General features: G+C 41.1%; 1 protein-coding gene across 3 annotated transcripts; it reads right to left on the bottom strand.

Annotated features, from left to right (window-relative positions):
• Positions 1-34,858: 34,858 nt before the first annotated feature.
• OMA1 (OMA1 zinc metallopeptidase) lies at positions 34,859-69,753 on the bottom strand. Of its 3 annotated transcripts, none has more exons than XM_063138365.1 (9): positions 69,688-69,753; positions 66,372-66,895; positions 61,000-61,228; positions 57,757-57,930; positions 57,553-57,660; positions 56,162-56,290; positions 52,080-52,154; positions 48,229-48,378; positions 34,859-38,842 (listed from the first exon to the last, which is right to left on the bottom strand). In XM_063138365.1, the coding sequence occupies exons 2-9, from the start codon at positions 66,863-66,865 to the stop codon at positions 38,624-38,626; spliced, it is 1,578 nt and encodes a 525-aa protein (XP_062994435.1). In that variant the 5' UTR covers positions 66,866-66,895; positions 69,688-69,753; the 3' UTR covers positions 34,859-38,623. The 3 variants fall into 3 exon arrangements, with proteins under 3 accessions (XP_062994435.1, XP_062994426.1, XP_062994445.1); XM_063138356.1 differs by having other exon boundaries at positions 69,483-69,751; XM_063138375.1 differs by lacking the exon at positions 57,553-57,660 and having other exon boundaries at positions 69,483-69,751.
• Between the last annotated feature and the right edge of the window lie 2,336 nt (positions 69,754-72,089).

Here is a 72,089-nt window from a genome sequence, read left to right as displayed (position 1 = left end):
CTTGCTGCAATTTGTCCTCATAAAGCTTACACATGGTTTAGTGTTACATGTGAATGCAGCACAGAAAGTCCTCTGAGAAAGGGAGAGGGAGAGAAATGGAAGATGCCCTACCATTTTTGCCTAGAATTCCATTACACAATATTCCATCATATATTATATTATATTAATTTCTATGTTCATTTCTATGCTGCCCAGTGACTGAAGCTCTCTTATGACAATTATATGCCACAGAAAAAGAAAAGACATCTAGAAAGAATCTGGTAAATCTAGGGTTGCCAGGTGCCAGGCCAAAGAATATTGTTGATGGAAGGGCAGGCTCATGTCACAGTCAAAATAACAGCAGTAATAATAACCCAGCCTCCCACTTTGGGTCTTTTGTAGGTTTTTCCCAAGTTCCACAAGGTGCAATGAACATGCTGGGTGACCTTCCACGGAACGAATTGACAAGAACAGATCCCACAATTATTAACCTTTCCACTTGTTTCCATAGTTTATTGTGACAAGACAATGCAATAAGCTTGAAGGTAATCAAAAAGCAATTTTGTAGTAGTGAGCTCAAAATGACAAACCTTCTCTTTTCTAAATAAATCACCATTATTCCCACATGGCTCACGCTTGACAAGTTTGTTTCCTTAGTAACAGAGTACTTAAACAGGGGGGCTAGGTGCATCTGCATTATCTCTTTAGCATAGATGTGAAAAAGGAGACAATTGGTTAAAATACATTCACACACACACACACGCAACACACACACACACACACCCCACACACGAGTTTCTTGGAACTGTAATTGATGAATCTGTCAGCCTTTCAGGACAATGAGGTGTTTTTTAGTGAGACACGTACAACAACCCTTAGAATTCTACTTGAGTGTTTAGCAGTGTTCACATACTCTAAGGGCTTCTCCGAGTACACTGGCTAAACGGAGTTTAAAGCTCTCCAGTGTTTGCTCAATAGCTTCGCTAATGTTAAGGTCAGCTGTCTTATACATTATTGAACAGATTAACAGTGCTGGGGTTTACAGTATGGCAGTACAAGGATATGCACTAGGCAAAAGGAAACACAGAGCACATCTCCGTCTGCTTCTGTGGGAAAAGGTGGGATGATGGTTCACTCCATCTATCTTTAACCTTTGACTAGATCACTGAAGGCCATGGATTTGCCTTCAGTCTCACAGCACAGATCTCTTCTCTATAGTATATGGTCAATTTGGTGGATGGTGGAATGTGGTGCATGGCCATACCAAACCCTTGGACACTATCAGACATAAAAATGTTTGTGTGCCTTCCCCATGCCAGGGGACTGATCTGACCCAGATGGAAAGGGACCAGATGTGACTCCTTTGGGCAGTGATCCTAGACAGGTGGAGGTCATTCTACTGGGCTCATTGTTAGGGATTAAGCCCCATTGAACTCAGTGGGTTGATGGCTGGGTAACCATGCTTAGGATCAGCCAAAACTAGGCTGACAACTATTACCCAGAGAAACTTCTCTTCTGCCGCTCCCAGACTGTGGAATGGCCTGCCGGGAGAGATTCATCAACTTAATACTCTCTGTAAGTATAAGGTAGCTATAAAGACTAGTCTCTTCCAGCAGGCCTACCCAGATGAATTTTAAGATGTCTGATTATTATATTGTATTGGTTTTACATGTTTTTAATCAGTTTTATGCATTTGATTTATATGGTATTTTTGTATTAAATGTTGCTCCCCGCCTCGATCCAGAGGGAGAGGCGGGTAATAAATAAATAGATGACAACAATGACAACGACAATGATGATGATGATCTCAATGGCACATCAGTAATCACTACTTGGCTGCATGTAGTGAACCATGATAGGTGGGGATAACAGGATCTGATGATGGAAAAACACTGAGCCAAAACATAGATAATTAAGAGCTGGACAGAGCAATTCTGTGGTCCTGAGATAGTGCTGAGGAACCATAGGATTTTTCAGACTGGATCCGAGGTTGGAGATGGTGCTCCAACTTTGGAACCATGAGTCTAAGCTCCCCACTCCCTCCCACAGCCATCACAGAGAGAACCTTGCCGGCTACATCTCCAAGGAAAGTGGGCTGTTCTTTGACAGGAAAGAGAGGGGATTGGGAGGCCAGCTTACCTCTGTACTCCTCTGTAGGATGCCTGTCAGCCTCTGAGTCCAGAAGCTGACGAGCCCTAAGAGAATATTAGCAAAGGCAAGGATTCTAACTTTGCTGCCCAGTGTTTTCACCGGATTATGAAGTGTAAATGGTGGTATTTTTTTTAAAAAAATGCAAACATTAGGTTTAGGCCTGGGTACCCCACTTAATTCAGATTGCTTTTGGTGCCTTGGACATATGCAGGCAATGGAAATGTGAATTGCTTCTTAGATAGTAACTCACTAAGAGCTAAAGGTAATTGAATTTAAGGAAGACCAAGATTAGGATGCTTTGGCAGAATGTCCATCTTATCCCAAAGGCAAACCTTTGAACTATGAAAAACGTAGTATTCCCATAATAAACCACAACAGGAAAACAGCCTTAGGTGTAGTTATTCAAGGTAACGCCACTTTAGTTGTGTGCAGATATGCTAAGATACTTCTATTTTAAAAATATATATTAAGAATCATATCTTTATTTTTTCAAAAAGCTATTTTATTTATTTATTTATTTATTTATTTTATTACATTTTTATACCGCCCAATAGCCGAAGCTCTCTGGGTGGTTCACAAAAATTAAAACCACAGTAAAACACCCAACAGGTTATTATTATTATTATTATTATTTATTTATTTATTTATATAGCACCATCAATGTACATTGATGGTGCTATATAAATTAAAGCACAATTATGAAATACAATATAAAAAGTGCAACCAGGATAAAACCACACAGCAAAGTTGATATAAGATTAAAATACAGAGTTAAAACAGTAAAAATTAAATTTAAGTTAAAATTAAGTTAAAATACTGAGTGAACAAAAAGGTCTTCAGCTGGCGACGAAAGCAGTACAGTGTAGGCGCCAGGCGGACCTCTCTGGGGAGCTCGTTCCACAACCGGGGTGCCACAGCGGAGAAAGCCCTCCTCCTAGTAGCCACCTGCCTCACTTCCTTTGGCAGGGGCTCACGGAGAAGGGCCCCTGTAGATGATCTTAAGGTCCGGGTAGGTACATATGGGAGGAGGCGTTCCTTCAGATAACCTGGCCCCAAACTGTTTAGGGCTTTAAATGTCAATACCAGCACTTTGAATTGGGCCCGGACCTGGACTGGCAGCCAATGTAGCTGGAAAAGGACTGGCGTGATGTGAGTTCAAAGTTCAAGCTATTGTCCTTGAACTTTGTACAGAAACAGCTAAAAAGCAAGAATTGTCCAGCCTGGACAGAATGCAACCTGGGCAAAGTGCAGCTACAATGAATAGCCACCAGGAGGTGAACTCAAGCCTTTGATACTCGTTGCCGTTTGGGCAAAGGACACTGCCTTTTCCTAATTGCAAGTTGAAATGCCAAGCAGAGGTACTCCTGGGTAAAGTAGGGCTAGCGAGGAGCACAAAGTGGTAGACATGAAAAGAATTTGGGTTCTGATGCAACCCCTGAAGGGAGTTTGTTTGCATTACATGTGTCAGTAACACACCTGAACATAGTGAACACCAATGTGTACACAATACAATTCTGGGACAGAATTGCATCCTGATCCTGGTAGAGACATATGGTACAGATCATAATGTTCACAGGGCCAAGTGAAACCTTAATATGGTTTAGCATATGGCAAACTTTGACAGACATGAAAGCCTCAAAGCCTAATTGAACAGGAAGAGTTTTAATCCTGATTTCAACAGGACACAAATCCCATGTGTATGAAATATTCGCCGGCAACATAGCAGCATCTAGGAACCTTGAGTCTGTTTCCTGCTGTGTTTTGTTCTGGAAATAGGCAATCACTTATGGTAGGACTGTCACTTAAGAATGTCCCATGTAGCAGGTCTATGTGAGGAGCTCCTGTGTTGCACAGAAGATTTAAAAGAGTTGTGTAGGAGATTGGTGAGGAAAACCAGTTTGATTCATTTTTATTAAGCTACAGGAGACAGTTCTTAAGTGGATTGAAGATGGTATGTCTGAGCCATTGTTGAGTGTGATGTCTACTAAAGTGTTGTCATTTTCTGTCCCTCTAGGCAAACCGATTCTTACTTGTTGTGCTTATTTGTTGTGGTTTATTTGTTGTGTTTCAAAAGTGTGCAGAATAAGCCCATGGCTAAAGTACGGAGCTGTAGAGAAAATGGTGGCAAGCTCAAATTTTCAAATGGAATATTTCATTTTTATTTACGTATATGACACCTTTCTTCTATGACGTAACAGATCCATTGGCCAAAGAAGGACCTGAGTCTACAAATGCTTATTTTCCTCTTCCCTTTCTGTTCCTTTTTCCTTTTGTATCATGTCTATTAGATTGGTAATCTGTGGACCCAGACTGTCTTATCTTTTAATCTCTGTACAGTGCTTATAACATTTTTGCTGTGTCCCATAAAGGTACTGACTAGGTTGGATTGGGAATATCTTGCTTGCAAGGAGGACCACTGGGTTGTGTGAATTATAACCTATAAATAAATACATAAATATTCTACACCTTGAAGGGCCCACAAGCTAGATCCCTTGCAACAGCTTGGTACCAAATGCACATTTATCATGCAATAGAACTGTCTCCTGGAAAAGACCTAAAAGAAACAGTGTATGTATACTTTCTGAGTTAGCCAGGGTTCTTGTTTTTAATCATGACATTTTGTTTTGAAATAAAGATGAAATTACAGGCGACAGCCAAAAAAGAATATCACACAACACCACAACAAATTATCAATTAAGAGGGAAAGGTGACAATATTTTTTTTAACAAAAATAAAATGGAATTCATAGACCTGATTACAGTCAGTTTGCCAACTTGTATTACGTTGAAATGGAACCAAAGGAATGTGTATGCTGAAAGACAGACATAAGTCAACCTGGAAAAGATGGAGCAATACAAAAACAAATTTCACAAGAACATGTACTGGAAACAATGAGCTCGTGTCCTGGCAATTGAAGTCTTACAAAAAAAAAAAAAAAAGAGTGAAAGATTTGCTAACTGAAAATTACAAGCGTAATAACATATTTGCTCAAACATTCCAAGTACCCAACTAGAAGGGGAATCATGAACTATATTAGAATATTCTGAAGCATGCTGCAAAGTAATTTATTAAAATATTAAAATGTCAAATATTCTCCAGTTCTACAGCCTATCCTTGAATTATTTACAGAAGACCTCATTCCTCAGCTCAATAAACCAGTGGCCTTTTGTTTTCATTTTACTTTTTTAACTGTTCACATAGCACATCATTCTTACTTTGTCTTCATGCATCCTTGTGAGGTAGAGCTATATTGCCATTTGCAGGTGAGGAACTGAGGAGTGTTGACTCGCTCGAGATCCCACACCAAGTCTAGGACTGAATTGGTTGCTCGCGGAAAGCTTCTGAAATTACTCTAAGGGCCTTGTGTGGTCCACTCCTGCTTTAGATGATGAGCTGAGCCCTGGCATCAAAAATAGGTTCTAGACCAGCCTTCTCTATCCTCATGCCATTCAGATGTTTGGGATTACAACTCCCAGGATTCATGAGCATCAGCCATGCTGACTGGGGCTGATGGAACCTGAAGTCCATAACATCTGGAGGACGCCAGGTTGGGAAGGTTGCTCTAGAGAGTCTTTTCTTCTTCTTCTTCTTCTTCTTCAAATTAAGCCTTGGTTAGCACAGACTTCACTGATCCTGATCCTGTAAGTCTACTGAACACATTTGATCACTGAGTAGGTACCTTTTCTGTGACGTTCTTGATTCAATCCCTACTGCATTTCTAACTGAGCTGTCACAGCCCACTCACCTTGAGACTCCTTTTTACCTTTCTCTTTAAAGGATCCCAAACATGTGTGTGTGTGTGTGTGTGTGTGTGTGTGTGTGTGTGTGTGTATATATATGTGTGTGTGTGTGTGTGTGTGTATATATATATATATATATATATATATATATATATATATATATATATGGCTGCCCACTGTGACCACCTCTGGGCATTACCTTTTACTCTCCCACTGGTTCTGTGATTCTCTGACCCCTTTTTGGTTCCATATCAACCACCTTGGCACTTGTGCACTTTCCCCCCACCTTTTTACTTCACTGCTATCACAGCACCTTACGTCAGGTACTTAAAGAATCCAATCCAGTGTGAAAACAAAAATAACTTTTATTTAACAAGAAGCAAGTTCACACATGTTATTAAGCTTGTGGTTTCATTTGGTTCAGTGCACAGTTGTCCCAATACAGCTGTCATGTATCCTTGCCTATTCTACTCTCTAAAGTCAAATCTAACTCCTCCTTCTCCCTCTTATTCCCCAAACAATAAAACACAGACACTACACTGATCTAACTTCTTCACCAGACTAACCCAACTCTCTCTCACTGCCAACTGCTAAGTAACTGTCATTCCCCCGTCACACACTTGAATCCAGCCAATTAACATTCACTTCAACATTCCATTCATTCACTCCCCCTCCCAACAGAATTAACCACTTACCAGCCTAACCATATGAAGTCAACAGCATTTATATTACAAATAAATAGCATAAAACAGTGAAACATTGTGAGTGTAAGGCTGAATTGAATGCATTGTCTTTTATAACCTTGTATCCCTTGTATCATCTTCTTTCCCTTCCTTTGTTACCTCCCCTGAGTCAAATTTTAGATTGTAAACTCCCTAAGGCGGCGATCCTTCTTAATCTTACTTTCTTGGCCTCCCTCTATAAGGTCCATGAACCTTGATGGGCATACATAAATAATAAGGTACCTGTAAGGCAGGTGACTTTTTTCCAAGAGAAAATACCTTGCCACCATTTAATGAATCTGCTACAGTGCAAGATTTAAATGTTTGAAACCATATGTGTGTGGATGATGAAAACTTAAATTAACTGTCTTCTGAAACAGAAACACAATGTATAACTAGACTTTTAAAAACTCACTGATGGCAGGTGAATTAGCGTTAAGTCAATAGGGCTGTCGAAATGATGTGCTCTTCGGAAACACAGAGCAGATTTTCAGTCTGTGCCTTTGTAGTTTTGTGTTTTCCTTTGTTGTGCTCTTCTTTGGAAGGGAGGCAGATGGCTTGCAGAGGAGAACAGCATTTTTGTTATCCTACTCAGGGAAAAAATGTGATTATTAGTTTTAAGTCAAACTCTACTGCTTTCTCCTCTGCACTTCTTTACAAAAACAAAAGTAATAATCGCTGACAACATTAAAAGGCCTCTCTTTTTCAAAAAGAAATGGTGGGAGACCATGGTGTAGTTCAGAACAAAAATTGTAATTTTGCGGAATATATTTACATAATAAAATTAGTAGGGCCTGGAAATCTTTTGATACTATAGTATTGTCCGATTGTCTTCATGTACCACAAGCTCGATGTTTAAAAAGACAAATTATATTTAGGGAAATGTCTCCTTGAGGCTGCCTATTGTAAGGCTCTACATGACCCACTAGATGCCAGTCACGAAATACTTAGGGACTAGGTACATGTTACATGCAAACCTGCGCACAAAACCATGATGGCCATTTTAATAGAAAAGCGGCTGAGAGGCATTTGGAGGTGAAGCATTTGGAATGATCTTTCCTTCCCATTTTTCCCCTCTCCAAGCCTCTCCTCTCCTGAAACCTTTCCTTTGAAAAACATAAAAACACTATCTGGGTTTTATTTCCTGTGTTTGTGTGTAACACAAATGGTCTTCTCAGATGTTTTCTCCACAGTTTTTTTTTTCAATGTGTAGGGGGAGGGAGTGGGGTCACATCTGTCCTCCCTCCTGATATCACATGTTGTCCATGTTTTGACTGGACATGTCTGAAAAGGAATGACTATGCCATTTGTGCTACACAGAAATTGGGACCCCCAAATGCGTTTGGGTCCCCATCACATGGAGCACCTATGTGTGAGCAGTTGATCCCACATCATTACCACTTTTCATACATCCACACTCAACACACAGACTTCCAACGTTTGTGCACAGGAAAGATGTGGAGGAAGAATCTATAAAGCACTGTAGTCTGGCTTTTTAACCTTATGGGGCAGGGACTGCAAAGGGAAGGGGAAATCAGCAAAGATCACCTCCTCCTCTTTCTGGCAGTAGAAGTCTCTGCTGAACTCTTACAATCTTAAGGTACTATTGCAGTTAGCTGGATCTCGGATACAAAAGATTAAAGAAATTCTGCATGAAAAACTAAAGAGCTGGGAGTTCCCCGTAGAGCTGTGCACAAATGGCCTCTCGAAATTCTCCACCCTATTTGTAAAAATTTCACTGTATACATCGGGGGGAGGGGGGGGAGAAATTCTCCAATAATTTCTCACAGATAGGATCCCTTTTACACGGGATGCAGCACAGCTTCCTTCTTTTTTCCTAAAGGTTGCCACAGAAGTGGCAAAAACATCAACTATGGTGGCAGCCTGGCCCTCATTTTGCATCTTCCACAATGCAGGTGTGAGGGGAGCAGTGTTGTGACTAGCTCTGGGAGACAGATGGAACTAGTGCTGAGTGAACATCTATCCTCCAACTTCCTGAAAGTTTTCTTCCCCCATGATAGAGGCTTCCATTTTTCTTCCTCATTGTCAGGGCATTTTATAATTTATTTTGAATTTCTTTGGGTGATGTTTTTGAGCTTACCTGATGCTGCCAAGGACATTGCGTGTTTTCCCCCCATTATACATTGTTCCATTGCTCTGCAACTTCCTAGGCTGCCTGTGCTTCCTTATTCAAAAGAGCCCTATGGGAGGAATTACCTCACGATGTTTTCCACTGGGCTTTAATTGGAATACCAGAAACTAAGGTGGCTACAGGCTGACAGAGGTATGATTGTACAATGAAAGACAGGACACAAACTCATACTATGGTGACCATATGAAAAGGAGGACAGGGCACCTGTATCTTTAACAGTTGCATAGAAAAGGGAATTTCAGCAGGTGTCATTTGTATATACGGTGAAATTCCCTCTTCATCACAACAGTTAAAGCTGCAGGAGCTATACTAGAGTGACCAGATTTAAAAGAGGGCAGGGCACCTGCAGTTTTAACTGCTGTGATGAAGAGGAAAGTTCACCAGGTTCCCCATATACTCCTCTGCTACCTCACAAGTAAGGAAAACAAAAGAATCCTGACCCCAATCCATGAGAATTTCTCCAAAATGTCCTTCTTTGAATTCCCTTTCTATCGAATTTTCAGCACAGCACTTGTTTCCAGCAGGAAAACTACTGGCTTAATAGTGCACATGTCTGCCAAATGCTGACCCAGCTTTATAGTGTTGTTTTAATGGGCTAAAAATCCTATTGTGAAATTGCAGAAACTCTGGGCCAGCACTTACTCTCCTGGTGAGGCAGTTTCTACACTCCCAAGTAGGGATGTACAGATTTTGCTAAATCTATTCCGTCGGCATTTCACGGATTGTCAGACATCTTTCATTCCCTCATCTGTTCATTGACAGAACCCGTTTTTTTCTCAATTTCCTGAACTTGCTTTCAGTGTGCATTTGCAGAAATGTGCACTTCCAAAAAGGCAAATTTGCGCCAATGTGCCAATCCCATCCCCCAAATCTGCATTTTCATTCTTTAGCCTATGGGGGACATGCACATTTTCAGACAGTGGGTTTTTCTTTTGTTTATTTTTCATATTTTTGTACAACAAAATTTGCATCCAATTCCAGAAAGGGAAGAGGGGAAAAACCCCAATCCACAAAGCCACAGAATCCACACAACTTAGAAAAAGCTGGTCCATTGAAAAATCCATGGACTGGATTCATAGAAATCTAAATTCATTTGAACCCATTGCAGTTTTCTTCAACATCCCTACCCCCAAGCAAGCATGAGCTTTTATTTACAAGCCTAGTCAAAAGGTACTATATCTAAACCAAGTGCCTGTTTCTTTTTTCTTTTCTTTTTTTTATTAATTTTCAAAATACATAGACAAACAAAAACATACAAAGAATTTTCATTGCTGACTACTGGCATAAGGTAGTCAATATCATTTAGCATATTTTATCCATTTCTTTACAGGTGTAGCTAGGAGTAGAATCTATTAATTAATTGGAGATTATGTAATTCTTCATAGCTGTACATTATAATTAGTCTCTCTTCCATAGTTTCAAAAAGGGCTGTGACAAGTTCTGCTGCAAATGCCCTTGACTTGTAAATAATATAAAGTCGTGCCATATACTGTAAAAATCACGAGTCTTAGCTTCGCCCTTAGCTAATTTGAGTTGATATGTCAACTTTTCTGCCATAGCTATTTGCCACAATTCCATATACCAAAATTCTAAAGTTAACGATTTCTCCGTTTTCCAATTTCTGGCAATTACCCTTTGAGCAGCCATCAACATGAATACTATTCATTCTTTAGACTTAACATTTACATTTTGTTCCTTCCAAATTGTTAGAAATGCTAATGCTGGTTTAGCATTTATAATTTGATGTGCGATCTTTTCGATTTCTGTGAATATCATATTCCAAAACTGTAACACTATAGGACAGGATTACTACATATGAAAATATAAACCTTGCTGATTACATTTTCTCCAGCATTTTGTATTACTTGTATTCATTATTCTTGCTAGTCGTATTGGTGTCATATACCATCAATGTAACAGTTTAAAAGAGTTCTCCCTGAGTGTTGTCGATATAGTTTTCTTTGACTAAGTTGTTCAAATTTTATTCCATATATTTTGTTCTATTGGTATCCCAACATACTCTTCCCATATTATTTTCAATCCATTTATTTTCTAGCGCCAGTTTCTGAACCCCCTTGAGATTACTGTTTAGAAAAACATCCTCTGATTTCTCAAGCAAGTGTAACTAACTGGGGAAGAGGGAGACTTATGTTCCATTTACAACACAACCCAATGCATGTTTGCTTGGAAGTATCCTATAATCACCCTGCTTCAAACAAGGAATTTTACAGAGGATCCAAATGACGATGTCTTCAATTTGTAACCCTCCTGGGTTTTCTCACCCATTCTCCCATCATTTTTCGCATGGGGGAAAAACTACATTAAGGAGAAAGAGACAGAACTGTGCCATGCCTTTCAATTGATGGTGCTAGCAGCCCTCCATCTGGAACCACCCCTCTGCAGTCCAAAGAGACTAAGGCAGGAGTGCAGAAGCTCAGGCTCAGGGGCTAAATCCAGCCTTCCTGTGGTCCCATTCTAGCCCTCCAGGTCCCCATCTCCTGGCACCACCACTTGCCCCCCCATCACAGATTATGTGGGAGTTTAATTGGCTTTTGTGCAGTCCCAGCTGCAGAGCAATAATAACTTGGCAGGGAGCAAAGGGCTTTCCTAGCAAGTTACCTACATACATGCATATGGAGAGGGAGAGAGGTGGATTGAGACAGGGACTGTATTTTTGGACTCACTTGGTGCCATGGCTGTGGGGACTGTTTTTATTTTCTTTTTCCTTTCCCAAAATGTACGCAAATGTATTCGCCGGAAAATAAACAAGTTTCTCCTGAGACATGTACCATGCTGGAAATTATACACGGGGAAAAGTTGCATGGAACGGGGGACAATATACTAAATTTTACATACTAATGTAGATTATGTAAGTTGTTGCGAACTCTCTTACGGAATCATTTACGTATTTTTTCGCATGGGGTTCAAATCTGGGGGATCAAATCTGTCTGTGAACAGATGCCAGAACAAACAGCACTGCACAATCCACTAAAAATAAAATCCAGACATCCCTAATTATGATTCCCTGGACTTCAGAATGTACCACTACACCACAGACTGGGGGGTCATAGGAATTGAACTACAGCTCCCATGATCCCAGGCAGAAAAAGCCCCTGCCAGCGTCCTTTGCCACCAATGAGAACTTAGCCCTGCTCTGCCATCCCACCACCCTTTTTCTTCCCTGAGGAGGGGTAGGGGCAGTGTAGGGATGACGGGGCATTAGGGATGACGGGGAACAAGCAGGCTCAGGATGGGAAACGCTAGACAAGCATGCCTGCTTCAAATACTTGTCCCGTCCCTAGTCTGCATACAATCATATTAACCCTTTCAGTACTCTAAGAACATAAGAAGTGTCATGCTGGATCAGACCGAGGGTCCATCTAGTCCAGCACTCTCTTCACAAAGTGGTGCAAAATTCTGTTGACCAAGAATCCACCAGCAGGACATGAGTGTAACAGCACTGTCTATCCATGTTCCCCACCAACTGGTGCACTGCCTTGGATACTGGAGATAGCACACAACCATTAGGGCTAATAGCCATTGATAGCCCTCTCTACCAAACTATAGTGGTGTTTTTGTCTTCACCATTGACTGCATGCTCAAATCAGCCAGGGAATCTGAAAGTGAACTGGAAATAAAGACTATTTACATGTCCTAATCTCATACCCCTCTTCTATCATCCTCCATCAATGCTTTCTGGTTAACTTGCATTGTTCATATTCAACCATGACCATAATATGACCCTCATTAGTGTTCACATCTGACTGTTTTATTATTTTGATCCATAATTTCTATTTCACATCATGCAATAATGCTCTCCAGGCAGCTCATTTGAAAGCGATTACTGTACTCCGTGGACTATAAAACCCACCTGGCCTTATTACACAACTGAAGGTATGCTGTGTTGGCAATTGCCCATAAATAGAATGCTTATTGTGTCCTAATGCTTAATTATATTTTCGCTTTTAATTTGGTGGCTCAGGTCTCGCAGACAAACCATTCCTCTCCAGGAACATAGTTTGGATAATCTTTTAACCTTTTTTTTCCTTGGCAAGTGCTTCTTTCTAGTTTGTCTGCCCAAAATATGCTTTGACATCTGGGGATAGGAAACTGCTAGGTGCACATGGTCCAGTGTAGGGCCAATTTTGTACTTCCTTGGTTTGGTAGGGGCAATTTTGTCATTGAGCCAGCCTTTATTTACAATATTTAATCATTCTTAGGACATTTCCATTATTCAATAAGTATATCTTCAGTCCATAGTATATATCTGGTTAGGGGGTATTTTGAACACCCAGAAATGGTGGCAACATTTTGTGGCCTCTTATTAGTTGTGAACGTTTGGGATAGTAAAACTAAATTCATTTATGCTACTTAGAAAAATGCTCTAACTTGGATGAAGAAGAAAAATCCTGCTTTTCAGTTACAGTGTTTTCTTTCAGCATTACAAGATTGAAAGGTGTCGTCTCTGCATGAAATCTAGCTTTTAGCCTATTTTCATTACCACTACCAACTCACAGATGCATGTATATTAGCTGATGATTGACAGCTGAACATGTAAACTGCCTCCATGGCAGGGTGTGTGTGGATGTTATGGAAGCTCTGGTATGTGATATCTGTTTCAAACATCTAAGCAACGATTTGATGGTACAGTGATCTAGTGATGAACACGCACGTAAAATCACACTTTAATCTTGAAACAAGTCGATTTAATACTGATGGATAACAATAGCACAAAAAACTGATCTTGAATCTGGGATATTTCAGTTTCAGTTCCAGTCTCCCCTCTGCCATTATATGACCTTGAGCAACCCACTATGTCTCAGCCTCAAATTTCCACGAATTGCATGAAGGCAAACACAATTGTTTAGACCCAGGAAAGTGGGTATAGGATTGCAGCTCTACACACAAATCATCGAATCTTCACTTATTGCATGTTTGTCTTCATGCAATACATGAAGATTTGATGATTGTGTATAGAGCTGCAATCCTATACCCACTTTCCTGGGACTAAACTTCCTCAAACTTAACGAAACTTAGTTTTGAGTAGACATGTATAGGCTTCCACTGTAAATCCCATTAAAATGAATGTGTCCTAAATTTGCTGCAACTAATATAAGTCCTATGGATTCCAATGAGATTTCAGCATGACTTTCTCTGGACAGAACTAATAAAGTCACTTTATAAAACAAATGACATATATGCTGCCAGAAAGCACTGTCTCCTACCTGGCCCTTTCCAGGTAGTGCCAGTGGACAGACAGGAGAACAAAAGGTTAATCAATCTAAATTTGGCCTGCTTTGGTCCATTTGCCTCCATTTGTCATATCAGTGTCGGTTTCTACTCTGGCAGCAGATCTCGAGCAAATGTAATTAAAAAAGGAAGCTTGGCTGACCCATGTGAAGAATGACACAACAAAGAAATGAATTAAGATCCTGTAATAGTCCTACATTGTGCTTTTCAATGTTTTCATTCATGGGCTAAATACCATAACTATCAACATGTATTTTCCCACTTACCAAGGATGATTACTTCTGGAATGCTACTGTTGTCTGTCTACCAAACTGCTTCTTGGCACACGGACCTTGCTTATTTATCTATATATCACCTTGTACCTCATCAACCTGCCATACATATTCATAGGAATGATCCCGGGCTCCCTCTCTTCACTTTGTTTGCAGATCTTCCTTGGGACAGAGATCCTATAATCTATATCTCCTCTGGTAGCTTTCCTACCATTGCCTGCATAATTGAAAAGTCAATAACATACAATTTAGAAAGCCATTTCACTTCATCTACTAGAGGTTTGTGCTGGCAGATTGTGAATGTCACACTAATGGTGAGAAAGGGATTTTGCATAATTGTGTGCTCCAAATCAAGCGACATATTCCAAGCTTCCAAGACCTCCTATGTGCCTTTTTTTCTCTCCCTTCCTCAATGGTGCTTAAAACATCTCGAGAATACCCTCAGCATTGCTCACATCTTTCAGGCCTATTTATACAACTAAGTTCACAATAACTGTTACCAGTAGCTATAGCTTTCCTGGTATATAGGAGCGCAGCTTCATGATGAATGGCATTGGCATACCCCTCATGCTAAAGGAAGAAGTACCTCTACACTCAACCTACAAGACGTAAATTACCTTTGGCATTGCACAACTGGTAATGGTGATATAACAACTGCACTTGAAAAAGACTTATTACCATTTGTGAAAGCAAAAAAATAGCCACACTGCAAATGTTTTCTTAGCCAACAAAACACACCACCGCTACCTTTCACCAGCAGTATTTGCTCAGACTTACGTCATACGTTTATTAGAGCAAGATATGTGGATGTGGGGCTCATCTACACCAGCAAGATATTCCGCTATGAAAGCGGTATGAAAGCAGTATATAAAAGGCAGGGACCAAACTACTGCGTTATAGCAGTATTGAAGTGCACTGCGGGATCTACGCTACTGCTTTATAGTGGTACTGAAGTGCACTGACAAGTGTTGGGGCCCATGACACATCTACACCAAACAGGATATTGTACTATGAAAGCGGTATGACAGCAGTATATGGTATGTATCAATGGGCCCCAACAGTTGTCAGTGCATTTCGATATCACAATAAAGCAGTAGTGTGGCTCCTGCCTTTTATATACCACTTTCAGACTGCTTTCATAGTGCAATATCCTGCTTGGTGTAGATGAGCCCGTGGGTGGGTATAAAAAGAAGTGGAGTTGTCCACTGTCCAGCAGATGGAAGACTCAGATGGAAGACTCTACAGCAAGGGTGGGTATGCATCACCCTCTGGAATTCTCTGCATCCCTTCCCCACCACCCAAATTACCACCACAGTAGAATTTGTAGCAGCAAAGAAAAGCAGCAATTTTGCAAGATATTTACAAGCAGAGTCGCACTCCTGGAAAGCTTCCAGGAACATATTCTGCTTCCAAGTAAGGCATGTTCTCCCTACACAATTTATTTTCTTACAAAACTGCTGCTTTTTTACCTCCTTCGCTCCTGCTGCAGCAGCAAATTTATCAGCAGGAGGGACCATATGCGGCCCACAGGTTGTGTTTCGTCCAATTCCGCTCTACATTTTTGAGAGGACTTTAGATATTTCACAGCATAACCCGTCTATAGTCAAGGAGATTTTCTCCACTGGTTTAAATCTGCAAGGCTACAAGGATAGCCTTGTGGATTCACGCACAGCAAAAAGAAGCCAGGATGAAGGAAGGAGAGTAGCAGCATCTCTACTGCATCCAGACTGGAACCCATTTATAATAGGCTCAGAGTCATGTAGGCCTGGTGGGTAGCATCCTGTGACTAAAGTCCACTGTGGACCATGCAAACTCCAGACTTGCCTTTTTAAAAAGACAAAGTAACTTCATTTTCCTTCCTCGGTGGAGTGCTTTCCAGTCCTGCATGTGTATTATTTAATATGCATTTGACCACTTCATAATTTCCTGGTCATATCTCAGGTCAGCACTACGAGAAGCATTAGTGCTCACACAGTTGCTGCTTCTTATCCTCAAAGCCCTGGGTACTTACATTTTATAACCCAATTAATTATTTTAGTTTAGAGCAACTGCAATATTGTCTGTGATGTTTGCCCAGAAGAAAAGGACAAATAAAATTCCCAATTACCCAGGACAATATAGCCTCCATCTATATATCATTATGAAGCTTTTAATACAAATGCTAGCTTTTCATTAGCTAAAAGCCTATTTGTCCTTAATTAGCTGTTAAAGAGCAAGAGCAACATTCTCTTTTGACTTGTGCCAGCATTATCTCATTACCCACGTACCTGCAGATTACAGGAGATCAAGTTATGAGAGCAGCCCTGGCCCTCAAAATTAGCACTTCCTATAGGTAGGATTATCAGGTCAAGTCTTCATGGCCCTGTACTCTTAAAAAGCACAGCAGCAATTATGGGCTGTAGGCCTGAGTCCCCTCAAAAGGCACAGCAGAGTATAACAATGAAGCATCAGGATTTCTATATTATGGCCGAAACTAGTATTGTGCCAATTTTTTTTATTATTCTTCTATGGGGGGCAAAATGAAAATTCCAGAGAAAGAGATGAGAATTTTGAATAATTTTCTCCTTGGGGTGTAGTTCAGGGCTTCTATTTACATTTTAGGTTAGAAGGTGGCTGAGGTGTTATCTTTCTTTTATTTACTTTTAACTAAAAATGGAAACAGGTTTTAATCAGGTCCTGGACTTTTCTTATTGTGGATTGTTTAAAATTATTTAGGTATATGTGTGCCTTGTGTGTGTTGCCTGTTTACATGTTTGTATGTAAATGGTTTTTTTATCCTATGTAAAATGTATTTTTAAGTTTTAATCTTTGTAAACCGCCCAGAGAGCTACAGCTGTTAGGTGGTTTACAAATGAAATGATTGAATGAAAATGGCCCAGGCACTTTCAGCAGTGCAGGAGTGATATTTTGTTCACACCTAGAAAACATAGGAAGCTGGCTTACACTGAGAGCTTTCTGCATGAGGCTGTTAATCACTTTATCTACTTCTAGTTTCATCACAGAATTGAGATGCAAGCTCTACACAAACAGCTTTTCCTTTCCTGCTTTTCTGCTACATGACCTCTAGGTGGCACTGTGCAACAGCAGAATATCACAATTACACAAGTTTCTTTCACTTCTAGAAATAATACCTCATTTTTCTCACTCTAAAAAACCTGCAAAAGTGCTCTTAAAAAATAGAAGTGAAACTGTAGGATCGCAACATCATCTAAAGAATACATAAACAACCTTGAGTAAGGAACAATGAGCACACAACAAAGTTTTGAGTCAGGCTATTATCCATCTAGCCCAGTATGGTATTCCAACAGAATGCTTAATTGCTAAGACAATTGAGAACAAAATCTAGGTTTTAAAAAAGGAACTGCAGCTCAGCTGTTGAGTGTGTGCTTTGCACCATGCAGAAGATCTCATGTCCAGTATCCAGCATCTCCATTTAGAAGGAATCTGGTAGTGTAGTAGGTGATTGGAAAGATCCTCTCTCTGCCTCAGACCTGGAGACAATAATGAGCTAGGTAAATAAATCTGATTTAAGATATGGTCATGTTCCTATGTCAAGCATATCTAACAACTGCACCTAGCATCAATATTTTTTGCTTTGCTTAATGTTGTTTGAAATCATTCCTATAAGTGTAGTTATAAAGTAAGTAAACTACACTTATAGGTGAATGTCAGGAGACAAGGCAGGAGAAGCTGATGAGACAATGGCTGCGTTCGGACAACATGATAATCAATGGGGGGAAGGAGGCAACTGTCGGTTGAGTTGATTATTGTGTCGTGGGGGGGGATGACACTCAATGCACAGTACTTTTTTAAAAAATTAAGCAATGCAGAAAAGCAATGGGCTGCTCTGTTGCTTATCAAATAATTGATTAAAATGCCATGTGGAAGGCTTTCCCCCTCCACTGAGTGCACTATTCCATTGGCCATAGAGTTTCTGGCAGGAGCAGCCGAAAACACCCCAACTGCTCCAGTACAGCCGGCAGAACTCGCAATGGCTGATGGGAGGACTGAGGGAGGGAGGAGCACCAGCAGCCCAGAAGGATGCTGGGACTTTCAGCTGCTCGACGGGGGTGGGAGGGGCAACATGTCGTGTGAGGAGTACAGGGAAAATAATGCACAGCGAGTGTGTTATTCCCCCCACTGTTGCCTAATATGTCATCTGAAAGCCATTGTTTCCAGCAATTAGAAGTTCTGACTGAAGGCTTTTAAGCAAAAAGGCTGTTGAGCTCCACCCAGGCTCAGCTGCTGTCCAGTAGAGCTCTCTGGCTAGAGTCCTACTCAGGAGGAGTTGCTTTCTCCTGAGGAGACCATCTTTGCAAGCATGAACTCCTTACAAGAGGCCTACTGGCTTGTCGCTTGCGGTAGGGCGACCAACTGCCAGGATTTCCCCGGATTTGTCCTGGTTTTTGTTCTTTCCATGGTGTCAGGGGGGATTTTCTATAATTTTCAATAATGTCCTGGAATGATACACCTTCCTCTTTAAGGCTGCCATTAGCATGGCAGGAGGGAGTGACATGCTTTCTTGAGGCACATCATTCCCCCACCCCGAGCTCCAATTGAGGTCTTATAGGGGAAAGTGGGTCATTCGTGGACATTATAGAAAAGGCCCCAATTGGAGTGGGTGGTGGTGGTGCAGAATGAAATCCTTTCCCCTCCTCCACTCCAATCGGGTTCTTTAAGGTGGCAGGGGAATAACGTACTTTCTGCAGGACTCAGAAAGCTGCTTCCCCCACACACACTAGGTGTCCTCTTTTTTGGTTTCCCAAATATGGTCACCCTAGCTTGAGGCAACAATGCTCCTGGGGGTCGAGGGTTGCTCAGCAGAGCCAGAGTCCCCTCCCCCTGACAGGGAAGGACCTGGAGCCATCTCCCTGAATGCCCAGGCTCCTCTTGCTCTGGTGCCAGCCCCTGATGTGGTGTGCCTCTTGTTTCTGGAGGCTCTACTTCTTCCTGCGAGGAGGATTCCTCTAGTGAGGGCATGACAGTATGAGAGGGGGTGGGTGTTCATAAGACACCTTACACCCTGCTGGTTAAGTCTTTTGGTTAAGCAGTAGGGTTTAAGGTGTCTTGTGCGATGCATTTTGCTAAACCCTGCTCACTCACTAACCACAGTCAGACCATCTGCAGCAGGGTTAGCAGCTCTAATGGTCACTTAAAGTGTTGCGTGCAACAGCATGGCTTGTGGTTAGTGCTAACCCCAGAGAAGCACAGTTTTGCTAACCACAGAGCCTGAAGTATTGTCTGAACAGGCTCAGAGAGAGGTGGGGGAGCTATATAAATATACTGTAATTCCATAATTTATCATACTGGAAGCAATGCAGTAATGTCATATAGGAAAAAGCTCTTTGTAGAAGAGAAGAGAGATGCAGAGACAAACTTAAAAAAGAGTGTGTATGTATCCCACCTACCTACCCTGAACCTATAATGGCAAATCTAGGTGGTGGCTGCTTTCAGTAATACTGTTCATGTTTGCCATCCTGACATATAAAAGAACAATGAAGATACAAGTGAATGCAAGTTCAAACACAAAGTAATATTTTATAAAATGTTCCAGTGACCTTCTCTGCACAGTAATTATCTTTTTAAAAAAACCTTTAATATTAGACTCCCCCCAAAATACAAATATCATGAAGCAAGGATAATCAAAGGCACAGGATTGAGAGTTGAGACAATGAAAGCAGGCAAGGAAGTTTGTCTTAAAAGTCCTCAATCCTAATTTACACAGTAACAATTAATAATGATAATAAAATTTATCCACGCAGGGCTTGTCAAACAGTTCCAAAGGGGAGTTAAGCTATCAGATCTTGTTAAAAGCAGCATTAAACATCCACCTTTTCCAACAGTGACTTAACAATTAAAGCTACACAATATGTATGGAACACAGACCATCATGCAAATAAACCAAACAATTTTTGGGGTAACAAACTATAAACTACCGGGAGAGAGAAACTAACGAATTTAGTGGCAAGTCAGAATGCCCATCCAAGGAATACTGTCGATATATCTAGGGGAGAGAGAAAAAACACTTTCAATTTAAGAGATGAGTTAAAGCTCTTATAAATTCACTCATGCTCCAAAAAGCACAGAAATGGATTTTCAAAAACTAAACAAAAAGGCAGACCTCAGCTGAATGCTTGAAACACATTTATTTCACACAGGTAAGTTTAAGCTTGTTTTTCCTTGTTCAACAAAAAATGGCGGGAAACCGGGAAACCAAGAAAGAAAGCCCCTCCAATTTTTAGCTGCTGTAATTCAGCCGCTTTTCATACTATCTCCCTGAAAATGGGATAGCATAAACCCCTCAACCAAGTGATTTCTCCACACCAAATGTCATGCTGATTTTGCAAGTTTATGAGGAATGAAACATTTGTGGTCTTAAGAGTCCCTTGTGCCTTAAACCAGGGTGGGCAGAAAATAGAGCTCCAGATGTTTTGGATTTCCACTGCCAGCATTCCTGGCCAATGGCCATGCTGGCAGGGGCTTCTGGGAAGTAGGAGTCCCAAACATCTGGAGATCTACCTTCTGCCCACCTCTGACTTCTGCAGTTCATAATGTAATTTTTTAAATCTGTAGTTGGTTACCTAATGGACAGTACAACCCGATATGTGTCTACTCAGAAGTAAGTACCACTGGTTCCGATAAGTTCAAGTTTTGTGCTTATTAGGTAAAAATAAATTAAAAACTACCAAAGACAACATGAAGCACACTAAAAAGAGAAGGCAATAAAAGAAAACCAATGTCAATATGAGATTTATTGAAATCTATTTATTTATATGACAATCTAATATGAGAGTTCCATAAAAATCCCAAAAATACTACTTGAAGGAGGAATATTTTCCCTCTCCAATTTTTCATAGATAAATTTGAATTCCTTCTGTACATGTTTCTGAACAGTACCTTCATGTTATCAACCATTATAATCCTCACATGTTATCAACCATTATAATCCTTACCTGGATTCTTATCATCACCATCATCTAAGGACTCTTTCTGAGTGTCCCCATTGGGTGATGTACAGCAGGGCATTCCAGAAGACAAGGCCTTTTAAGTGATAGCACCCCAACTGTGGAATGCTCTCTTCTGAGAGTCTTACCTGGTAGCTTTTGGGATATCATTATTTCCCCAGCCCCTTTAATCTGCTTTTGTTTTAGTCCTGGATTTATTTTTTATCCCTGCCAGCTGTTTCTGTTTTCATCTGCTTTTATTGCCATTATTGTTTTATTTGATTTTTCATTTGATGCATGCTATTTCAATTGTTTTGACATTCTGGTTTTGTTAGCTGCCCTGAGAATTCTCTTAAAGGAATATCAGTTCTTAAAATAAATGTATAACTAAAAGTATCTATTCCCAAATATCTTTTCTAATATATATTTTCCAGAACCAGACCCCACCCCTATTTATTTTACTACAAGCCTTCCAACTTGGCTGAAATGTCAACACCATGGATGGCAACACTTACCAATCACTTTGTGAATTCTATCTACCATTTCCCAACAGGATCCTAATACTTTTACACTTTTTAAGCAAAGCCACTCAGGGTGCAATCCTATGCATGTTTAGACAGAAAAAGTCCTACAGCTCCCAGATTTTCCCAACCAACCATGCTAGCTGAGGAACGCTGGGAGTTGTAGGACTTTATTCTGTCTAGACATGTATAGGATTGCACCTCCCAGAGTTCTATTATTGACAAACCAGAGATGTATAAAATGAAAACTCAAGTATCCAGCTTTAATTTAACTTGGCTAGCACCCTACACACAGTATTCAATATTATGTCCTTTGACAAATGCATACAGACACAAAATCCCAGGGGTGGCTTTAACAAATGCTTTTATCCTTGCATTATCCTGGAAGTGCTCAAAAGTATCTCCACATTAAAGTGGATTTATATGTTTGTGATGTGTGTTCGACTATTCTTCTATGTAGCTTTTATCAAGCTGAGAAGGAGATTCCTTTGTGTAGAATTCCATTTGCTTGCGGAAGTGGCACTGGACAATTGGAAAATGTTTTTGTCATTCAAGTTACAATTGCTTCTCTGAAAGGATCACAGAAATAATGTGTAACTTATACATGGTGTATGGTAGGGTGACCATATGAGAAGGAGGACAGGGCTCCTGTATTTTTAACTATTGCATAGACAAGGGAATTTCAACAGGTGTCATTTGTATATATGGAGAACCTGATGAAATTCCCTCTTCATCACAACAGTTAAAGCTGCAGGAGCTATACTAGAGTGACCAGATTTAAAAGAGGGCAGGACACCTGCAGCCTTAACTGTTGTGATGAAGAGAAAATTTCACCAGGTTCTCCATATATACAAATGACACCTGCAGAAATTCCCTTTTCAATACAACTGTTAAAGATACAGGAGCCCTGTCCTACTTTTCATATGGTCACCCTAGTGTATGGTCAATCAGGATAGACATTCATAAGATAATTTTTTATTTAAGGTTCATTGGATTCTTTGAATAATCACAATACACTGTAGGATAGAGGCAACCAACATGGTAACAAAGTGGTGAACACAAAATCCAGTGGCATAAAAACAACAATAAATACAACAATAAAAACAGTACAAATTTATCAGCAATAAATCCACACACTGGCCCTGTTCAGAAGAAACCTTAAACCATGGTTAAGGTGTCTTCTGAACAGGGCCACTCTACACTGTGCTACAATGGATCGCCCTTCAGGGATAGCCTCTGTAAAGAGATGAGTTTTAAGAAGACTTCTGAACATCAGACCTGTGGGGACATGTCTTAATGTCAATTGGTAAAGCATTTCAGAGGGTGGTTGGTGCAACACTAAATGCTTTGCTGCAAGTGTACCTGATGTAAAACATCAGGAGCATGTAGCACCCTCAGAACTGATCACATAGTCCTTTTCTCCACAAAATTCTTGCCCTAGTTTTCCCTTCAAGCTTTCTTTGTGGTAGTAACCTGCTTTAGAAAGGGCAGGGGAGGCCTCTTGTTGTTGGGAGTCAGAAATCCACACAGATCTTTTACAAAACTTCCAGACATCTGCCTGTAGATTACAATCTACATTCTGCCTGACCTCAAAAGAAATATTCATTGATCAGAGTCATTGTGTATTGATACTTCATGGCTCCCATTTCATGTGTTCCCCAAAACAGGCAGAATGGGAGCAAAGACTTACAATGTAAAGAAATGGAACACTTGACAAAATGAACTTTAATGTAAGAGGGTCTGCCTTCATGTCCTGCTTCTGCACTTCTCAGAAGCATCACTGTTGGATCTTGGTTGGATCCAGTACAGCTCCTACCATGTTTTATGATGCTGGTGTGAAAGAGATAATATATCACTGTTACTATTGACATTACAGAGAATAGCTAATAGTAGTCCATGATGCTCACACAGTCACCTTCCTTGTGCCAATCACAGTAGCAATGGAAGCGGTGACTGGAAGGTTGCTCATTATTTTTCCATGTACAAACAGAGCACTTGCAACTGAATATTCTTGCAACTGAAGTGCAACTTGGGTGGATGGAAGGCATCTGGACTCTGCATAATTATATATTTGATATGTTCGAAACTGATTAAAAATGGGAAAGCCCCCAAATGTTGTACAAAGCAACACACAGCAATGTGTCCAGTCAACTAGCTATCCCAAGAACATGGCATTTTGTTTTCATTTATGAGTTGTGACATTGCTAATTTTTTGGGATAGTCAGAATGTGCCTCTGTTGAGATGATATCACTGTCTCAAAAGGAAATGAGACTATTTAAATGCAAGACTGTAGACACCCTGGTAAAATGTGAAAATGAAACAAAGTCAATGCGCCTCCACAGGGAACATGTTATGTGTTCAAGACATTATAAAACAATGCAAATGCTTGTTACACTGGACTTAAACTGCCCACCAAGGCTGGTGTCCACAGCCATATTTGTGTGAAGCATAACAGATATTCTTCATGTGGTAAATTTATCCCTGCTAGATAGGCATGAACTAAAATTAACATCATTTAGAATTTGAGCAAGGCAAAGATATTTAGGATTAATGCTGACAGAACTTTACTTATATAGGTTTATGGCAGAGGTGCTGAAAGTCCAACCACAGAGCTCTGTAATCCGGCCTGCAAAGCCTTCTCTGGGGTACATGTCCCCTTTTGAGACCTTGCCCCCTCCTAACTTTGATGTGTGCTTCAAGGCTGCAGGAGCATGTTTTTGGGCAATCTGAATTTGAGCAACCAGGGACTGGGCAGCAGGAAGGCCAGACAGAAGCTGGTTGCCTTGGCCAGCTTTCAGGGCTTCGTTGCACTGCAAGCTCAGCAGCTAGTTTTTCCCACCTTGTGTCCAAGGATTTATAATATATCAACTTTATGAATTCCATTCTTTGGGACAGAAGCATCGTATTGCTCTTTCTCAACCTCCATCTTGGTTTTTGGAATTGGTGTTCTTCAGGCAGAAGGCAGGCAACCATGAAAATTCTGTCACAGAAAGAAGTTGAGAAGCAGTCTGAGGATTCAGACAAGAGTAAAACTAAAAACCACTAATGAGCCAAAGGGGTTGACATAAAGGAAGATGACGTAGTGGCGGGGAGCATAATAACCACTTCTCATATGAGCAGTAAGGTTTTAGGGTTTTTTTAAAAAGAAAAAATGGGAACAGCTTTGAACAAACAAACAGACAGAAACAAACTTCAAAGTGATCTTGATAGGCTGGAGTGCTGGGCTGAAAACAACAGAATGAAATTTAATAGGGATAAATGCCAAGTTCTACATTTAGGGAATAGAAACCAAATGCACAGTTACAAGATGGGGGACACTTGGCTCAGCAATACTACAAATGAGAAAGATCTTGGAATTGTTGTAGATTACAAGATGAATATGAGCCAACAGTGCGATATGGCTGCAAGAAAGGCAAATGCTATTTTGGGCTGCATTAATAGAAGTATAGCTTCCAAATCACGTGAGGTACTGGTTCCTCTCTATTCGGCCCTGGTTAGGCCTCATCTAGAGTATTGCGTCCAGTTCTGGGCTCCACAATTCAAGAAGGACGCAGACAAGCTGGAGCGTGTTCAGAAGAGGGCAACGAGGATGATCAGAGGTCTAGAAACAAAGCCCTATGAAGAGAGACTGAAAGAACTGGGCATGTTTAGCCTGGAGAAGAGAAGATTGAGGGGAGACATGATAGCACTCTTCAAATACTTAAAAGGTTGTCACACAGAGGAGGGCCAGGATCTCTTCTCGATTCTCCCAGAGTGCAGGACACGGAATAACGGGCTCAAGTTAAAGGAAGCCAGATTCCGGCTGGACATCAGGAAAAACTTCCTGACTGTTAGAGCAGTGCGACAGTGGAATCAGCTACCTAGGGAGGTTGTGGGCTCTCCCACACTAGAGGCATTCAAGAGGCAGCTGGACAACCATCTGTCAGGGATGCTTTAGGGTGGATTCCTGCATTGAGCAGGGGGTTGGACTCGATGGCCTTGTAGGCCCCTTCCAACTCTGCTATTCTATGATTCTATGATTCTATGATTTATTGAACTGTGATATGCTTGCTCCCTAAAAACAGGAGTTATACTCCTCAAACTAGGTTGCACCATGTCCTGCTTTCTTGGTCCCTGGTCGACAGCTGGCTGGCCATTGTGTGAACAGAGTGCTGGACTAGATGGACCCTCGGCCTGATCCAGCAGGGCTCTGCTTATGTTCTTATGGGGCAGAAGGTAGAGGGTTAACCCTTTCTCCCTGGGCTTAAGCCCCACAACAAAGCTTGTTGGTGCAGACTGAGGGTTCATCTACACCAAGCAGGATATAGTGGTATGAAAGTGGTATATGGTATGTGTTAATGGGCCCCAACAGTTGTCAGTGCACTTCGTACTGCTATAAAGCAGTAGTGTGGCTCCTGCCTTTTATATACCAGTTTCATAGTGGAATATCCTGCTTGGTGTAGATGTGCCCTGAATCAATTCTCCCAGGCTAACAATAGCTTTAGGGGGCATTTTCATAGGAACCACAGTTCAGGGCAGGAGTGTTGAACCCCTTTCAGCTTAGGGTCGAATTCAGTTTCCGAGAAGCTCCTCAGGGCCATATTTGGAGGGGGAGGGGCAAAAACACCAGCATATTTTATTTTAAAGCTTTTACTGCTAGTAACTAAGCCCTAGGAGAGGCATTTGAACCTTATGAAGGGGATGGGCATGTAGATATGCCAAAGCCAGGAAACCAGCAAACTATCAGAAGTTAGGGGAAAGGATGTGGTCATTCTGGGGGAACTTTAATCTGGTGGGCCGGATTGGGACCCATAAGGGCCACATATGGAGAAAATACTTGACCCAGAGAAAGGTCATAGCTTTGGCAGGGCAGAAACTCTTACCAGCAGAAGTCACGTCTGAGGACAAATACATGACAATAGACTCAGTCAATCTGCATGGATGTTGCAGTTTATCAAAGTCCCTCCTTTAGGAAATATTGAGCATTAAAAGGAATGAGGTTTTTTTTTTATCATCATCAAAATTTATTAGTGAACCAACCAATAAACAAGTGGTTTATAATAACTACCGCCAGGTGGCAAATATCCCCTTTTGGGGCAAGGTATTTAAGGGTTGTGACAACTCAGCTACAGGTATTCTTGGAGGCTACTGATTATCTAGACCCATTCCAATTTGAGATCTGGCTTGGTTACAGGATAGAATCAACCTTGGCTGCCCTAATGGATGAGCTTTCTTGAGAGGGAGGAAAACAGCTCTGTTCCTCTCAGTAGTTTTTGATACTGTTCTTCAGAGATCTATTTTGTCACCTATGCTTTTTAACCTCTACATCTGGGGTGGGGTGTGTGTAGCCCTCCCTCCAAATGCTGTTGGACTGCAATTCTCAACAGCCCTAGCCAGTATGGCCAATGATAAAAGAGGATGTAGTTGCAGTCCGACAACATCTGCAGGCCTGCAGATTCACCATCCCCGATCTACATGAAAGCGCTGAGAGAGGTCATCTAGAGTATTTGGCTTGGATTTGTTTCAGTCCTTCCAGCTCCAGCCATGAGCTTTAGGTTGTTTCAGGGTTACCAAGGAGACAAACGTAGCGAGACTCACAGGTTTGCTTACAAGGAGACTAAATTTATTAGCATATTTCAGCACTTACAGGCATATTCCAATAAAAGTGGACCAGACTGAGAAAGCTTCCTGCACAAAAGACTTCGGCAAAATCTGGACCCCCACTCCTGGGCACAAGAACAATTATTGCACAACTGAACTTGGCATTGCTGCCAAGTTAAGTTTAAGTGATTAATTGCATGTTGTTAATAACAAACTAGTTCTTCTCATCATAAGGATCTATAGCATAAGTTTACATTGGTGTAATGAACAAGGCACTACTTGGCATTTCTTTGACACATATAAGCATCCCTTTCACCCAGGTGCACTTACTAATTGGATGAAGAGACTGGAATGTCAGCTCGTTAGAACCTCCAGATACAGTACTAGGCTACATAGATAAGACACTTGCTGTCCTCAAGAGATCACTGTAATTGCGCTTTTGGTCCATCTTTCCCATAACTGTTGCTGACTGGTACAGAGGGAAATAACAGTTTGCTAGCTTAGAAGCAGAAGCAGACATCCACCCAGAAGCCTTTGCATGGGAGCAGCCATGGTTTGCAAGCCTCCAGGACATACAGGGTCTCATCATTATGTTGATGATACACAGCTCTCTTGCTTCTGTCTGGATGCAGTGATGGATTGGTTGTAGATTAACGGATTCTTAGTCCAGACATGGGAATGGTTCTGTTTGTCAGTAGACAAGCCAATCTGAGATTGGGGGTACAGCCTGCTCTGGATGGGGTTGCACTCCCTCTGAAGGATCAAGTTCACAGCTTGGGGATGCTTCTTTCTTCTGGATAGTGAGGAGTACTTTTGCCCTGCTTTAGGTGGATCTGACCACAGTGATCGATGCCTTAATTAATTCCTATTTAGCTTATTGTAATGGAATCCATGTGGGGCTGCTCATGGAAGAGTGTTCAGAAACTGCAGCTAGTGCAAAATGTGGCAGCCAGATAGCGTTCTGGTTTACACACTGTAGACCATATAGCTCCGGTCTTATACCAGCTACACTAGCTCCCAGTTTGGATCCAATTCAAGGTGCTACTTCTTAACTGTATATCCCCAAACAGCTTGGGGCCAGGCCTTTCCTCCCATCTGAACCTGCCTATATTTTATGATCTTCCTCAGTGGCCCTCTTATATGTTGCATCACCAAGAGAGGCTAGGTTGGTGAAGACACAGGACAGGGCCTTTTCTGTGGTAGAACCCCAGTATGGAACTCTCTAAGGAGGTCAGATTGGCCCCATGTTTGCCAAGCTTTGGCTAGACGAGAATGACTTTTAATTAGGTTGGCTTTTGATGGGCTTTTAATAGTTTTAATCTTTTCTCCGGATGTTTTAAAGATGGTTTGCTCTGTCCTTAATGTTTTTGTTTTCAAAGTTGTATACCGCCTTGGAGGGCCTTTTGGGTAGAAAGATGATTCAGAAATGTTTTAATAAGCAAACAAGAACAAACCAATTACCGGAGCATTCACTAAACCATAGCCAACTAACCTGCACAGAAGAATTCCAAAAGGATTGTATAAAAATCTGTGTTTCTCATGTGACAGAAGGCAAATAGCAGAATACTGGGCCCAATGGAGACATTGCTGTTCCTAGAGGAGCAATGTAATGCATCATTGCACTGGCAGGCTGCAGGGACGCCAAACGGAGCATTCACAGTATTAGTGGTCTCTTAAGACATATTGATAAAAGTGAGCAACTATCAATATATGCTTAAAGAGCTTTCAGTCTGCGATAACCAGCCTAAACGGAAAAGCCCCCAGTAATTTCTGCCTGGAAGAATGGTGACGTCTTGCTGAGAGAAACACACTTCAATAAACAGGGTTGGTTAGTTCTTCCCCTATGCAGAAGCATTTTAGAAAGAGAAAGCAAAGCTGGGAAAGGAGTGGTCTGAGGGCAACCCAGTGCATGACAGAATGCCTGGGACACCGAGAGAGCGAGAGAGAGGGTCATGGTTGCACGGTGCAAAACTCAGTTATTCATTTACAATATTTATATACCGCTCCATATCCAAAGATTTTGGAGCAGAGAACAAATAGAATAATAGAATAAAAACAAAATAAAAACACCATAAAAAAGTTTAGAGTTTAAAGGCGGTCAACACTGCTTGCCATTAAAAATTAAATGTTTATAAGAACAACGTACAGATAAAACTGCGGCCGGACATTCAGGGAAAGCTTCCTGGAACGTTTTCAGGAGGCGCTGGAAGAATACAACATTGGTGCCTGCCTGCCTTCCAAAGGCAAGCAATTTCATAGGAAGGGGGCCACCACACTGAAGGCTCTTCTCTTGACCGTCCGAAGGCCAAATTCCTTGCAGCCCGGGGCCCAAATTCCATTTCAGAGAAGCTTCCAGGTGCTGTATTTCAGTGGTGGGTGGGACCAAAGGAGTGGGGTCAAACTACCAGCGCATTTTAACTTAAAGCTCTTCCTGCCAGTAAACTTAGCCTTAAGAGAGGCATGTCAACCTTTTCAAATGGGGAAAGCTGCACATAAGCTGTGAAACCAACGAACCATTGATAGATGGGGGGGGGAGGGGAAGGGGCATGGCTCCCTTGGGAATCGTGAAGCACAGGATTCAGGAGAGTCAGATTTGATCCCTTGGCCAGCGCTTTGGAATCCCAGACAAGTGCAGGCTACAGTATGTCAACATCTCAAACCTCAGGTTATCCTGAACCCCATTTGCATTGGCTTTTCAAATATCAGGAGGAGAAACTGTGGTACAAACATTTTTATTTGTCAAGGAAAGAGGAAGAATTCTAGGCCAGATCAACCATGAGAGGGGAGACCTTCCTTACTGGAAAATCCCCATGTTTACAAGGTCTCTCCCACCTCCATAAACAACTACATGAGGCTGCCACCGGTCAAGTTAAACCTCCTGACTAGAGATGTGAAGGCTAAGGAGGAAATCCCTGGAATCCGTGAGGTAAAATGTGTACAGGTTCAGCCTCCCAAACTGAACTACTTTGATTGCAGCGAGAGATTTCACCCAATATGCTTCTGGAAGTTGCTTCTGTATATTGGGGCTCTTTGCAAGCGTGTCCCTGGAGATGGTTGGAATGCATCACGTGGAGGAAAGTTTAAATGTCTGTGCTATCCATCTTTTATCCAAATGTCCATTGAGAAGTAGCTTTCAAGTTCTGCTGGAACTTTATTTATATAGCTTTAAATATAAAACACAGTTCATATTTAAAAGTAAGACAGTAACAGAAAATCACGTTAAAAATAAGAGAATTCTTAAAATGTAAAGGCAGCAGACATGTTTCTATCTAGAAACATTAGGCCAGTACATTAAGGTCTCTACGTGAATGAATCCCCAGAAACAGTCAAGGTGCATTACATAGATTGCATTTTAAATGTTGGAATCGGTAGCAAAACAAAAATGTATTCACGCATATCCAATCCTGTTGTAGGCCCTGAATAATACCTCACCCAGCTTCCGTGCCCTGCACTTTCTATTCTTATGCACAAGGTTTTTGCAGCCATTCTATTTCCGAGCCATCAAAGGATAAGAAGCTCAGGGAAGATTCTGATCTCTGGGTACCTGACAGTAATAAATGATATGCGACGCTTCTGTGACAGGCTGCTCACTTGGTAACTGATGAGCTGGGGTCCCAGAGAGCTGAGCCCATGTATTTAGCAAATGACAAACCAGCTATGGTGATCGAATCTGTATGGATAGAAAGAAAAGCAAATATAGGTTTTTACACTAAACTTGTATGATGGATAGATTCATCTTACTGTGCGCTAGTCAGACTTAAACATGTATCTGTTCAGAATACATATGTAAATCGAGGGGTTTTCCTCCAAGGTTGTTCCTTACTTAACACTCACCCAGAAGCCATCCTTTTTAAAAGTGCCAGCAAATGGTGAAGTTTGATGCTGAAAGCCAGGAACGGATTTTAGTTCACATCCAAAATGAAGTCCGCAGTGCGAAGTGTGGTTGCTGCCATAAATAAGAGAAAGGCTTCTATTCAGGCAGGTGGTGGTGTAAATCAAAATGGGGAGAAGGAACAGCCACAGAAAGGCTGCATTTATGAAACGGGGCTCCCATGATGGTTCTGGAAAAGTTTTGTTGTTGTTGTTCTGTGAAGTTTAAAAAAGAAAAAGGGTGGGGTATCAGGGAGTGATTTCTTAAGGGTACTTCATTTTGCAGAACATCAGTCATTTGGGGCCTCAAGATACATATTTCAGGCTGTGTTTTGCGTCTCCCTTTTCACATTTGTCACTGGAATTATCATCACATAAAGATTGGAGAGAGGAGCTACAGGCACTAAAGAAATCAGTCCAACAGTATTTCACAGGCATTTTTTGAATTACTCCTTTTCTTCATTGGGAGACCTCCCTATTTGGGCCTTGGCAAGTGCGGAGTTGCAGCTAAAGAAGTTTATATCATCCTGCTTTAAAACACATGCACTTGTTGAGGACTGGCAGAAAAATCCAATGCTTCTTAAACCTTCCAATACATGCACGGGCCATTCTTTTAAATCTCAGGAGACCTAAGGTAGGTTCGTCTCCTGTACTTTTGTAATTTTCCTTCAGGATCTCTTATCCTTGTGCTTTCAAGAAAGCAGATGACCCAAGAATGTGTCTTATTGTACTTTTATTTTAGCTTTAAATATCATTAAAACAAAAAGACCCAAAACAAACTCTAGTCCCGGCCACTTTTTTAAAAGCATTTCTGATGTCATGATCAGGACAGGAATAACTATTATGCATGTCTTAGCCCACTCAGTGCCAGCATCACCTCTCACACCCAGTCTTGAAAGAAAAAGATCACAAGCTTATGCCTGTTTATTCATTAGTCCCATAAAATTCAATGGGACTCACTGCAGCCTTATGGTGCTAAAGTCTTATCCTCGTGCTTGTCTCCAGTTGTGTGGGTCCACAGCAGTCCCTTCATGTTTGGCAAATACAGAAATCATGCATAGTTTTATGGACCAGCTGAGGATCTTGCACTAGAGACCCAATTGTGTCTGCTGCTTGTCCGGAGATCCCATGGACATCCTCCACAGAAAAATAGGATAAAGGTGGTTGTTCTTACCTTTACCCGTCTTCTTCAACTTCTATGATAAGAAGGAAATGAATAGTGTACCCTTGGTTGGGCGTAAAAGTTCTGGGTGTTTTGGCAGCAACAGGCCCATGCCGTAAGAAACACAAAATGCATTAGATTAACACAAACACCATTCATTAGCTTAGGTCAGAACTTTTTTCTGGGGAAGATGTTGCCTTGGGCATCAGTGAATCCTCATAGAACCGAAGAACCTGCCCTTAGATCACTTCCGGCTATTCATCCATCTTTTGCCTCTTTTGCCTGACAGGGGCTCTCCCATCACCTGCTCCTTTTAACTACAGGTTCCAGGGATTCAAATTCAGAGCTCCTGCATGTCCTCTGTTACTATTTAATGTCCTTCTACTCAAAAGAGCAGAATTCTATAGCCATAGGGCAACCACCAAGAATGTCCCTCTCTCTATGCTCTTTGGTATTTAGAACAGTGCAAACTTTTTTTCTTTTTCTTTTTTTTGAAGATATCACAATATAGTCTTTTTAGCAGAGCTTTAAAATTCCAACTGAACAGAGTACAAAAAGTATTCTTGAGGAGCCCCCATCATGTAAGGCTTCATTGGCTTATACCGACACCAAAGTTTGTGCCCAGAAAGCTTCTAGATGTTATATAGAGTTGTCAAAACATGGGCTCTTCCACAGTTCTTTAGCTATGACATCTTTGGACCCTGTTTTCTCATAGATGTGTGCAGCTCCAGTCAGCCTCCATCCATTCCCTCACAATGCTTTCCCTCCGCACCCATCTGTTACAGAACCACAGTGAATTACATTTTCTACAACAACAAAGTTTCATACCTCCAATTTTCTATTAAGATTGCATGTAATTCTACACCCACATCTCCTCTAGGGGCAAGTGAAAGGGAATCTGAAACCTCTTAGAAATATGGATACCATCAGATTTATTTATTTATTACGTTTTTATACCGCCCAATAGCCGAAGCTCTCTGGGCGGTTCACAAAAATTAAAACCATCAAGATACTACAGTCCCATACAGTACGTTCCCAAGAAGCCCTCTGTTTAAGGATGGGCATACTTTGGCAGCAGCAAAGTCTCACTTTTAAAACTATTTAAAAGCCCCAACGAAAGATCATCTTGACGATTTGCCAAAACCAGACTAACAACTAAGCTGTTGCAACACATCAATTACAAGAGTCTAGCCGAGGCAGTCAAACTGCCATCTTGTGGTTAACAAATCTTGCTGCTATGACTCCAGAACATTAGTCCTCCCTCATTTATTCCATGCACGTACGGAATAAATCTGAGGGCAACGTATTCCAGGCAGGAATAAAGAGCTTTGATTCTCTGGAGTCTAAATATCCAATATAGATCAATGTTGCTAGAGGGAAAAAGAGAGAAATTTAATTACCTCAAGCCTTAAACCGAATGCAGAAGACAGTGGGGGAGGAAGTGTTTGAGCAAGGGCAGAGGCCACCTAAGTGCTACAATGTTCGCTGCAACTACCTGATAATGGGGTAAACAGGCTACAACATGAGTAGGAAAGAATTATTTGAAGAAGAAAAAATATCACAGAAGGATCATCCTAGCAGGCAGAGAGACAAATGGAGTCTTACAGAGATGTCCTAGAAATAAATCATCAAGGGCACAGAAATATTCATTATGACCAACTTTTGTTTGAAATTTGGGATACAAATCCTCATTTTCTATGATCTTCTGGCGCTGCATCTTGCCATTAAAAACACAAGGATATAGGTGAAACGGTATTGGGTCTCCTCCTGAAACACATGCAAGAATTTGGGAGCCTGCTGGATGCTTTCCGGTCTTGTCAGGCAATCGGCACATTTAACAGCTGCCAGTTGCTCCTGCCGCCACCATATGGTGCCTGTATCCCCCTTCTCATTAATGTCGCTTCACTTGTCTTCCTATTACAGAAAACTGGTATTTCTCATGGGATTGTAGGGAGAAATGCGTATATATGTGCATGTGTGTGCATTGTGGAGCAGAAAAGGGATAAAACCCTCACTCCGCTATTTGGATCTCAACCAATCACACCCGATCTCCTACTCTGGGTTCCCAAACATTCCCATTATGACCAGCCTCCCCACTTACTCTAATAAAGCCAGTGCACAACAGCTTCTTGAAAAAAGTCCTGAGCATGTATGTTCTTTGGCCCAGATCTCATTGCCTATTGCTATTAATTCTTTAAGAAAAATTGACAGTGACTGAACCATCCAAGCTTGTAAACCCAGCTTCTCCAAGAGAATGATGCTTTTCTTTTTATAAATGCCAATACATAGATTTTGGCAATTTCTTTATTGGGGATCATCCAATATGGAAGTGCGACGAACACTGCTTTATTTGCAAGGTTATTTTTAAGGAGAGACCACTATTATGCTGTTAGATGATCTCCCATGGAATTACTTCATTTAATGAAGAATGACTGTATACATCTGTGTGTGTGTGTGTGTGTGTGTACATTAGTTAAACTTCCAAAAGCCCCTGGTAATATTGCTTTTGCACTGCTATACAAAAATGAAGCAAATTTCTAAAACCAAGCACAATGATATCAGCAAAGAAAAAAACCCTGCAGAAATGAACTCCGTCAGCCAGTGTAGTTAAGGAAACCACTAAAAGAGGAGGCATTCAAAGTGAAGTGCTCTGCATTGCCTGAGCAAAGAATGACCAGAACGCAAGAGGAATCAAAATTGTGTTTCATTGTAGTTAAACTGGGGTCTGTCAAATGGAGTGTTATTTTACAGGGCATTCTATTATCCAAAAACAATTTAGTTTCTGATTCATAAAGCACCTTTTAGCAACTGAGTACAACATATAACAAAGTATTCAGATATTACACAGAAGGTCAAGGTTCTGTGAGCTGGTTTTGCATAGAAATTAAGAAAAAAAATTCAACAAGATTTCAAAATGTAATGGCTATTTGAATTTTTTTGTATAAATTTGTTAAGCTTGCAAGCAGCTATGGGAGTTCCATGTGGACTGAGCATTATGAGATAAAAATGCAACACGTAAATAAGTGCATACATACATTTTAAAGTATCTTTTTAAAGAAATATGTATTATGCAAATAAAAATACCAGGACTTTGTCACACACATTTACTTGTAACATAAAATTTGCCCCCAAGGAGATATCAGGTTTTACGGTATAAGCTATACAACCTGTGGGGACAGAGGGAATCTATCATAGTGTGCTTTTCTGTTTACCTTATATGTGACAAGTGTCCAAATAGCTGAGGACATTTCTAAGCTTTTCAGTTTAAAAAACAACCAACAAAAGTCCTCCTGTCACTACAAATAAAAATAATGAAGTGACAGGAAATGGTCAAGGTGAGTCTTTTACCTGTTGCCGATGGTGTCTTGCATAATGATCTATAGAAGGCTTGGGAACAATATGCACTAAATCAAGAGACACAGAATCAGGTCTGGCAATCAGAAGCAGAGCCAACCTTGAAAGTTCCTCCTCCAAATAAAGATAAATTAGGTAGGTGTTAGTATTCCCCAGCAAGTGCAGGTTCTTCAGCTAAAGTCAGTCAACAAACTACAACTTACAAGCTTGTTAGTTGATGGTGTCCACAGTCAATATTGAATGCTTTCTTTTAGCAAAATCCAAACAAAGAGAAGCAATTTAAAACAGAGGAAATACTTTGCTGTGCCGTCTCACAAGAAAACATATTTCTGCCCTAACAAGAGGACTGCTTCAAATTCCATCTCTTATGTCTAATAAATTCTGCAATGATACGGCTGTGTTCGCACATCACTTTAAGCCAGCAATACAGGCTTATTAAACCAAAATGTACTGCATGCACATTGTGCAGCCTGTTTATTCCTCACACTAGCACAGGATTATGGTTTATTGCACTCAAACAAGCTGGGATTTGTAAGCCAAAAACTAACCCTGGTCTAAAGCTGTTCATACGCAATTAACCACAGTCCCACGTTCAGACGCAATGCTATACCTACTAATGCTAAGTTCAAGCAGAACAGTGAAGCAGGAAGGAAAAGGCTGCAGGAACCAGAACACAGCTTGTCCTCATTGTGGATTAGTAGACCATGATACTGTGGGCATAAAGTGATGTGCAAACTCAGGGACTGTACAGCGGCATCATCTATTTTCATTTTGACCATTTCAAATGTATTTATCTGAGCAGTGTGTAAAAGATCCATAGCTGCTGATTCTGAATTTCACTTTGAGATTTACAAATTGCAGAATCTGGAAAGTGTGCATGAATTAAAAGAAGCTTCTCAACTCTTTCACTGTTTGTTCCTTGACTTTATGTACGTACTTTCAAACATGCACCAGGTTATTTCACTTGACGGAGGAATTCAAGACAAGTGAGAAGCAAGAGGAGACAAGTTCTTTGTTGGACAAATGTCTTGCCACAATGCTGCAGAGTAATATGTTTGGCAGATCCAAATCTCACAAAGAAACTGAAGACGCTGTATTCTACAACATTTCAAAATTATTTTCCAACATACAATATAGACAAATGCAATGGCCAACCTATTACATCACTAGCCTTTGAATCTAGAAATATTGCAGCAGTACAAATGGTTATAGCAATATTCTCTTTATAACATTATTTTCATGTATCATTCTGAAACAAAAAATATTGTGTAGGAGTTTGGTTTTTTTATTTTCAATTTTCTCCACTGGAAACATTCCTCAGAAAAACGTGGAAGAAAACCTCCACCACTTCCCCTCCAATTTTTTCCAGGTTTTCATAGATTTAATAAGGATGCATACTGTCGATATTCATCAAATATTACAGAAAACATATGGTTGACCAATGGTGGAAATATGGGGATTTCTTTTTGCTATAGCACACGAAGTATTCATTAGTGAGTATTTGTTCTACAAAACTACACAGAGCTAGGGATTTCTCTTTTATGGAGCAAGCAAACGTTTGAGATAAGGGATATGTTCCAACAACCATGAACTCCTAAAAAGGACAAAACACCAAGAACTCTCTCAGTGCTGGCCAGCAGTATAATGAACTCTAGCAACCACAACTGAGAAATGACTACAGGCGTATTCAAAAGAACGGAAACATATGGTGAAAACAAGGGACTTTACAAGGGCAACAGAAAGGCATAAAGGCTTAAATATTAGGTTCCAAACAGGAATACTGAAGAAATTATGCTTCAAAGCACTTATTCTAGAGCAGCATTACTATCTCTAAATGATGTGGTGTGAGAATGCCTGGCTGCTTTTAAAATGCCTGGCAGGCATCACACAGCATGTTGCTCAACTCCAGCAAGATTCCTGGAACACCCATCACTGGCCATCTAAGCCCTGATGTGTTCAGAACAGGTTCTAGTATAACTAATTTAACTTTTCAAGTAGCATCTTCTTTACTTAAGATGCTGACAAATAATTTACCACACTCTTCTGTTATCTGTCAGATATTAACCGCCAAAACTTCACCTTGTGCCACACAAACATATTTTTTTTACATTATAAGGTTAACTGCACAGTCCTTTGAGATTGCTTTAAAGTGAAGTGATGACCCAATCTGTCTTTTTAAAGTACAAAACAAGAGAACCCCAGCAGCAAGCCAACCAATTAGGTGCCATTCTGACTAGCCGACTGGATCAGTTGATTGCTTCTTGCTTCTTTTAACTCTTATCATTATTTCTCAAATAAAGGTGGACAGAGGTAACTGAACTTACTGCAAATACAGATGTATTACATAGGTAAGGAAGACTGCTTCGTTTTATGACATAAGACAGTGGATATAACTTAAAACCACACGGCAAGAACTGGCCAGGTATAGGTATTTAGACAGAAGCAATGTTTCCACTTTTCCAAAATTTGTCCTCCACCCAATACTTCACTGAAAATCCGGTTGAAATATTGAGAACAAAAATTGGCAATTACAACATTATCTGGAAATGACACATTTGTTGCTGGTTCAATTCTGACAGTACAGCTATCATTTCCCTGTGAGCAAGCATTTGCTATTGCAGCCTCTCAGCTCATACAGTGCTATGTGGGGAGCCACCCCACACATGCAAACAAGGGTTTTCTTTGCTCTTCTATGAAACTGCTCCCAACAAGCATATGAATCCTCCACTGTGCATTTGAAGTATTCTTCTGCATGTCCATGCAAGAGTTGAGTTTCCATTGACACATCACTGTCACAAGATCATGATTCATAGCTGTCTGTTCATTTTGCCATTTCAAATCCTTAAAACATTTTTAAAAGGGGGAGGAAAAACTACTGTGCAACGAACATTTGGGTAAAGTTAATGCGAGGAGTTATTTCTGCCTTCACCTTGAGAGGTCTTTACCACCGGCAATGTCTACAGGCATCTTCTCCTTTTTACTGAGATGTTTCCCTTTTGTTTTGTCAAGACCATGATGAGTAGCATTTGGGCCTTCCTCCTCTTTGGATGCTTGCAGGAGATGCTGCATGCTCAGGCTGAAAATAAGGCGTGGATCCTGGCTAGGCAAGGAAGGACAATTGCAACGGTCCCTTATTTTAAGTGCCTACCAAAACAAAAAACAAAAAATGGGAAGTTACTACATTGCCAAAGAGACCCCATACCAACTCATCAGCTTCTTTACAAGGCTGTTACAAGGAAAATAGACAAGTGCAAAGTGCAATTTAAAAAAACCAAATGATTAACAAATAATTAATACAATAGAGCATTTCGGTGTGCAGGCATTTGGAGCTCACCAAGTCATTTTGGCGACATATAATTTAATACTTAAGTATTGATACTTTGTTTATAGAAAGAGAGGTTTCTTAAGAACAAAGTATGTCATCAGTAGATTAACACATCATGGATTGAAGATACTTCTCAGAAGAATAATCTCCTATAGAAGAGTTTCACTGGCATTTAAATAGTGATTAATAATATTCACTAATTTACTAATTAAAAAATTGAATACACACACACAGATCTGCAAATGTTACAGAGCAGGGGTGAATAACCTGCGGTTCTCCAGATGTTCCTGGACTCCATCAATTCCAGCCAGTATGGCCGATGGTCAGGGATGATGGGGACCAAGCCCCTACTCCAGAGTATGTGAAAAGTCCCAGCCACCCAACACGAATAAATCCAGCCCTGCTACCAAGCATGGAATTCAAGAGTTTCTACTTTTTGCACATCAAATATTATTGTACTACAATAATAACATAAATATACATGCAAAGAAAAGCACATCCAAGATGTGGGTAAGTACTATGGGTAAGTACAAAGGACTCTCTAACTGTTGGGAGCAGGCACAGGCTAAAACATAATTTATGTTAGGTTTTAAATTTAAAATGTTTTTGCATGCTTTTTTCATCACTGGTGGGAAGAAGAGTCTCACACACAGGTGGCTCAAAAGGAAACAAACGTACATACAGCAATACATAAAGCTGTTTCACGTTTTTAGTACAGTAAAAAAAAAACTATTTTCTAGACCTGCAATGTGATAGTTTCTGGTTGAAATGAAATAGCTAACTCATCACTGAAATTAAAGGGTTCCAAGTACCCCTCTGACATAAATTTGGTTGTTTTTTTTAAAAATGGTTCCATCTTTTTTGTCCGCTACCAGTAATTTTTTTAAATAATTTCGTTTCATACATGGCCATCTCAATATTGCTCATAAAAATTCACAAGATATGCATCAAGCCATTTCCATTTTAGTAACCAATCAATACCTTAACAGATATTTACAATGATAGTTTTCTCTTGTTCTCTTGCTGAACATAAGCCACTGAAAGACTGCATTAATGTCAAATAGAATTATTCAAGCCAAGTAGAAATAAAAAAATCTAGGTTGTACCATAAAATGAGGGAATGTAATACTCTTAAACCGATCTAGCATTTTAACTCTGGGCTTTTATTTATTTTTTTACTATATAGTGTCTAGCTTCCTTTCCACTAGTTTCACTTATCTAGAATGCAGGTTCAACTAGTAGCCAAGCAGACTGGCTAACTTGCAAAGGCACATATACTAATGTTGCCCTTTGCTTATGCTAATATCAAGGAAGGTCAATGGAGATAAACTGTCTGCTTTAAAAGCCATCCTATTTGCATACAAATGTAAGAGTACTGTCATAAAAACTATTGTAGCTCTGGAAAAATATTAGAACCCCCTCCTAGAGATTGGTTATTTAAGGCTTCGGAAATTGCCCCAATGGATCTATTAACAGATAGGGTGTGCAACAGAAATGTCTGTACCTTGAGCGCTAATATTTATTTATTTTTAATGCCAATTCTTCATTGGTTTCTGGAATAATAATTTTGTGCTTATAGACTGGATAATTATGCATTTAGTATGTGAAATTATACGAATAAATAAAATGGTGCATATGCTCTAGGACCTTTGTACAACACCTAGACTTTTACCTGGTTCAGTCATACAACTTCAAAAAGGTACATATCTGGCTTTGTGCCTAGTTTCTTTCTTTGGTACTAGATGTAAACAACTTTTCCAGAAGGTAAGGAGCTCTGAAAAGTAGTTTTGAGTGCTGGATCTAAACAACCCTGACAAAACAAATTAGGCATATGGTATTTACATTTTAAAATGTGTATTTAGTTACTAGAAATGTATATGTTTTTCAAATTAAGATTTCAACATTCTTTAGTGAAATACACCAGCTAGGGGAACCCATGGAAATGGCTTGCTCATGAAATTTGATTGCTACTATACTGTGGTGAGCTTCTTTCTCTCACTTGTATAAAATAACTGCACCTGTTTCCCTCCGACAAAGGTTGGAGTACATATACAAGATATATAGCCAAATGACTGACACACAGCAATCTATTTAGAGTCCATGGAAGATCATCTGAATTTTTTCTTCTATCTCCTGTCATATTCACAGTGAGTGAACCCAAGGGAAAGAAACTTATAAAAAAAACTTAGCAAAAAACATGAATTTTACCCTCTGTGTAATATACTTTATCAGACTTTTTAAAAAGAAAAAATAAAGCTATGGAAAGGCAAGTTCCTTTAAAAATTCTGTGTAATTCAGCACAGAAATATTTGGAAAGCTGAAATTAAAGTGATTACATTCTCTTCTAATCTTTTTTCTTTTAAAAAATGCTAAAAAATGCAGTATCTTAATATTAACAACCTCTTTGTTATTGGACAGAAGTAAACACAACACAGTTTCCTTTTGAAATCTGAAAATATTTAGTTTTCTAGCATCATGTAGTTTCAGCCCAAATCAATTATAACAGAGAGTAAAATATTTGCCTTGTGTCACAAGCAAAGTGAAAACTGAACTGAAAATGAGTGAAGTTTGTACAGTGCTAGTGGCTTTCTCCCAATGAAACTATCACCTCCCAATGGTTTCATAAAGATCTAGAATAGTATGGGGAACAAGATGGATCCCTACAGGACAGCACAGGTCAATTCCCTTTGCACTCAATGGTAGCCTCCCATTGCTAACTTCTGGAAACAGACCCAGAGATAGGGGTGGATCCACTGCAATACAGTGCCCCTACTTTCAACCCATGGACACACTTCAGGAGAAAAGCATGGTCAATAGTATCAGAAGCAGTTCAGTGGTCAAGGAGAATCAACAGAACCACACACCCCTATCCCTCCCTTAAAACAAGAAGTCATCAACCAGGCCTAGCAAGGCACTTTTGGTACCATACTGAAGCCGAAAGTCAGATTGTTGCCCATGTGGGCAACACATGGCTCACGGGTCACATGCAGCCCCCACTGCCAGACCTGAATTTATTTATTTTTAAAAAATAAGCTATGAGGCACTAAAATGCTCAGGTTATTGCCGCTATGGAGTGTTTAAAGGATCACAGAATTTTGCTGCGAAAACAGTGCATTTTTTTTAAAAAAACTACCCTCAGTACAGCCCTCAAAAATGGCCCCCAAGACCTTGCCCACCCCTGGTCAAAGTGATCCATTTCTTCCAAGCATGGCTGAAGTTGAGGTGCCTCTTGAGCATCTTGCCCAAATAGGGAATATTAGCAACACTTCTGGGTGCAGGGGGTCTTCTTAAGGAGAGGTTGCATCACTACCTCTTTAAAAGCAGGTGGCACCTCCCTAAGTGAGGTATTCACCACTCCCAGGACCCAACCCAACCCATTATCTCTGGATCATTTTTATAAACCACAATGGGCAAGAGTAGAGAAGGCAGGTTGCTGGCCGAACTCTTTCAAGCAGTTTGTCCACATTCTCAGGCCACAATAATTGAAACTGATCCAAAATAACTGGCCAAATGGTGCTCTAGATGCCCTAACTGTGCTGTCTAATTCTGTGTGAATTTCAGTTCTTATATCCTCAAACTGCCTTGCATAATGGTCACAACAGGCCTCCAATGGTTCAATGGTCTCATCCCTCTTTGCCACCTAGAACGAACGAATGAATGAATAAGTTTATTACGGTATAACAACCAGCACTCCAATCAAGAACAGCTAGAACAGCTTTGCCAGATGGCTACAAGAGGATGCCATGTCAATGGGGAAGTGAGTTCACCTCACTGCCAAGAGCACCACATGGTAGGCATGATAATGAGATCTTATGCATGTCTGGTCAGAGTGGGACTTTTGCCACTTGTGGGCCAGCCACCGTCCTTCCTCCATCATTCACAGCTCCCCAAAATACCATGGAGGCGTGCATGCTTCACAGCATCAGTGAGGGCACTTGAAAGCAATTGTGTTGATGGTCCTATCTGTCTCATAATTCCAAGGTAAGACCAGGGCCATAACATGACCGCCAGCCATGTCAGCAGGAAATTCCCTGACACCATTCAGGAATCCATCAGCTCCATTAAGTCTCCAGGGGTGCACCATCTTGATGGGTCCCACACCCCTGCAAGGGAATAATGCCACCATCAGTACAAATTCTTTGTTCTAGAAGCATAGATGGGAATAATTTAAATAGGCCCTATTCAGTGATAGCTCATCTTATAGTCTATTTCAACTTCTCATGTGGTTTTTCACAACACCGGTCATTTTCATTGCTCTTCTATATACTCCTTTTCCAGTTCAATCATCTTTTTCACGGTGGGATGGTAACAACCGCATAAAGTTGTGACCACTGCATTGATGTGATTTGGACATTGCAGTAACTTCAGCCATACTTCACATTTAAAATATCCCTTTGTCTCCAAATATTGAGGTTTTGTGTAGCTCTTCACAGCCTACTTGGATTTAAGTACAGTCTGCAGATACCTTTGCTTTTCCATTTACATTTGTTGAAATTAAGCATCTTTGCACAAACAAAACAAAAATCTTATTTTTAGATTCATATTATTTGTACTTTTTTATACAAATATTTATTCTCGCTGGATTAACCACGATGCAAAGTAAGCTACCGAGAAGGATTCTGTTCCATTTGGTGCTTTTGATGCAGCATACCTATGCAAGAAGTCTGGAATGCAAGACTGCCCACTGTGTTGGTCTGGGTGAACCAGAACCCAAACTCAACACACCCAGCCACGAAAGCTTCATTAGTTGGAAGGAGGTGCTAACTTCCTTTGCATATATATATTCTGCATCCAATTTCCTTCAATAAACTGTCATCTTTTTGCACAAATGGCTTGTTTCATCTTGACAACCAAAAGAACCTGATTGATGAATTGAACCTGGCAGAACCAGAATCATAAAAGTACAGCATTTGACTTTCTCAGCAGTAAGAGCTCTGGCATTTGAAACAAGATCTAAAAGACAGGCACAAGGCATGCCCTATACATCATCATGCCTATGGAAAGCCCAATTGTTTCGTATCTAGCGGGATAGGCCCACAACATCAGTAGATTCTATTCCGTGCAATGTTCTTATGGCCTCCCCCATCCTCTCCAAAAAAGGAGATGCAACAATAACATTAATTATGTATATAGAAAATTGTCACCACATCTACTTTAAGATTTGGTAGCCAGGAAGTACAATTACCTTTTTAAAGGCCAGCTTGTGAATGAACCCAAGGGACAGATTTTCGTAGGTAACAAGCAGACTATAGAAACATTCAATGGCACGTAAATGTCACTTTTGCTTTTGCAAAACTTTCCCTAAACATTGGACACTTGATTTAAAATGGAATAAATGAAGTAAAGTTATTGAAATTATAGAAAGAGAATACGAAACAAAAATATGTTTTTTGAATATTTGTGTCTGGGTGTTTTAATTCATCACATAATTCCTACTGGATTATAGTCCCAATTGCTTTCAACATTCCACTCATCAGAATATATGCAGCTATAAACCTGTATATTACCAAAGAGATATACAAAATTGTTTACGCTTTCCATAAAGGTCGATCTGCCCCTGTATCATCCATCCACACACACACACACACACCCCGACATGGAACGGTAGCAAACATAAAAATACTGACCTACATTATATATGCCCAGAATATTTCTCCTGGATTTACAGTGCCTATTTAAATTGACACAATTTTGCATTTGTCAGCTCTAAGGAGGAAATGCACACACAATGTACACACTAAACTTTGCCTCAAAATGATATTTATATGATATACAACATTTGGACTGTAATGCAATGCATAGGCTTTTTTAAAAAAAAAAGTTGATAGGGAAAAATAAGCAATGCCATTAGTACTAATTTTTTAAGTTGGACTTGTTACTCATGGGTACAGTGCCAATACAAACACATTCAGCATAAATGTTCATTTAAATCACTGCTTCTCTGCATTTTCTACCTTTGATTATCCATGTGTTAAATTTCCCATCTGACTTTCCTCTTATCCTCAATTTCTAAAACCTAACCTTACATTTTAAATCTCTCCCCAACCATCCTGAAAACAAATGTTCCCCCTTTCCCATGCTAAATTTAAAATCCCTTTCCACTACTTGCTGCAAAGCTCAAGGTAGGCCAAGTAATGGGTTTTCTCTACATAAATGTGTCAGTGCTTTAAAAAAATCTGTCATCTGCCAGACTTGCCGGATTAGAAACAGGAAGAATGAATTTTATGGTTTCTCAATAAGAGTCAGCACTTGCTTTTAATCCTGGAAGCCTCTGATACCATGGGCTTCAAAACAGTCAGTTTCCCCCCTTCTCAGATATACAGTCATCTATAGAAAATATACTCTATGCCATTTGGGGGGCATTCGAGATTTTTCCTCCTCCTATGCTATATAGTTAGATCAGCAGGCTAATGATGATGAGGTCACCATATTTCAATAATGAAGGTATCAAATCTTTTTGAAAATGAGTTTCTCATAGGTGCTGTAGTTACAAACCAGAGGCATATATGTTTACTACAATATGAATGGTTCCTTCTCAGCAGCTACTCTTGCATAAAACCCTGATATGTGTGTGTGTATTCAAATTCTTGAAATGTAAAAATAAACCTGGGAGTTGCTGAGGACACTAAAAAGAGAGACATATTCAGAAAAATTATGATCCAAAATACAGACACACAATTAAAACCTACACATGTCGCTGAAATCAACTACAGAAGTGAAAATGTAACATTTTTACATCTCATAGTTAAATTTGGAATGTATAAATATAAATCAGCAATATAGAACAGAATAAGCTTTAAAAAAACCTTATATGACATAATATTGAGCTGTGAGGGTTTCATTGGGTCTTCAGACTTAAGTGAGGCTTGGATTTGAGGAGAGAGGCCAACTTTCAGGAGCAGCCAGGAACATATATCTACATTTGCAGAGTACAAGTTTCATTTACTTGTGTGTGTGTGTGTGTGTGTACCAACAATTTGTTGCTGTGATATGCAAACTGGCCCATCTGTAGGTATACATGCTAGAAAAACTGCACACATATGAATGTTTCTGAATACAAAGAATGAGACCTGTATAAAACCCCTTCATGCATTAGTCGCTGGAAGGGATCCATGTGCCCCTGTTGTCATGCTCATCCTCTTGGTTCTGGGTCACACTGAGCAAACAGAATTAACTGAGTGGAAGCTCATCCATGTGATCAGGAGCTTCAATGGTGGTTTCTGACATAACAGTCAAGCAACAACTGTAGACGCATAAATTATTTGAATATTAAGTTTCTACATTTTTAGTGTATTATTTATTTATTTATTGCATTTTTATACCGCCCAATAGCCTAAGCTCTCTGGGTGGTTCACAAAAATTAAAACCATCATAAAACAACCAACAGGTTAAAAGCACAAATACAAAATACAGTATAAAAAGCACAACCAGGATAAAACCACGCAGCAAAATTGATGTAAGATTAAAATATTTATTTATTTTATTTATTTAAGGATTTTTATGCCGCCATTCAGCCAAAAAAGGCTCTCATGGCGGCTTACAAAAGTATTTCTTGACAGTCCCTGCCCACAGGCTTACAATCTAAAAGACATGACACAAAATACTGAGAGAACAAAAAGGTCTTCAACTGGCAACGAAAGGAGTACAGTGTAGGCACCAGGCGGACCTCTCTGGGGAGCTCATTCCACAACTGGGGTGCCACACCAGAGAAAGCCCTCCTCCTAGTAGCCACCTGCCTCACTTCCTTTGGCAGGGGCTCACAGAGAAGGGCTCCTGTAGATGATCTTAAGGTCAGGGCAGGTACATATGGGAGGAGGCGTTCCTTCAAATAACCTGGCCCCAAACCGTTTAGGGCTTTAAATGTCAATACCAGCACTTTGAATCGGGCCCGGGCCTGGACTGGCAGCCAATGAAGTTGTAAAAGGACTGGCGTGATGTGATCTCGCCAGCCAGTCCCTGTTAGTAAACGGGCTGCTCTGTTTTGTACCAGCTGAAGCTTCCGGACCGTTTTCAAAGGCAGCCCCACGTATAACACATTGCAGTAATCCAAACGAGAGGTTATCAGAGCATGGATAACTGTAGCTAGGCTATCTCTGTCCAGATAAGGGCGTAGTTGGTATATTAACCTAAGCTGATAAAAGGTGCTCTTTGCCACTGAGTTCACCTGTGCCTCAAATGACAGTTCTGGATCCAAGAGCACCCCCAAACTACGGACCCGATCCTTAATCAGGCCTGGTTAGTACTTGGACTTAGCCCAAAAACAGAATGATGTGAAGAGAAAACATTAGGGATGCCATAAAGAAAAGTATGACCCCCAAAATAGCTGTTCTTCTGGAAAAGATGCTTTCTCTAATTCACTTATACATTAAAGCCTGTTGCCCAAGAAATAGGCAGTTGCACTTGGGTTCAAAACCTATGAAACAGTTCCATCTGATAGAGAAAAAACTAACACTTACACAAATAGATTGCTCAAAACCACACCTAAACTAGCTGTCACTGCTGTAGGCCCAAAAGTATTATTTATTTATTTATTTATTACATTTTTATACCGCCCAATAGCCGAAGCTCTCTGGGCGGTTCACAAAAATTAAAACCATGAAAAGCATAATAAAACAACCAACAGTCTAAAAACACAAATACAAAATACTATATATATATATATATATATATATATATATATATATATATATATGTCTGGATTTATCAGACTTGCATGTCTATGAAAAGTACTGATGACAAACAAAGCTGTAGTAAACCTGTATCTGGTTCAAATCTCATCATTACCATAAGATCATTGTATCACCTTGGGCATAACTCAAGTATGAACAACTCACGTCATTTGAGGAGAAATACTATAATTCAGCTTGCAAATGTATAAATGATAAATAGTAAATAGTAGCAGTACAGGAGTGGCCAGAGAGACAGGTAGATTACTTCCCATGGATTAGCTGAAGGTTGCAACCCATGGGACAGAGATGGATTCCAGTATATTGTACTTCTAAGAAATATTTGCCTTATGAAATTATCAGCAAAGAAATCAACCCACAGGTGAGCACTGCATTAGAGAACATTGCATCAATCCCATGTATACCTTCCTGAACTCCTTGAGAAAAGGCAGGATACAGTTGAGATAACCAAACAAGGTTGCCAGTTTGAAAAAGACAGATGCACCAAATCCCAAACCATATTCATGGTTGTATGTTACCTCTGGAATAAGTCTGTCCAAATGTTCAGCTCGATTCTCATGCGACGGGTGTGTAGAGAGCCATTCTGGCAATCTTGGTTGCCCTTCAATCATCTCAACCAGTTCCATTTGCTGCCAGAATACAGAACTTGCTCTTACATCCATACAAGCCTAGAAGCAAAGGAAAACAGTTATGCAGAATACTGCTGAGTAATGAGGGTCTCAAAAACATATTGCACAGCAAGCTTAGAACTCTTGTAAATATCAGTAGCTGCTTCCTTCACATGAAGTAGAGAAAATGCATGTATAGATTATTATCTCCCATGCTTCAAAATTTACCACGATACCACTGGAAAGCTTCACCTGTTGACTTTGTGCTTAGGCAGCTGTTAAAGACGCAGGAGCCCTGGTAGAAAAAATGCTGGCAAGCACAGATACCAATTACCAGGTTGTATCATATATGTCTAGAGATAAGGTTCATAAAAGTCAATTAACCCAGTTCAGGGTAATGAGCAATTAGGGATTCCTGGACATAAGATACTAAATACAGAAACAAAAAAGCAGGCAGTATTTATGCAAAAAGAAAGAAATAGAAGAGAACAAAGATTAAATATGCACTGAAAAGGTGGCTGGGGGCGGGAATTTCCTGGTCTCCAAATGTTTGGAGACCAGGAATTGCCCTAGACAGTTTGGGGCTTCAGAACATCCCAGCCTCGAAGGCAAGCTTATTCAGGCATTAAACCAAATCAAAAGGAGGAATCCTAAACTGCACCAGTAATGTGGTACACAGTTCCTGAAATGGCAACGTGAGATGCTATTATTTTGGCACCAACTCAGATTTTCCTGTCCACTTCGTTCTTTCCTGTTACCTCAAACTAATCCACATGGGTAGACTATATTAAGAGGCTTATGAGAAGTCATTTTGGCCCTTTGCTGATACACCACTTAGTATTTTCTGCTTGAATCTTGATAGTGCCTGGAGGAAGCCATTTTGTCTAGCTGGAACTGAAACAGAATATACCCATGCAGCTTATCAGCAAAGGCATGAACTACTATATCACTTAATACAGTGTGCCTGAATCCTGAGTTCCAGCCAGAAGCCCCCCAAAAAGCATCCATTTTCCCTGGATTTCTGCCAGATACGGGAGGAGCAGGAATAAGGGTAGGAAAGGCAATTGCCTTGGCTCTCTGCTGTGTCACTCATGGATACAGTCTCGAAAGGAAGACTGTACTGTTTCTATTAAGTATGTTTGCATCCGCTCTATTTGTACTACAGAATACAAACTGTTTCCTTCTAGAAAACTTCAGGATAACAGACATTTCAGCTTTGTCTTTTTGTCCTTGAATGTTTATGACAACCAAAGTAGCTCCAGAATTTGGAACGACCTCCAGTATAAATGGCAAGCTGCTTTACTTGCATGGCGAAAGGTAAAAAAAATAATTACAAAATTAATTGTCCATTTTCATGTATTTATTTTAAATCAAAGAAGGGCTGGAACTTGCTGAAGTTAATTACTGGGCCTAAGTACATTAAAATTGTAGAACAACTTCTGGGTCATAATTTAACATATGCTGGAATGCGGAGTAGAAGGAGGAACCACTTAATATTACCAAATTAACACTGGAGAATTAATTCCCTTTAATCAACATTTATATATTTTTAACGAAGCTGTCTGAGACAGTAACTCAAATCATAAGCAACCACCCAGTGTCTGCAAATGCAAACACTCGAAATGGAACAGGTGGCATTTGTGCACATATGTGAATGAAAGAGGAGGAGATACCAATTATGCTAATGGGGCTAGCCAACCATCTGGGTTAAGATCTTGACCTTTACAGGCAAAGAAGGAGCTGCTGTAGCAATGCAGAAGAAATGAAAACAGTCCTATAAAATGTTCTAGCCAAATAAACAAGGAAGGATAAAGGGGTCTGTGTGAAAAATCAATAAATCTGTATTTGTCTTATACCCCACAATGCTTTTCAGAGTTGATGCATATTCTGAAATATCCATTAGAATTGTATTTGTGCAAGAAGTCACACTTAAAAAATCAACGCATTTGTACCTTCACTGATTCCACTTAATGAGATTTGAGTCCAATTCAAAAATGCGATCTATGGAGAAAAGTGGCTTGATAATACAATATATGAAGGACACATTGTTGCAGCAATGCAATTTTCACCAGTTGCAAAGCTGGGGGAGGGGAGGGTTTGTGGTAAAGTGGTGAAAGTCTAACTGCAGCCACCCAAGGAGCCATTTCACACAAATGTCTTTGCATGTGGAGTGACCTCCCTTGTATGAATAGCTAGGAAGAGCACATGATGTATTGTTTTAGAGAGGCCTGTTGTTGTTTTTAAAAAGTTGTCTGTTTAATAGATATTGTCAAAAGCTCAAGCTGATGGCTACTTAGCAGGGTTCCACCGCTTTCTCCTGCTCTCCCCTTTCAAACCACCAGCTTTTGTATTTTGCTTATCCATAGCAACAGAGTGATTTCTCATCCACTTCATCACAAGCTACATCTCTTCTCAAATATTTTGCTCAATGGCATTACCTCTCCAATAAATAATGAAAGCCCTAGAAAAGAATTTGAAGGATTTTGACCCAAAGAAATAAAGGCCAGTTAACCAAACCTGCATTGTTTATACTTTTTAAAAATACCTATGAAATGTAATGGTCCATTAAGCTAATCTATCTCTCTTCAGTCAAATCAGATTGTGGGCTCCAAAATTCTAATAATAAAAATATTCATATTCTGGACAACACTAGATGGCAGTGGTGGTATAGTTTATGTTTTCTATGTAGATATAGATACATTTTTGTGGTATAACGAGAGAGAGAGAGAGAGAGAGAGAGAGAGAGAGAGAGAGAGAGAGAGAGAGAGAGAGAGAGAAACACAGACATAAGTCATGAACATGAGATCTAATCCATTCGAATGTGGGAGAAAACAAACCTCCAGGATATCACACACACCCCTTTGATAAGTCCAGAACAAAAATTCCAAAGTAAAAGACACTATAACAGGGGTCACCAACCTTTTTGGACCAGTGGGCGCATTTCGGAATTTGAGAAAGTGCTGTGGGCACCACCACAAAATGCCTAATCGCAGCGTCACCATTTTGGCATCTACCTTTTACGCCTACAGGTCTTAGGCTGCATCTAATTCAACAATAACTTTTGCTTCATTTCTATTGGACACTGCAACGTCTCTTTAATAAGGGATTGTCTAATTGCGAGCACTGCAATGCAGCTAATGCTTCTTTTAGAAATACGTTTTGCAACGTCCGGTAGTTGCTTCTGGTTATTACACAGAATTTTTTTGTTTCATAACAGTTTCTAATATCTACTTACATAAACACGCTTTTGAATTATTTACCTACTTTATGGAAATTAACAAATGGTCAGTGTAAACGGATTCTCTGCATCCTTTTGACAGCTAAACAACTAATTTTCCAAAATTGGGAGGATGAGCATTCAAATCCTATAATGCAATGGACTGAGGACATTACAACACTTTACGTTTTTGAAAGGGTGGCATTTAGACGTTACCTTCAAATGGATACTTATTTGGATATATGGTCTACTTTTGTTGCAGCCCACGTATAATTACCAGAAAGTTGTATGCATTTCATATAAATCCATGTATGCATATTAAAAAAAATTGCGGGGAGGGGGATTTTTTAAAATTATTTTTTTAAAAAAAAAAATCAGGTGCCCGCAGGTACCACGTTGAGGACTCACGGGCACCATGGTGCCGCGGCTGCTGCGTTGGGGACCCCTGCACTACAACTATTCATGGAAAAATATTAACAACATAGTCCACTTAAAATGAAGCAAAAGTCATCTTTTCTATGTTATGAGCAAATTCTATTATTACCTTAGCAGCAAACTGAAGTCCAACTTTGTCAGCTTCGGCTTCCAATGTCCTGCTATATGGTCTATCAAACAGCAACTAGACAGAAATAGGATGAAAAACACAAAAACTCTGTTCCTTCAAATTTCTGAAATCAAAGTAATACTTTCTGTTTATCCAACCTAGTTGCAACAGTAGAGCTATAGCAGGGGTTGCCCCCATCCCTCTTTAGGGTTTAGAGAAGAACTGTAGGTATCGTGCATTTTCCTGGCAAATTAACAAAACGGTTCAAGCAACTACATTCACAATATGGATAATTAGCCAAACTTCAAATTTGCTGTTGTTAAGGAATTTTATTTTAGTTTTTGTAAGGGCATTTCTACACCTGCAGGCCTTCTGGGGTGGGGAGGGACAATCACAGGTTTCTGGGGTGGGGAGGGATGATCACAAGCTTTTCCGCTTCCGGGATCATCCCCCAGGGTGCAAACGGAAAGGAGTCATCTGGCGTGGTGTTCTTTTTTAAAAAAAAACACATGGGGACGTTTGCGCAATGGCACGGGCGCGATCCTGTGCCAAAAATAAGTTTTTAAAAAAACTTCCGAAGAAAGCTGAAAGCCATCCCAAGGATGGTGAAAATGCTGCCCCCCCCTCAGATGGGCACAAAGCCGCCACCCCCACTCTGTGCCCGTTTGAAGAGCCCTGCTACTAACAGGGAAGAAGGGACAAATCCAGAGCAGGCGCCACACTGCGTGCAGTCTTCAGGGGTGTTCCGGGACCATGGAAAAAATGGTAAATCCACAGTCCCAGTTATCCCGGGGAAAGTCTCTGGCTGTGCCTGCTTGACCCCGGGATCCCCTGCGTGTCATTTGGATGCACCATGTACACTGATGGTGCTATATAAATAAATAAATAAATAAATAAATAAATAAATAAATAATAATAATAATAATAATAATACAGGGACAACCTAGAGATGACCCTGGGATATATGCATGGTGTAGACATGACCTAAGTGATAGTAATTTACTTGCCCTGTGAACTTCCTGCAATTTTTTATTGCAATGCTAAGAGCGTTACTAAGAGGCGAGGTCACTCACTCTTTTAATCAGTTCTGGTGGCTCTGCTGGTATGTAACAAGCAGCTACAATAGGAAACTCTGTGATTGGACAAATGACCCCAGGTGGAACACTGTTATGTGTAAGACCTATTTGAGTAATGAACCTGGAGGCAGTATCCAGTTCTCTCTCCTACGTTGTTAGAGAACCCTTTTACAGACCGTTTTACCAGTTTTATAATAGTGCCCTAATCTACACCAAGCAGGATACTGCACTATGAAACAGTATGAAAGCAGTATATAAAAGGCAAGAGCCACACTACTGCTTTATAGCGGTATTCAAGTGTACTGACAACTGTTGGGGTTAATTTAGTCCCTCCCATTCCCTCCAAATTCATATTAATTCTTATAACTATGTTTTCTAGCAATAGGGTTATTTAGATCTCTTATTAATACCTCAATTTTTGTTTTTCTAAAGTAAGTTTCTAAAAATGCAGTTGTATACAAATTCTCTTCCGAAATTAGTTCCATTATAAGCAGGGGGAACCTTTAATGTGTAGCTAGGACTGGGGTGCAAGCTTCATTATTGCAGAGGAAATGTATAGAATACCGAATTGGACTTGACATTCTGACAGATCCTGATGCACTCAAGGGAAGATTTCGGTACTTGATCCAGTTTAGACTAAACTTCCCAATAGCAATTTTAGTATATCTAAATATGTAACCTGAATGCACATTCTGTTCTTTCCTCAACAGTCTTAGAATGACCATAGAGCAATGTATTTCAAAATGTTTTCCTTCTTTTCCCTAGCAATCTTTTTAACATTTGAAAGTCTGACAACTGAAACACAATAACCTGGTTCACACATAATGTTAACTATGCACTCCTTTAACCCATGGTTTGTTCTTCTACCTAGAATTTGTATGGCAGGGGTTCAAAAAACCAAAGTTTGTTTCCTCAATCTCTGGATTGTTTCTCCTCCTTCGCCCTCTCCCTCCTTGTATCCCAAATGCCTTTGAAGTGCTGTAATATTGGCATGTTGAGCGGCTGGGGGGTTTGGGGGAGAGGGGGCACTCTTGCCCACCAACTCTGTATACCAGCAAAGCAACCCAAGAACAACCCATGGTTCTGAGTTCACACCTAATGACAATCCAAAATCTGAACAACCCAGAATTCATGCCCTAACAACAAACCATGGGTTCTCTTTTTGGATTGTTGACGGTTAAAAAAACCACATGGTCTCTTAACACAGCTAGATTCATACATCACAACAACCCAGAATTCAACAACCTATGGGTTAAATAAACCATGGGTTATTGTTAGGAACAAACCAGGTCATTGTCCACTCAATCTTTTCAGAGAGATACTTGCCATAGGAGGGGATAACCAAATTAAATAATGCTATGAAATATTGTGCCGTTTCTATTTTGTATATAATTTTCTAAATAAAATATTTTTTAAAATTAGTTTCATTTCTGTTGGAAATGAAACCTAGTTACCACTCAGGAAAGACAGTTTGATGTTCTTGCAAGTACCTCTGAAAAGATGGCGATTTTTCCCTATAACAAATTGTTGTTGGTCACCATCAGTCACAGGCACAGTTTGAAAAGTGGCTCCTTGAGTTCTACATGTCGCAATCGACTTTGTTACTGATGCGAAGTCAACACTCTGTCATCCAACAGGTAAGCCTTAGAATGGCGTCACACAGTTAAAATACTTTTGGAACTATTGATTCATAATAAAAGCTTGCAACCTTTACTAGTAAAGTTGATAAGGAATATTTGTTGGTACAAATGACATGCTAGATTCGAGGGTTGGCATCATACTAAGTAAGGCAGCTGCGGAGACTAGGAAATAGCAGCACCACTAGGTTTCAGCAACCCAGATGTTTTTCTGGCACCTCCCCTTTAAAAAGGGAAACAGCTACTACAGATATTTTCCATTTCTGGAACGTGAAGGGGAAAAAAACTGCCAAATGTGACATGGAGCAAAAAACTGGGTTTGGCAACTTGGTGCTGAAGTATCATTGATCATCCTGACAGTTCTCTCAGCCATTGTAGGTTAGGTTACTGAACTGCATTTTCCTACATCTTTGATTTTATTCCTGACTGGCAGGAAGTTCAAGTGTAACAAAGAAACTTTGCAGGGAGAGCAGGACCATTTATTCTCTGCTCTGTTTCTGGTTAATGAGCCTTGCAGCGCTAAACCAGGAGAAGCCAAGTGGAAGGATCTCAAGGCAGTCAAGGTTCTGGATTGTTTGGGGAGATATGTGGGTTTTACCCAAGAATATTAAAATAGCGCAATATTGGCTCAATATAGTACCAAAAAAACTATATTGTATTTTAAATTGTTTTCTGGGTGATCAAGCTAACCTTTAAAAACACAAAGGAATAGAAGGAGAAGAAAGTTCAATCGCAAAATGCACGCCATCCTTCAGAGAGTAAACATTGCAGGTGATAAATGCTACAGTAGAATTTAAATTATTGATTCAAGGTGAGTATCATCCACTCAAAACTATGCCTAGAGCCAGTAGAAGGAGTTTGTAAGACAAGCGTTACTGGCTTACAATGGTGGCCAGGGAAATAACAGAATACTGCATTTCCTAACATTTATTCCCAGTTCACAACAGTCTGAAGCTTAGAAGCTAACAGACAACGTTTATATCCTTCATGAACTGATTCATTCATTTTTTTCAACTATTGGCCAACACCACATTGGGTGAGGTATTCATAATGCATCCACACATTGACTTAACTCTATTGTAACTTCTCAACTTGGTCTTATTGTTCAGTAGAGAGATCAAGATTTTCTTAACCTTGGAGAAAAAGCAACCTAGGGCTTGCAATTTGCCACTTTCCCAGGCTGAATTATGGCTTCTACCAGCACTCAAGCTGCTGTAAGAGCCCTGCTGGATCAGGCCCAGGGTCTATTAACTGCATCACCCCATTTCCAACAGCAACAAGCATGTTTTGTGACACAGAGAGCACAAAGTGATGCTGGAACTGGCCACAACTAAAGGGCAAGGTGCTGTCCAGAATTGAATAATCTTACCTCCTGAAATCTGGCCTGGATCCACTGGCCTATTATTGCTAGACTGTCTCGAGGACAGACAGCCCAAATCATTGTGAGAAGAATGAGTGACAGGAAATCCAAGAAATGAGCCAGGCTAGCCTTCTCTGCCTTAAAACAAGAAAATAATTTCTTTAATTATTTATATCCTCAGACATAGAAATGTACAAAAAACATTTATATTCAACAAACAGTTAAAGACACCCCGAAGAAACTGTTAAAACCATTTCCCCTTCACTATCATGCAAGTTATTACTTTGGATAGACATACATGAGACCATCAAATTTATTTATTTATTTATTTATTTATTTATTACATTTTTATACCGCCCAATAGCCGAAGCTCTCTGGGCGGTTCACAAAAATTAAAATCATCATAAAACAACCAACAAGTTAAAAATACAAATACAAAATACAATATAAAAAGCACAACCAGGATAAAACCACGCAGCAAAATTGATATAAGGTTAAAATACAGAGTTAAAACAGTATAATTTAAATTTAAGTTAAAATTAAGTGTTAAAATACTGAGTGAATAAAAAGGTCTTCAGCTTTTTAGCAATAAAAAGATTGCTAGGGAAAAGAAGGAAAATCAACCTAAACGTATGATGCTAAAGAAGGTTCAAATTAGGGGCAGGAATTATCTAGCCGTGCAAAAACTGTGGGGAAAGGCAGCACGTACAAACCACCTTGGAGTTAGTATATGAGCACTGCATTTAACGGTAAAACCCTCTATGGCTGTCAGAGCTACCAAGACTAGGACATCTCTGCCAGCCATTTTACAAAGGGACAGCAGAGGAAGTGGTTGCTACTGTTGCCACAAAGCTGCTCCAGCAATAGTAGCAGAGGCCACTGCTACTATTGGAGAGCGTCCCTTGGAGAGCCACATAGAAGGATTTGCTTCACTACCACTACTAGCATATTCTAAGGAACTGGCAGGCAGAAGAAACCATGGTTGCAGTAAAGCTGTGGTGCAGAATCTTAGTCCCGGGGGCCAAATCCCACCCACCCCCTCAGCTCCAATATGGCCCTCTTGGGTGCACTAGATGTCCCTACCCTCTTTACCCTGGCCCTGCCCACCACTGGAATGCAGCCCCCGAGAGCTTCTCTGAACTGGGATTCACCTATCAGGATGAAAGAAGTTGTGCACCCAAGCTGTAAAGCAATTTTGAGCTGCAGTGGTCTTGGGGTAGCAAGGTTAGGTGAGTTCAGTAATACTATTACACATAACAGCATTAATTACAAAGCTTTCTGGACCAAGGGGGAAGACCATGAGCTTTGCAACACTATTAAAGCCAAACATTGGTTATTGCACCCAGAAATATAATTTAGCTTAATGAGAATATGTCAATATTTAAACAGAGAATACTTACAGCATGTCCCAGAACAGCATGAGCAATTTCATGTCCCAAAATGAAAGACAGTTGATTGATATCTGACACAGCATTTAGCATACCAGTGAAAACAAACACTTGTCCATTCTGCAGGCAAAAAGGGGGAAAATATACTGCAAATATGCTTCTTCAATAGCTGCTTTCCCAGTAATGTCTTATCCCTCATTTTCCATTTTTACTTACTGGAAGTACAAAAGCATTAATTCCCGGCTCTTCCACCACATGGATAATCCATTTGAACTCGGAGAACTGTGGAATATCCTTGTTGCTTTCAGCTAGGTGAATCACGGCTTTTTTGACTGCCTGATATCGGGGGTCTGTTTCTGGCAGCATTTTGTTTTTAAATTCTTCTACCCACTGGAATTTAAAAAAAAAAAAAAAAGAGGAAAGGGGACACAGAATATTGACTGACTCAAGACAATTAAAATCACCATTGAGACATTCAATATACATGAATATGATTTAGTATGACAAGCATACAATGCAAGCTAATGTGGGGCGGATTTGCTTGAGCAAAATGCTTAACTCAGGAAAGATGAACTAATTAAATGGAATATATCAATACAAAAAAAATACTAACAAGCAATATTCATCTTTATGTAACAGGCAATAAAGCAGAGATTTTCAAACCCTGCACTGATAACATACCTTAATATCAATGAGTACTTTAACCTGATAACTGGCAAATAGAGGGAGAAAATGTGGAGGCAGTGACAGACTTTGTATTTCTGGGTGCAAAGATTACTGCAGACGCTGACTGCAGCCAGGAAATCAGAAGACGTTTACTTCTTGGGAGGAGAGCAATGACAAATCTTGATAAAATAGTTAAGAGCAGAGACACCACACTGACAACAAAGGTCCGCATAGTTAAAGCAATGGTATTCCCCATAGTAACCTATGGCTGCGAGAGCTGGACCATAAAGAAAGCTGAGCGAAGGAAGATAGAAGCTTTTGAACTGTGGTGTTGGAGGAAAATGCTGAGAGTGCCTTGGACTGCAAGAAGTTCAAACCAGTCCATACTCCAGGAAATAAAGCCAGACTGCTCACTTGAGGGAATAGTATTAAAGGCAAAACTGAAGTACTTTGGCACATAATGAGAAGACAAGATACCCTGGAGAAGAGGCTGATGCTAGGGAAAGTGGAAGGCAAAAGGAAGAGGGGCCGACCGAGGGCAAGATGGATGGATGATATTCTGGAGGTGACAGACTTGACCTTGGGGGAGCTAGGGGTGGCGACAGCCGACAGAAAGCTCTGGCGTGGGCTGGTCCATGAAGTCATGAAGAGTCGGAAGCGACTGAACGAATAAACAACAAAAATATGAGAAGGCCAACAAAATGGTACCTAAGCTTTGGTCACAAGCATTTTGAGCTAATGAGGGTCTTAGGTAGCAAAGCTAGAAAAGTCATCTTCAGACGTTACTGAACCACTACTGTGAATCAACTCAGCTAGTGATGGGCTAGAGATGGACCATAGATCCAACTCAGTAATGAAGATGGAGAAATGGTACCCATTCTGATATCTGTTGCCCAAAGTGGAACCATTTCACATTATCATAGAATAGTAGAGTTGGAAGGGGCCTACAATTTATTTTCGAGGGAGGGGATTGCTTAAAATAAGAAGTTCCAAAATAAGAAGAATCCATTTCTAAGTAGCAGATTAGTTTGTAGGAACTGCGAATACTGAGAGACTAGAATGACAATGAAGAACCTTCAGGAAGAGAGCTTCTCCCTTGATACTTGATACATTTTCTCTTCCTTCCAGTCTCCTGCTTTTAGCTCCTGTTGCTTATTATGCAAAGTATGACTAACTTGCAATTGTTTCCTGTCTGTTCATGTGCTTCGCTATATGTAAAAACTGTGTCATGCCTCAACTGTATTGCTCTAATAGTTTCCCCTCCCAAATGCAAAGAGCAGAGCCTCCCACACAGGGGAAGACCTGCATGCTAAGAGGTGTTGGGTTAGATGTCGGGAAATAGCTGCAGAAAGTATTTCATCAGACTATGCATTGTTCACTTAAGCACAAGGTATTAAGGCTGCACCACCTGACTATCCAACCATCCTTTCTTTATAATTATGGACATATTAACCTCCAGTTCATGAGCTGCACATGGATATAATCTGTAGGGCATTGGCCTATAAGAATAGTGTTGACACAGCTGGTGTAGGGATGGAATTCAAAACATTTTTCTAATACATATTTTGTTATTAGAATACTTAAATCATTCCTTGCAGAATACTTACACTGCTCTGAAAAAGAATCTATATGAACTTCTCTAACTCATGAATATTTCTCTAACCCAAATAGTGAGCCTATTCAGACAACACGGTAAGCCACAGTAGTTAAGCATTTTGAGCTAAACGTTACGGCTTAGCATGCAGTGCAAACCATTCCTAAACATGGTGGCTACATAACCATTGTTTAAACACGCTCACTAACCATTTGCTGCAAACCACTGGCTTAGCGTGTCATCCGGTCCAGTAGTGAAACATGGTTCTGAGCATTTTTTATTATTATTATTTATTGCATTTCTATACCGCCCAATAGCCGAAGCTCTCTGGGCAGTTTACAAAAAGCTCTCTGAGCATCTGGTTATATTCTTTCAAAATGGAGATTTAGGCTAGGGACTCAAGGCATACCTGCACTACTCGTTTACTATAGGTCCGTGCCAAAAAAAAAGACTTTGAATTTTATATGCAGAATCTGTACTATAATTTACATCTCATCCATACTTCTTCAGGCATTCTCAGTCCGAATGTAATGAACAAGTGAAAAGGAGGATGAGGAGCACGCCAGCCCCACCCACCTTTGTTGTTGCATTTGTCACCCTCTACGCGTGGAGGTCAACTTTGTGAAGAGGAAGGCTTCCTCTACCCGTGGGGGTGGATTCCAAGTGACCTGGAATGCTGATTTTCCAGCATCTACTTCCACTGCTACAGTCCATGGAGCTATGGAGCTTCTCTGAAATCCAAGGAACTCTCCGTGCCATTGTTACTTAGGAATGTGACACTAGGAACCTGCCAACTCTGGCTAGGCTATCCTTCCCATGCACATTCAGGAAGCCAAGGGAGCGATACTACATCCAGCCCCAAAGAATCTTATTCACTGGCAGACATTAATTGCAGAGAACCATGACTTGGCTTGGCACAGTCCAACTTCTCAGTTCACAACAACTCATGCTGCTGGTCTGGCAAGTTATAATTTGAAAACTTGTCTTGGATGATTTGTTTATTTCAAAATAAAAAAATCAAGCACTTGATGAAGTGCTGTATATTCAATGACACTGAGATCTGGGTCAGATTCTCATTAGGAAAAGTTATTTTGCCACCACTCTGTATATCTCATAAATTATACTACTACAAAAAATGAGTCAACACAATTAAAAAAAGAAAGAAGAGCACAGGTTTTCTTGTTTTAACAAATACCTACCATGTCATACTCCAATTGGGCTAATTCAGAAAAATGCTCCTTCCCAAATACCAGAAGCCGAGCACGTCCAGTGATTGGTGTGGCCTCCAAATTAGTACAATAAAACATGATAAATACAACTCCTAAGCTGCACAGAACAAGAACTATCTTCCATTTATTCCTTCTTGCAGCTTCTTTAAATAGCTCTTTCTTGTTTGGAGGAAGTGCACGCCACCATTTTCTTATGCTCCTGCAAGACACAAATATTCTAATGTTCAAGCATGTTAAAGCACATTTACCCCACAGTCTTAGAGCCACAGTGATGTTCACTTTGATATGCCAGTAAAATGGATATGGTGCACGCTGATTACACTGGTTGCAAAAAGGGGGAAATGGAAGTCAGGGAGACAATGACTCGGTTCAGACAACACGATAACCAACAGTGGTGGGTCATCATGTTGTGTGGCAGGAGTTTAACCAGTGGTTGGTTATTTGGCCGAAATAACCAACACAAATAGCCAACACTGTACAGAGTTGGCTATTTGAACCACCACTGGTTATCGTATTGAGTGGAGAGTATTATTATTATAATATTTATTTGTATCCTGCCTTTTGCCCAATACTGGGCTTCAAGTACTGTTGGTTATTTCATCAGTCACCATTGGTTATTTCGTCAGCCACAGAATCACAAGGCAAGAACAGTCAAAACAGCAGCTGCTGCTCTAGCCAGCTGTCAGGATAGATTTTCAGCAGCAATGGGTGATGGGATATGGGGGGAGGGGGTCTGAATGGGAAAGAGAGAGGGAGATGGATGAGTGAGCCAACCCTGATCGTAATTCAAACCATGGTTGATCATCAGCTCATGTGGGGAGTACCGCCTAGATAAAGAACTGTCGAGTTGATTATTACCTGTTAAGGAAGTTTATTTTAGTCTTTGTAAGTGATAGAAATTTACAATGCCCTGTGAACTTCCTGCAATTTTTTATTGCGATGCTAAGGGCGTTGCTAAGAGGCGCTCTCTCTTTTAATCAGCTCTGCTGGTATGTAACACGCAGCTAGAACAAAAGGAAGCTCTGTGATTGGACAAATGACCCCAGGTGGAACACTGTTACATGTAAGACCTATTTGAGTAATGGGCCTGGGGGCGGCGTCCAGTTCTCTCCCTGACGTTGTTAGAGAACCCGTTGCAACGTTGTGTTTCTGAGTTGTTAATAAAAAGCGTTGGGCTTTAAGAACGCTACCTGAAGTCCTGTTGATGATTGACCAGTGACAAAAAATTCCACAACATACCCCACCGTTGACTATCATGATGTCCGAACACAGCCATTAAGTCTTGAGTTAACCGCTGGGTTGTTTAGCCGCTAAACAATCCAGCATTCTGGATTCAGACATCACGCTAAATAACCTACAATGGAGCAAATTGTGGGTTGATAAGAAAAAGAAGCAATGGCAAGCATTCTTCTGGCAGTGCAACCACTTTGTCCTGCTCATGCATAGAGATGTTTAGGCCCAGGGGGGGGGGGGGATCCATTTATTTTTAAAAACCCGCACTTTCCCCCTGTTTTCTTCTGAAGCCTTTTTTGGGAGTTTTCCGAAAAATTGAAAAAAATGAAGAAAAAATGGATTATGGGATGTTTTATTTTAGCATGATGAATAAAATGTTTTAGACAAGGGGTTCAGATATTTACTTCTCCAAATGATTTCTAAAAACTGTACAGTATCATATTATTACAATTTCTGTGCACCAAGGACAAACAAGTCGTAGTTGCAACTCTCAAATGCAAGAGTAAGATGCATTTCTGCCTCTAGGGGGCACTGCCATTGAAGCAGAGACAAACTAATAATGATACCATATTTCTTCGATTCTAAGTCGCCATCGATTCTAAGTCACACCCCATTTTTAAAGATGTTTATATGGGGGGGGGGAAGTATTCTGCCATGCCCGGCAAAGCATGGGCAGGTAAGGAAAGAGATGTGGCCAATTCTTATTGGGCCAATGGTTTTGGCGCCATAGGGCTGGGACAGGTTACAAGTAAGCCAAAAACGAGGCACTTATGCCTAACGTCGCAGGCCCATGATGCCTGATGGGGTGGGCCCTGCTTGGCGGAGGGTACCTGCCGGGGGCGGGGGCCAACTGGGGAGCACATGCAAGGGCCCGGAGGCTTCATCAGGTGCCACCACTTCTTGTGGGGAGTGGGAGGGGGTCGTTCACAAGACACCCACCTTTGGGCCAGGGCCAGGTGAAGTATACCTCTCCAGGTGCTGAGGATTCTCTTCCAGGCATGGCTAGATGGGCCGTGGAAACTCCCCGAGGCGCGAAGGAGCCGTCCACACGTGCACTGCCGCCCCCGGCCCAGCAGAAGCCCTGCAGCGGCAGTGGAGAGACCCCCCCTGCCCCGCAGGAGCCCCAGGCTCCTCTCCCGCATGCATCGTGTGAGAACAGTGCAGCTGCGAGTCCCGGAGTGCGTCCCACCCGCACCCCAGCCCAGCAACTCAGCTCCCGGGAGTCGCCTCCGTCTTCCCGGCCAGCGCTGCTGCGCCTCCTCCACTGCGCAGAACCAGCAGCCGCAGCTGTGGCAGAGAAGCCAGCGGTGCCTGCCCGTCAGCCTCGCACAACCCTCCGCGAGCCCAGCGGCGCCCACCCATCTGCCCCGGCTCCATGAGCGAGGCGAGGCGCGCACCAAGTCCGACCTGGCCGGAGTCACGTAGCCATGCCCACTGGGCCCAACCCGGCCAGCTGTGCTTGTGGTGCGGCGGGTGAGGCCCGCTTAGGGCTCAGAGCTCCATCGGTGTGCGTGTGAGCCCGGTTAGCTCTGGGGAGCACGAATAGGCCCAGGGCAGCCGCGGATCGTCGCTGAGGCCTGCAATCAGGCCACGCGCATTCCCCAGCCTACATCGTGAGCGCAGAGCCGCTTAGGCAACTCAACAAGCCCTCGAGCCGCCTGGGCGCACTTTGCAGGCGATTCTAAGACACCATTGATTCTAAGATGCACCCCGTTTTTAGAGATGTTTATATGGGGGGGGAAGTGCATCTTAGAATCGAAGAGATACAGTAGCTATAGGTCAGGAAATGAGTCTGATTAAATTTCATGCATATTCATTGAATCTTGGTTCCCTTTTTTCCTCAGTTCTTTTTATGGGAATGGGTGCTTTATGTCTTGACGCTGGAGGACTAGTGGAAACATAATTTTATTTGTTACTAATGTTGGTGGTTTCTTCTGTTGTTGTTGCCTGCTCCTCATCAACTGGCAGAACCAAAGAGGTTCCTAACAGTTCAGGAGCTTGTAGCTCCATTTGTTACCCAAAAAAGTAAAAAAGTAAATTAAATTTGTAATATTTGTTTGAATGCACTGTACTTTTAATATACCAAATGTAATAATTTTATGCCAAACCAATTTGGACATAATTACATTTTATGTTCCTAAAGTAACAAAGTGACTTTCAATCTGTAAAAGCGCTAATATTGCATTATTTCTATTTTCCCGAAAATTTCCATTTTTTCCCCCTGAAACCCCCCAGAAAAAAACCCGTTTTCCCCCCATGGCTTCAAAATTTCCAGAAATTTTACATCTCTACTCATGCATGATAGTCCATGAGTTAAACAACCCAATATATAGTGACATGCCATTAGCACTGAAAAATGGGAGAAATGGGAGTCAGGGTAAACACTGGTTTTTGAAGGGGAAAAAACCCTTGTGTGTTGTGTCTCTACCCCACCCACCCCCACTCCAAACTAGGGAAATCAGTTAGTTGTGCATTATAGAGGATTCAAGGATGATAAACAGCAGCTGAGGTATGAAAACATGGGGCTTCTTTAAATGAGTAATATATAGCACGCTCGTGAGTGGCCACTCACGGATGTTCATGGGTCATTTATTTTTGTTCATTTATTTATTTAAACATCTGTATTCCACCCTATATCATTGGGATCTCAGGGCATCTCCCGATCGTTTTCCCAGTTTTAGCCTCAAAAAATAAACCTCAGTAAACCCCGACTCTTCTGAGATATGTTGGGTTTGTCAGGATTTCTGGCCATGTGCGGGTGAGGGTGCACTATAAAATGCCCACTAGAGGGTGCTGTCCCTTTGAAATGTACAGGCCACGTGTTCGCTGCTCTCTTCTCTGTGTAATTCTGCTCATTTCAAATGCGGAAGAGAACGAGGAAGCAGAGCAATGGTAAGGAAACGCAATTTCCGCCCATCCTAAAGTCCTCATGGAGAAGAAATAGAGCATCGTGAGAAAATGGAATGTGAAATACAAAATGAGAAGAGCAAGTTTTCAGCTTAACAAAAATACAAGGAAAGTAGGGATAAACAGATAGCTTTCCCACTGTTGCTAGCAAACAAACAATACCTGCTCAAACAGCAACAACACAGTCACATGGTAAAAGTACAAGCATAGAAATACGTATTCTTTGGCTTGCATAGTGAATGTATAATGGCCAGGGCCCAAGAAACTGTGAAACTAGTCCCAGGAGCCCAAGGGGAGCTTAGACTTATTTTCCCCTTAAAACATAGTTCTCCACAAGGCTAACTGCTCTAAAAATTGAGGAAGAAGTTCAAAGGCAATTTGTTGTCTGGTAAGAGGGCCATCATTAGCTTTTCAAGGTCAAAAATTCTACTGGGCTAGTACTAGCTCCTTGTTGCAAGCCAAAGCAGCTTTTTCAATCCTTATCTACGTTTACTGGAAAATGCATTCATCATTCATATTTCATGACCAACATATCCTTCCTAAGGTTGGTTTACAATCTCCAGTCCATAAACACTGCAAACAAGGTGAATCAGCAAACACACACCCCACCACTACTTGTAAAACAAGTGCAATCCAGGCATAGACTCAATGCTCTCAATTTATCCAACCCTTCCCCTTTTTGAGATGGAAGATCATGGGAATTGTGCAAAGGTGTGGCTCTATTAGCATATGGTTGCGTCACATAATACAATGGGGAGGGTCTGTTCCCCTTCTGCATTCACATTATATACAGAGTGGACATTTCTCAATTGAGCCAACTGTTAAACTACAAAGAAAAATGACTGAAGGTCAGCAAGAGTTATTATTACAGCCCACTGACAGAATTCAGTCAATTTCACACCATAGCAAACTCTAAAAGCTGAGAACACCACTGCTAAACAAAACCCTGCGTGTTTGCAGAGAAGTGAGGAGACAAACATTGCTCTGACAGACAAATCTAATACTACAGAAAAAGCAGTCTATGAACTGGTTTGGACCATGGGCTATACACCAATGCTATCCCAAGCTACCCGACCAGGCTCTCGTCAACTATCTGCAAGGCTCCTTAGGAATGTCATAAGAATGCCACAAACTTTACAAACAGTTATTCCATTACAATTGCACATTCTAGACTATTTGCCAAGAGCAATGTTGATATTTACCTCCCCAGGATAATAGCAAGAAGTTTCTGAGCTGGCTTCAAGATCAGCAATAAGAGGGGTATTGGAGCAGCATTCAATGCTGATGAACCATGAAAAGGCCTGAAGATCTGGACATTCTGAGCAGCACTAACATTTTGCAATTTCTGGGAAGAAAGTGTTCCAAATAATACTTCCTTTCCTCTTGCCCATGGATGTGAGAGAGCACAAGTCCTATTAGAATATCTGTGTTCAACTTTGCATATTTCTACATTCGTAGGATTCAAAAGCCACCCTTGGTTTTTATTCATCAAGTTTCTGTAGATGTTGGAACTTTCAGTCATAAAATAGTATCTTGTGCTGTTGCTTTTATTCCATGGCTGGCACTTAGTCACCTGATGCTGGGATCCATTCACAGATTCACTTGAAAATGTGTAAGGAGTAATGCACTTTCCCCAACTAGCCAAAGATGTCAGTCGAACTAAAACACAGTTCCTTGAGCCACTGAGGGCAGCCATCTCCCTCTCTCACATGTTCAATCTTGGTATCTAAATTAAGAAGATCAAAATACAAAAAAGTTACAAAAGCTAACATTAAAAAATACAGGATACTATGCTCTTTTGTATATTTTTGACATGCATAGAGACCTCAAATCAGTACATAAGTTGGGAAAGGCTCAGGGTGGGTCTATCAAGGTGCCACAACCATTACTGAGGTCAATGCCCCAGCTGGGACAATTGTTCCAGTTCTAGAAGGATTGTCCAAACCATGGCAAGACCAAGCATCAGTGCTAAGCAGACCTCTTGCCCCATCTCTCATGGACCACTTCATTTCTAGCTTGTATTAATCCAGAGTGTCCTATTATGTCTGAATCGAGAAATCTGGTTTGTAATTGACATTAAGCCAGAGTTTCCCGATTCAGACATAACTGTCTTAATATAAGACAGAAACAAAGCACCAAAGCAGGCACACAAGGGGAGGTGTGAGCGGAACATTTATTCCCACCTTCACAAACCATGTTTTACAAAGCCTGGAATGATCAGCCAAACTGGCACAAAGTTCTACACGGGATCTTTACATAGCTGGGCCACTTCACATATAGCCCAAGTATGCAGTTAATATATAATACAGCAAATCTTGCACTCTTTTTCCTAACAGGCCATACATATGTAAGCACATATAGGGATAGGCGCTCCTGACACAATCCCAATTACATACGCAGCAGGAAAGAAAACGTGTCACCAAAATGCCTCACCCCTGTGGAATACCAGGGGCTGGAGCAGAAAGACCTTTGGCGTCTTGTATGTGGTGCCTTGTTTGCCTCAGCCAAAGTTGTTTATGAATACAGTGAAGTGATTAGATGCCTTCTTCCACAGAACCTGAGGAAAAGAGGGAAGGGTGCTTGACTCTTGAAGAGGCCTGAGAGAACCACTGGAGGCAGGCCCTTCCCTGGAACTACTTATGGCCTGTAAGGGAGGCCAGGAAGGGAAGGAAACCACAGTCTGAGAAGCAGAAAAATAAAATGGATGGACTGGGGAGGTAAAAGAGCAATGAAGTATAAGTAGAGAGATGAATAAAGAACACATTGACAGTGAGGAAACTGGTATTACTGGGAAAATGTAAACAGGAATTACTAAGGTAATATTAATTGGTGCATTAACAATACTTAGGTGTCCCACCTGAGATAAAAGGAGGGCCATGGGCTAGGGAAGCAACTGAATTTTACACTGTGATTTAAACAAACCACTGAGGCAAACTTTTAGCTAAGTCGGAGATGGAAAAATGACCAATGATGTGCATTAACAATGCCCTGGTGTTTCATGAAAATGCAGTCATGAAAGTGCATGGATGTGCTCCTGGTATTAGGAGCACTGTGTGGACTACTCCCTATCCCAGTAGAAGAGAAAGATAATATTCACGCATTGCACCCCAGGGGCAACTGCAGGAAGAGAATGATGCAAAGAAACTTTGGGAAACATAATAGGTGGGGTTTTAATTATGATTGCCAGATCAAAGTGTCAAAAAAGAGCACAAAAGGACCAGGCATTGTACAATTATTTGGGGATTCCCCCCCCCCCACGCAGGTGAAAAGAGCCTTTTAAAAAAATCACGCTGCTAATTAATGTGGCTTGGATTTAATAAAACAAAAAGGGCATATTTATTCACATTAATTCCCTCCTCCTTCTCAATGATCAAGAGGTACGCAGGAATTCTAATAGACTGGATGCGCAAACAGTCAGGGACAAAAGAAAAGATCCATTCATTAGGGTGACCATATGAAAAGGAGGACAGGGCTCCTGTATCTTTAACAGTTGTATTGAAAAGAAAATTTCAGCAGGTGTCATTTGTATATATGGAGAACCTGGTGAAATTTCCTCTTCATCACAACAGTTAAAGCTGCAGGTGCCCTGCCCTCTTTTCAATCTGGTCATTCTAGTATAGCTCCTGCAGCTTTAAATGTTGTGATGAAGAGGGAATTTCACCAGGTTCTCCAAATATACAAATGACACCTGCTGAATCTCCATTTTCTACGCAACTGTTAAAGATACAGGAGCCCTGTCTTCCTTTTCATATGGTCACCCTACATTCATTGAAGGAAGCACCCCGCTGAACGTGTGCAGCCACCTTTCCCACATGTCGTCCCCCCACAACCCCCACCCCCACCCCCGCACTAACTGCGCGAGCAAGACCCAAAAGTTCCCACTTCAACGCGTTACCACAAACGCGCAGACTGCGAATACACGCGTGTGTGCGTTTCTTTGCACTTTCTACAACACGCCTGGCTGCCCAGACTTCCTGTGCCTATTTCCGTAAACACCTAATCTAATATGGATAATAAAATAAAGGATAAGGAGCAGAACGGCACACCTGAACTTTTGCAAACCGCCCAGAGAGCTTCGGCTATGGGGCGGTATATAAACGCAGTAAATAAATAAATAAATAAATGCGCCAAGTTGCCCTAACCCCTGTTCTATGAGATCTGTGCTGTCTGGGGTCGGACGAAAAATAGACTTCCGGCAATCTGACCCAAACTGGCACAACACAGCAGCAGCAGTTAAGCAACTGGGAAGAGTACGTGGAAAACAGAGAGTTTGAGTCATGCCCGGCTTTCCCCAAACCAGTTCTTTCACCTACCAGCAATGACGGAACAAGTTATTCCGGGGCAGGGTGGAAAGCGAAGCGCCAGAGGCGAGGTGGGAGGGGTTAGGCAAGCCTCTCCCTCTCCGGGGTTTGGCGCAAAGGAAGGGCCTGGCACTCCCCCTTCCTTAGGGAGTGGAACGGCTCCGCGGGGGAGGGAGTTGGGTGCCGCCGCACAGCGGATCCCCTCACCCTTACTCACCACCCGGCCGGCCGGAGTGAGGAAGAAGGGGCGCTTTACGAAGGCGCGGAGCGCCAGGACGCAAAGGCCGTTGCCACCAGCTCCTCTGCCCTCCTGGTCCGGGGCGGGGAAGAGAAAGAAGGCGGAGAGGCAAGCAGGCAGGCGGGCTCTCTAGCCCTCCGCCGCCGCCCATTCAAGGGCTCCCTCTGAGGCTCTACGGCTTCCGGGGCCGGTTCGCCACGTAGCTTCCCTGTTTCGCGGCTGAAAGGAGAGCGCCGGCTCCCCTCTCCCACCTGCCCACCCAATTGTGCTTGGAGGGCAGAACGAAGCGCCTTCCACGGTTCACCCTTGGCCTGGTCCGCTGTCATGCACAGGGATGAGGCTGTACCATTCCATGCTGCAAGTGGGAGATGCTGCTTTGGAAGGTCCCTCCATGTATCTCCCTGGCAAATGGAAAACTAGCACAGTAAGGGGGTGGGGGGGGGGGGACATAAACTTCAAATAAACTTCAAAATGTGGACAAATAGTCCAAGCTGATGGAAGAAGAACCATGTAGAATCTGACCAAATGCCAGTCTAGTCCAGTATTCGGGGATGTATTCAATGCAAATTTGACTTAAGTCCCATTCATTTCAGTTGGGTCTAGTCCAAGTAGGACTAACATGGAATACAACCCTAAGTAGGATACAATGGCCAACCAAATGCCCATGGGAAATCCACAAGCAGAAAATGCGTGAAATAGGATCCTCCCACTCATATGGTCCACCAACTATTATTCACAGGCATGCTGCTGCTGATACTGAATCTGGCTATTATGACTAAAGCTATTAATACCGTTTATCTTCCATGAATTTGTCTAATTTGCTTTTAAAACCACCTATGTTGGCAGCTCTCACCACATCTTGTGGAATTCCATAATTTGACTATATGGCCACAGTGGTTTGTTAACCAACGCTAATGAGGATGCGTGTCTGGGGTGATTAACAAACCACCTACAACTCATGATCTAATCTAGAGTTTCTGGGTAGTTGTTTACTCACCCCAGCCATCCACCTTTATTGAGTTCAGACATTGCAACCAACCATGCCTGGTGAGGTCGAATCAAGCACCACATGCTGGGGAGTTTAACAAGCCATCCTGGCTTATTAACCACCTTCGTGTCATGCAAACTGGCCATTTTGTGAAGAAACACTCCTTTTAATCCCACCCCATTGAGTTTCATGGTATCACCCTGGGTTCTATTACTGTGACAGAAGGAGATACCACTTCCTCCACAACTCTAACATGCCCCCACTTAATATCTCTCTCTGTCTCTCTTTCTCTCTCTCAGCTAAATAGCCGCAAATGTTTTATATTTACCTCATAAAGAAGTTGGTTCAGCCATTCAATCATTTTGGTACCCTTTTCTGCACTTCCAGCTCTACAGTTGTGGTGACGAAACTACACAGTATTCCAAGACATTTGTATAAAGGCATTATGATATTGGCAATTCAATTCTTTTCCTAAGGATCCCCAACACTGAGTTTGCCCCTTTTTACAGCAGCTGCATGCCGTGTCAGATGTTTCCACCAAGTCATGCACTAAAACCCCAAGATCCCTTTCCTGGTCAGTCAACCTTTGGGAACAAACATCTGAGAACAACTTTCCAATTAATTACCCCAACATTCCTATTTACCTCTCCAAATTGCATTGTAATCTGAACTGCAGTGGTTAACAACTTCAAGAGGATGGGGAAATTCCCCCATGCCTGATGCAGGGATGGTTAACTGTATTAATGGTTGCCATAAACTTTGCATACTGTATTTTAATGTTTTAAATCTCTGTAAACCGCAGAGAGAGCTTCGGTTATGGAGTGGTATAGAAATGCAATAAAATAAATAGTGAATAGGTAGTGGTAATAGTTGCAGATTATAGGAGTATATAGAGTATACCTGCAATGGGCAGACAACAGTTACTCCATTTGGGAAATGGAAAAAAATTGACCATAGAGAAGTGATCACTATTGCCACTGGATTCTATGGTCGCCGTCATTTTATTTTATTTTTTCACCAGAACTGGCAGAAATACCCATGGAGTTCCAGTCAGGTAACACTTGAACCACCATGGGTGCCCACTAGCCATCTTGTAGAAGTTGGGTAATGGGCCTGGGTACTCTGACCACCATAGGGAGGGAATTCATACACACACACACACACACACACACACACACACCACACCACACTTACATTTAGGTAGACATGTATTAGATTGCACTGCATGTCTATATTAGCAAAAAACACTACACAGGTATGTCAGCAGTTGGTGTATGAAGCATATGTGATGGGGCTAAAGTCATATTGTGCCCCCTGCTTTTCTAAAACAGCCTTGACTGGCAATGTTACATGTTAAAATTCCAAAGTAGTCACCAAATATAGCATAGATAAT

This window comes from Elgaria multicarinata, chromosome 1 (assembly GCF_023053635.1).
Source record: "Elgaria multicarinata webbii isolate HBS135686 ecotype San Diego chromosome 1, rElgMul1.1.pri, whole genome shotgun sequence".
In the NCBI taxonomy this organism is placed as follows: Eukaryota; Metazoa; Chordata; class Lepidosauria; order Squamata; family Anguidae; genus Elgaria; species Elgaria multicarinata.
The sequence above is the reverse complement of the archived record's forward strand: the minus strand, read 5'-3'. Positions and strand labels throughout refer to the sequence as shown.

What these genes read in the sequence shown, in the direction of transcription:
- OMA1 (XM_063138365.1), bottom strand. Translation starts at nt 66,865, where the DNA reads ATGGCTGCCCTCAGTGGCTCAAGGAACTGTGTTTTAGTTCGACTGACA. An exon ending in CCCAATTGGAGTATGACATG is followed by an intron (nt 57,931 to 60,999) that starts GTAGGTATTTGT and finishes TTTAAATTCCAG; the next exon opens with TGGGTAGAAGAATTTAAAAA. An exon ending in TCCAGGCCAGATTTCAGGAG is followed by an intron (nt 52,155 to 56,161) that starts GTAAGATTATTC and finishes ATTTCTGTCTAG; the next exon opens with TTGCTGTTTGATAGACCATA.